General features: G+C 39.8%; 3 protein-coding genes across 13 annotated transcripts; all 3 read left to right on the plus strand.

Moving 5' to 3' along the window:
- The first annotated feature begins 502 nt into the window (after positions 1 to 502).
- Positions 503 to 10,780, plus strand: LOC119820862 (zinc finger protein 54-like). 2 transcript variants are annotated; one of them, XM_038339533.1, is made up of 4 exons: positions 503 to 566; positions 4,016 to 4,107; positions 8,792 to 8,918; positions 9,377 to 10,780. In XM_038339533.1, exons 2-4 carry the CDS (start codon positions 4,078 to 4,080, stop codon positions 10,771 to 10,773), a joined length of 1,554 nt encoding a protein of 517 aa, XP_038195461.1. In that variant the 5' UTR covers positions 503 to 566; positions 4,016 to 4,077; the 3' UTR covers positions 10,774 to 10,780. The 2 variants fall into 2 exon arrangements, with proteins under 2 accessions (XP_038195461.1, XP_038195460.1); XM_038339532.1 differs by lacking the exon at positions 503 to 566 and having other exon boundaries at positions 3,796 to 4,107.
- Positions 10,781 to 15,054: 4,274 nt separating this feature from the next.
- On the plus strand, positions 15,055 to 35,132 carry LOC119820853 (zinc finger protein 883-like). 5 transcript variants are annotated; one of them, XM_038339517.1, is made up of 6 exons: positions 15,055 to 15,212; positions 16,667 to 16,757; positions 29,246 to 29,365; positions 29,526 to 29,617; positions 32,515 to 32,641; positions 33,210 to 35,132. In XM_038339517.1, exons 3-6 carry the CDS (start codon positions 29,341 to 29,343, stop codon positions 35,075 to 35,077), a joined length of 2,112 nt encoding a protein of 703 aa, XP_038195445.1. In that variant the 5' UTR covers positions 15,055 to 15,212; positions 16,667 to 16,757; positions 29,246 to 29,340; the 3' UTR covers positions 35,078 to 35,132. The 5 variants fall into 5 exon arrangements, with proteins under 5 accessions (XP_038195445.1, XP_038195447.1, XP_038195446.1 ...); XM_038339519.1 differs by having other exon boundaries at positions 29,526 to 29,602; XM_038339518.1 differs by lacking the exon at positions 15,055 to 15,212 and adding an exon at positions 16,154 to 16,248.
- Positions 35,133 to 41,915: 6,783 nt separating this feature from the next.
- LOC119820852 (zinc finger protein 93-like) lies at positions 41,916 to 59,740 on the plus strand. 6 transcript variants are annotated; one of them, XM_042055525.1, is made up of 7 exons: positions 41,916 to 42,125; positions 44,336 to 44,433; positions 50,168 to 50,245; positions 51,832 to 51,958; positions 52,730 to 52,822; positions 58,908 to 58,980; positions 59,603 to 59,740. In XM_042055525.1, exons 3-6 carry the CDS (start codon positions 50,189 to 50,191, stop codon positions 58,943 to 58,945), a joined length of 315 nt encoding a protein of 104 aa, XP_041911459.1. In that variant the 5' UTR covers positions 41,916 to 42,125; positions 44,336 to 44,433; positions 50,168 to 50,188; the 3' UTR covers positions 58,946 to 58,980; positions 59,603 to 59,740. The 6 variants fall into 6 exon arrangements, with proteins under 6 accessions (XP_041911459.1, XP_038195441.1, XP_038195443.1 ...); XM_038339513.1 differs by lacking the exons at positions 58,908 to 58,980; positions 59,603 to 59,740 and adding exons at positions 43,162 to 43,279; positions 55,034 to 57,878; XM_038339515.1 differs by lacking the exons at positions 58,908 to 58,980; positions 59,603 to 59,740 and adding exons at positions 55,034 to 56,068; positions 56,184 to 56,750.
- Positions 59,741 to 69,736: the final 9,996 nt, after the last annotated feature.

Raw genomic sequence — 69,736 nt, forward strand, 5'->3', positions numbered from 1 at the left:
AGTAGAATTGTTGTACCCAGACTTTCACCCCCAGAGAAGTCACCAGAAACCAGAGAAAACCAGACTGCAAAAGCACGGTTTATTGCTGCTAATTAGCGTAAATCAAACTGCAGTTCGGAGGAACTTGTCCAGATACCCTCCTTTGCAGCGAGGGTGGAAGAGCTGAGCTCCTTCTGCGGGGTTAGTTTTTTTTTAAAGGAAAAACTATAAGAAAGCCTTTTAGAGCCGCTTTAGCACAGGTGCAAGGTCTTTTGCTCTTTCCTATCCTGCTGTGTTAGCTAGTTGTTCTTTGTTTCCAGGGCAAAGTCACTTCTTTACTATCAGGCGGCCTTGTGCTTGGAATTTCCCCGGGAGGGAGAAGGGATGACCGCTTTCTGCTCCGGGAGCTACTTTTGCTCTTTCAGCCAATAGCCTTTGAGATACCAGCCCACTGGGGTGTGGTATCTTTCGCTTTAAAATTAAGCGGGTGGCAGCTCTCTCACTCTCTTGCTTGCTTCGGATTCCGCTTCTGGCTATCAGACGCTTTTCCTGGTCGTGCTGGAGGCTGTTGTCTAGGAAGGTGATCTGTAAGTTTTTTCCCTTTAAATAGATAACCCTTTTATTAATCATAATTCCAAATTGGTGTGGGATTGTTTTGTTTTGTGACTTACTCCTTTAACTATCTTCCTGGGAACAAGCTAGTTTGGGTTACTATTTTGAAACACTTTGCTAGGAAATTTCTTTTTCGCCTCTATGAGAATAGAGGTGAGAGACCCACAGAATATTTCGATGTATCCGTTGTTATTTGCAAACACGTTTCCCTTTGCTATGACGGAAAGGACAGAGTTCTTGAAATTTATATTCATTCACACTAACATCCGTGTTATAGGTGGTACCTGAGGACTTGGCATCCCCGGAGAACTTTTAGGTATTAGTTATGAAAGGAAGTGTAAGGGCTTTTCCGAGCAAGGGAATCTTTGCTGTCGGGAGTCAAGAAATAACACAAAGTCACAACAGGCAACAAAACTCAAGAAAGACATCAGAGGGCTGAGTAGAGGGTTGGGCTTTCCGTAGTGTCTCTGTGTGCAGTTGAAAGACCCCCCACTCAATAATAGCAGCTAGCAGCAGTAACGCCATTTCGCAAGGCATGAAATTTTACCAGCGCAGAGGACAGGGAAGCTCAGTTAAAGTTCAGCTCAGAAAAACAAGGGCGGTGGGGGCCAAGCAGGATATCTGTGGTCAGACACCTGGCCATGAGCAGGGGAACAGAAACAGCTTAAACCCTAGATAAACGAAGTTAACTTGCATATCTGATTTCTTGGAAACCCCCTGGAAGTACCCAGCTGTCCCTAGTTTAAACCCGAGCCTTGTTTAAATTGTCCAATCAGAACCCTGTAACTACGCTTCTCGCTTCTGTACCCGCGCTTTTGCTCCCCGACCCTATAAAAACCCACTGCTCCAGCCTAAAGGCGCGCTAGTCCTCCGAGAGACTAAGTCGCCCCAGGTACCTGTGTATCTGAATAAAGCCTCTTGCTTTTTGCATCCGAAGAGTGGTCTCGCTGTTCCTTGGGAGGGTCTTCCCAGACTGGAAGGCACCCCACTTCGGGGGTCTTTCACAGTGAGCTAGTAGAAAAGGGCAGTGGGGCTGGAAGTGTTTCTTGGCAGGCGATGAAGGCTGAAACACTGGCCATTAACAGGGACTCAGGAATTGGGGATTTCCAAGACTCTTGGGTTTCTGGACAGCCAGGAACTGAAAGAGTGATTTTTCCACTGGCCTATTACCCTACAGGAATGCCTGTAGACTGAGTTGAATATATATATATATATATATATATATATATATATATATATATATATTCAACTATATATATATTCCACTTCTATGGATGTAAACATTAGCATTTAAAAGTAAACTTTTTGCCCACCTTTAATTTTCTGTCTGAGACATGTACACTCTGGCCTAAATACAGCATTCTGAAAAGTGTCTTTGCCAGGCCTGGTGGCACATGACTTTAATGCCTGCACTCAAGAGGCAGAGTCAGGTGAATCTCAGTGGGTTCAAGGTCAGCCTATTCTGCATAGTGAGTTCCAGAACTCCCATAGGTAAGGATGAGGCCCTGTCGCAAAAAAAAAAAAAAAAAAAAAAGTCGAAGAAAAATGGAATGTGTCTTCTTGTGTGTCTTCTTGTGCTGAGGTTTTAATTTTGTATGTTGGAGTCTGGAAAGCACCATATGTTGTTTAAGAGTACCAGGTCACAGTATTTTCACAGTTAGAAAAGGCATGCATGCCAGGTAGTAGTGGACATGTCTTTCATCCCAGGACTAGGGAGGCAGAGAAAGGTGGATCTCTGAGTGTGATGCCAGCCTGGTCTCCAACTCGACTTTCAGGACAACCAGGGCTACACTAAGAAACTAATCCCCAGGTCATATCCATCTGGAGTCCTCTGGGTTTTGGGTCTGAAGTGCATGGATTCTCCAACAATAGGGACTCACTTTCTACCTCTGGGATGCCACCATGGGCAACAGCAATAGACTACAATGTTTTGGGCATCTTTTGGACAGCTCTGTGACCAATAACTTCAAAGCAGGCTTCTCACACCTGATGTTGGTTGTTGTATTAGAAAGTCTATGACTCTTGTGAAGAAAATCATCAGCCCAAATGGGAGCTCTTTATTTACACTCTAAATGTACATTCATATACAGATTTGTGTGTATTGCAGGCATTTTTGGTAGCTGGTAGTAACATGATTCCTTATGGCATTTTGAACATCCGTACTGGTATTTTACCCCCTTCTGTATTTATATCTGTTCCTTCTCCATACTGAAATCTCTCTCCATTTTTTCAGTTCCCCCTTTAAATCAGATTCGTTCCCTGTTATTCCCTTCACTATTACTCCCCACACCCCACAGTAGTCTGTTTTTATTGTTCTGGCTACTGCACTCACTCTAGGTTGTATACTGACATCTGAAGATTTGGCGCTAGGAACTGCCTATGAGAGAGAACATGCCATGTCTGTCTTTCTGGGTCTGGGTTACCTCACTCAATATGATCTTTTCCAAGTCCATCCATTTCCCTGCAAAGCTCATGATTTCAATTTCTTTACAGCTGAATACTATTCCACATTTTTACTTGTTAGTTGAAGGAAATTTAGGTAGTTTCCATTTCGTAGCTATTGTGAGTAGAGCAGCAGTGAACATGGTTGAGCAAGTATCTATGAAGTACTATGTTGAGTCCTCTGAGCATATACCAAGGAATGGAACAGCTGGGTCATTGCTTCACTTGTTTAAGGTGAGGATTTATTTGCTTAGTTGAAGGTTCTCCATATGGATTTCCAGAGGGGTAGATAAGTTTTTTTGTTTGTTTGTTTTTGTTTTTTTCTAGACAGTTTCTTTGAGTAGCCCTGACTGTCCTGGAGCTAGAGCCCTGTAAACCAGGCTGGCCTTGAACTCACAGAGATCTGCCTGCCTCTGTCCTCCACGCAGGGAAATTAAAGGCATACACCACCACACTCAGGTAGTGGCTAGATATTTTGTTGATAGGATTTTTATTCCCTATGTTTTTTTCAAGTTGTTGTTTGTTAGATTAATGGTAGTATTTTTCTTTTTTTCTCTGTGAGAATTAGTGATTTGCTCTCTTGTCCATGGATTCCTTCCCAGTTCTCCCGTATTTATCTATTTTTCACATGAAATTTATTCTTTCACATGTTCTCATGGATGATTTCTCTGACTCTACTGTATGTTTTGCCTCTGATTTATTATCTGCAGTGCTGCTTTAGTGAAATCAATTGTTTTAACTGGGGACTATCTTGAAATGCATTTGTGTCTCCATCACCTTAAAATGACTATTTTTCCGGAGGCAACAATATGTTTCACGGTTTTTGTTTTTCTCCAAACTTCCAGTGTCGTTCATGCTCTCTTAGATTTTGGGGTCATTGACTGGACACCTGATTGTATTCTGTTGCTTGGGTCTTTTCATTGTTCTTTAACAGTTTTCAGTAGTAATTTTTGCTTTTCCTTTTTGATCTCTTATATGAAAGGGCAGCAAGCCATCTATTCATTATTCGTGGAAAAGAGACTCAAAGAAGAGAAACAGAAAGAAATGGCTGATTCTCCAGTAAGCAGGCCCCAGGTCAGTGCTCATGTCCATTATTGTTCTAGAAATGTTATATTTTGAGACATTAAAAGCCTTTAATTTTCTATTCCTGATAATGTTTTAACTTTATTATAAAAAATGTTGCAAATAAACAACAAAAATTCAAATACTGAAATTAACCAGACCCAAAGATTATACAATTCAATGAATTTGTTGTTGTTGTTTCTTTGTTTTGTTTTCAAGACAAGGTTTCTCTGTGTATCTCTGGCTGTCCTGGAACTCACTTGTATACTAGGCTGGCCTCAAACTCACAGAAATCCACCTGCCTCTGTCTCCTGAGTGCTTGGGATTAAATGTGTGTGCCACCACGCCTGGCAACTCAATGAACATTTATGCCATTAAGATAGTCATTAGGAACAGAAGCTCTGGAGCCTCACATAGGATTTCATATTTTTACAACTGAATATATTGTGATGTACTCATCCACCACCAAAATCCAAAAAGGCCTGTGACAGTATTAGAAGGAGAAAAGCAATTCTTGTTATAGCCTTTTTCATAACTGGTGTTCACCTGCATTCAGTCTTACCTCAACTCTAATAGTTAACCTTTTTTGTTCTTTTTTTCTGCTGTACCCATATATACATTGTTTTCCATAAACGTGTATTGTTGGCTAGGTTCTTCATATGATGGGAAATGTGGTTTCTTCTTTCTGCCACTGTATGACCTCACCTGATATTGCATGTTTTGAGTCCATCCATTTTCCTGCAAATTTGTATTACATTTTCTCTTCAGATGAATAGTATTCCACTTTATGTGTATACCATTTTTACTATCCATTCACCTGTTGACAATTAGGTTGATTGCAGTACTTTGATGTGGTGAATAAAGAAGCAGTGAACATGGATGTAAATATCTCTATATTGGGGTATAGAGTTCTCCAGTTAAATTCCCAGGAGTGATGTTGCTGGGTCATATGTTAGTTCTCTCTTCAATTTTTTAAATAATCTGCAGGTTGATTCTCACAGCTGTATTAATTTACACTCCCCCTCAACACACACCAACAGTTAATGAGGGTTCCTTTCTCACAACATCCTCTCGAACATTTGTTGTCAGGTTAGTTGATGACAGCCATTCTCTGCCTGGGGTGATGCATTATTTCAAAGTAGTTTTAGTTTGTGTTTCCATGATGGGATCTTGAAGATTTAAAATATTTGTTGACCATTGTGTTTCTGTCTTTAAAAAGTGTCTATTTAGTTCATTTGCCCTTTTGTTGATTGGCAGTTTTATTTCCATGTTATTTAATTTCTGTAATTTTTGGTAAATTCTATGTTTGAGCCCCTATCCCAGGTGTCACAGGTATAGATTCTCTCCCATTCTGTGGGTGTCTGTGTGCTCTGCTGATTGTTTCTGCTGATGTACAGAAATTCTTTGTCTTCATGTTGTCCCATCTGTTGTTACTTGGGTCAGTTTCTGTGCTGTTGCTCTTCTTTCTAGTCAGTAATTTCTTGCCCATCTCAATATCCCCATGGATATTCCCTATGTTTCCAGGTTTCTGTGTTTCTTGTTTTAAATAAGGGTTTTGATACATTTTGAATGGATTTTATATAAATGAATAAAAATCACATTTCATTTTCCTGCTTGATCCAGTTTTGCCAGCATTATTTATTGAAAAGGACATGTTTTTGTATCTATCTTTTTGCCTCCTTCATTAAATATTCAATGAGCATAGCCTTCTGGTTTTCTTTCTGGGTCCTCTATCATATTCTGGTATCCTCCTGTCTTATTTTTATGCCCATAGCAGACTAGCTTTATGACTACAGCTTTATAATACAGTTCCATTATTCTATATTTCCTGTGGTACTTTTCTCTATTCTGCCCCATTTTGTTGTGTTTTGTTTTGAGGGTACACATTCCATACCTACTTATGACCTGTAATTTGGCAAATATGCCACACCTTTAATTCCAGCACTCTGAAGGCAGAAGCAGGTGGTTCTTTATGAGTTCAAGACTAGCCTTTCCTGCAGAGTGAGTTCTAAGACGTCCACAGAGAAATCATGTCTCGGGGAAAAAATAAAATTGAAGCCCAATTGATATGGAGGATGGACTGTATCCTTATATATTGTTGCGTGTGGCCTCATACACTGTATAGGCTCCATTTGTGGCATCTGTGCCATTTCCTTGAATCATGTTTATAAAAATGCATATTGAAACACATGGACTGGGTTGCTACAACATCTTAGAGACATGTGGAATTATCTTTATATATTGTTTTTTTTTTGGTTTTTTGTTTGTTTGTTTTGTTTTGTTTTTGATTTTCAAGACAGGGTTTCTTTGTGTAGATTTAGAACCTGTCCTTGGACTTGCTCTGTAGACCAGGCTGACCTTGAACTCACAGAGATCCACTTGTCTCTGCCTCCCGAGTGCTGGGATGAAAGGCGTGCTCCACCACTGCCTGGCATATCTTGGTTTTTAATACTAAATAACACTTGTTTAAGCACACTACAGAGTGCACAACATGGCTGGCACATGTTGTTTGATCTTGCCATGAAACTGATGTTCTTAATTCAGATTGTAGCCTACTTGTATTTCTCTTTTGTATTTAATATTAGGACAGTGATGATGTGTCCATGTGTTTGTTGACACCTGATATCTGCTTCTCTCAGGAGAATTGCTGCTCACATCACTCACTTGGTTAGGATGCTCAGTGGTAACTTTCCAAACTAGAGAGATCAGGGTTTTTTTTTCTCTCCCCCAACCCCCCAAACAGGGTCCCACTGTGAAACCCTTTCACTACAACTTATTATGTAGCATTATGTGAAATGTACCAGGAACAATATCTTGAGATATTGATTGACTGATGTGCATAAATCATCACATTTGGTGCAGAAAGAACATTCCTCATCATTGCTTTGGTCTTCTAATCAGTTCCTGTGAGAACAATGGCTCTACTCCCCTACCCTGAACCTGCAGTATTTTAAAGTAAAGATTTGGGAAATGGGCTCTGATTGACCCTCAGGTTTGCATTTCTATTTTTGTTTTTTGTTTTGTTTTTCGAGACAGGGTTTCTCTGTAGCTTTGGAGCCTGTCCTGGAACTCGCTCTTGTAGACCAGGCTGGCTTCTAACTCACAGAGATCCCCCTACCTCTGCCTCTCGAGTGCTGGGAATAAAGGTCTGAGCCACCACCACCCGGGTGGTTTGCATTTCTATTCCTGACTCATGACTCAGATAGAATATGCCACCACTTTCCATTTCCAGGGAAATAAAGGAAGAATCATGAACACTATTAACTTAAAATCTGTTAGGCAATACAGCGTAAGTACTAAAAAGTATACATTGAGGACTACAAAATTCAGATGCAGTAGCTCAGATTTTCTTGTGAGCCATTCTTCTGTATTCTATTGTATTTGTAAAGCACTAAAAGGTGACAGTAATTCTCACACAATTTAATGTATCCATTTATTCGTAGGAAACCGATGCCACTTCTAAATGCATCCACAGTCACTGTACTGACGTGTACATTCTTAGCTGTAACAAAAATATTATTTGATGTGATTTTGAACTTCCATTAATGTTTACAACTATTAGGGAGTGAAATATTCTTCAGAACTTCTAAAAATATTGTTTGTCTAAGTTGGCTTTATGTGTTTTAGGAAAATTTTAGATTATATTGGATATGGCTGATGCAAATTTTTCTACCTTCCCAAATATTCTTATAAAATTAATTTCATGAACTATCTACCATATATATTAATGTTAAAATTGGCAGTCTGAAGTCTAGTTGCACTCCTTGTTACTGATGGAAAAAAAAATCCAAAACTTTTTGCCTGTTTTTGCAGTGTTGCTATCTGCCTTCCATACCTACACCTTTGCTATTTAGCTAGGCATCAGGCCTAGAGTCTAAACATCCCAACTGAGCCTGTTAGAATAGAGTCATGTAAGGCACAAGAACACACAAGATTGATTGGTGTCAGTGTTTTAGCATGATCTACAGGTACAGCATTCAAAGCACATTTCCTGATGATGAGTTTTCCTTCTGAGACATGTACACTGTGATCCTGTGAGACAGAAACACAACATCCATAAGAGATAGAAAGTCATGTCCAGATCTTTTTTTTAATTACATTTATTTATTTATTTATTTATTTATTATGTATACAATATTCTGTCTGTGTGCATGCCTGCAGGCCAGAAGAGGGCACCAGACCCCATCACAGATGGTTGTGAACCACCTTGTGGTTGCTGGGAATTTAACTCAGGACCTCTGGAAGAGCAGTCAATGCTCTTAACCTCTGAGCCATCTCTCCAGCCCCTCATGTCCAGATCTTAAATGTGTGTTGTTTCATATATCTACTTGTGACACTATTATGTCATCCTGTTTTGAGAGAGTTGGAAAATCCATTATAGAATGTTACTGTTTTTTAAAAACAAAATCATCTTTTTGAGTAATTGTTTTCACTCATCTACATCTCTAATTTTCTTAAGTCTTCTTATATTTAGAAAAGTACTCTGTCCAGTACCATCTGGTCAACTGTACTTTTGTTTCCTTGTTTATCGGCTTAGGGTTTCTCTGTGTAACAGCCCTAGCTAGCTGTCCTGCAATTCACTTTATAGATCAGGCCAGCCTGGAACTCACAGAAATCCACCTGCCTCTGCTTCTTGAGTGCCAGGATTAAAAGTGTGTGCCACTACACTCGGCTAAACTGTATTTTTAAATTGCAGGGTCTGTTGACATTCAGGGATGTGACTGTGGACATCTCCCTGGAGGAGTGGGAATGCCTGGACTCGGCTCAGAGGGCTTTGTACATTGATGTGATGTTGGAGAATTACAGCAACCTTGTGTCTGTGGGTGAGAACAGTTTGCTTTTAGAATTTGTAACTCATCCTTTGTATGTACTGGCTTCACAGGCTGTAAAAGTTCTGTTAAGCTGTCTTGGAAACAGCAGGAGACTAGGGAACATTTGGTAGAAGGAAAGAACTTTTTTATGGTATCTGAAAAAAAATAAACACTTTTATTCTTTTAAAAAAGCCTTTAATCTTAAAAGGAATTGGGTCTTCTTAACTATACTCTTTATGGTTGAATCAAAGCTAAGGACTATCCTCAATAATTGTTTCATCTACCTTGAAGGATTTCATTCTGATTTTGTGAGAATTCATACAAGTATAGTGAATGAAAATTGTGAACTACTAAGAGCTCTATTTTCAATAGTTGCTGGTTGACTTAAGAGAGAACTTAGAGAAACTATCATTTATCAAATATTTAATCTTAGAACAAGTCCTATTAATCTGAACTATACTTATTTTCAGAGAACTATTGCATATGTGATCCTGGCCATCACCATGTGAAGAATGAAAAGCAGTGTTGTCAGTGTAATGAGCTTGGCAAAGTGCTTCATGACCCCTCCACATGTGCACTTTATAGAACAAGTGAAACTACAGAAAACTCTAATAACTACAGATGCAGTAATCACAGGGATGCCTCTGTTGACTCATCAAACCCAGAAAGACATGAAAGCGTGCACACTGGAGAAGAACCTTGCAAATCTAGAGACTGTGAGAAATCTTTAAATTTGTGTCCCAACATTAATAAAGATCAGAGATTCTACAATGCAAAGAAAGAGCTCAGGGAGGGAGAATATGATGACTATTTTGACTCCATATACAGTCTTTTGCAACAAAGAGTCTACATTAAAGAGAAACCACACCAGTGTGGGAAATGTGGGAAATGCTTCAGTACTGCCTCAAACCTCAGTGGACAGCAGAGAAGCCATCCTGGAGAGAAGCGCTATGAGTGCAACATTTCTGACAGATCTTTCACCCCACATACAAATCTTAAAACACATCCAAGACTCCATACTGGAGAGAAGCCTTACAAATGCAGTGACTGTGGCAGATCCTTTACCCACTATTCATCTTTTAGAAGGCATCGGAAAATTCACTCTTTAGAGAAATTATACAAATGTAAAGAGTGTGGTAAGTCCTATATTGAGTTATCACATCTTAAAAGGCATTACAGGATCCATACTGGTGAGAAGCCTTACAAATGTGAGGTCTGTGACAAATCCTTTACCCAGGACTCAACTCTTAAAACACATCAAAGACTTCATACTGGGGAGAAACCTTACAAATGCAAAGAATGTGGAAAGTCCTTTCCTCAGATGTCAGCGTTTCATAGCCATCAGAAACTGCATACTGGAGAGAAGCCTTACAAATGTAAGGAATGTGACAGATCCTTTGCCCACTGTTCGAGTTTCAGGAGACATCAGAAAATCCATGCTGCGGAGGACTATATGTGTCTTGAATGTGGCAAGGTCTTTCATCAGCTTTCACATCTTAAAATCCATTACAGACTGCCCAGTGGAGAGAAGCCTTATAAGTGCAATGAGTGTGCCAGATCCTTTACCCACTATTCATCACTTAAAAGGCATCAGAGAATTCATTCTCTAGAGGGATTATACAGATGTAAAGAGTGTGATAAGTCCTTTATTCAATTATCCCATCTTAAAAAGCATCACAGAATCCATACTGGTGAGAAGCCTTACAAATGTGAGGTTTGTGATAAATCCTTTACCCAGGACTCAACTCTTAGAATACATCAGAGAGTTCATACTGGAGAAAGACCTTACACACGTAAGGAATGTAACAAATTTTTTACTAAGTGCTCAACTCATAGAGCACATCAGAAAATTCATACTGGAGAGTAAAATACCATTTAAAAAATAATGTGACGGGGGCTGGAGAGATGGCTCAGAGGTTAAGAGCATTGCCTGCTCTTCCAAAGGTCTTGAGTTCAATTCCCAGCAACCACATGGTGGCTCACAACCATCTGTAATGAGGTCTGGTGCCCTCTTCTGGCCAGCAGGCATACACACAGACAGAATATTGTATCCATAATAAATAAATAAATATTTAAAAAAATAATGTGACATAACATTTATCTAGTATTCTATGCTTACAAATCACAACATTATACATAATAGAAACATAAATATCCAGGAGTCGTGGTGCACACCTTTAATCTCAGAACTCAGGAAGCAGAGGCAGGAAGATCCCTGAGTTCTGAGTTTGAGGTCAGCCTTGTATACAGAACAAGCAAGTTTCAGATAGCCAGGGCTACACCGAGAAAACCTGTCTCGAAAAACAAAACAAATAAACAAAAAAGTAAGAAAGAAACAAAGAAATTTGTGAAAGTCTTTAAGGAAGATTAAATCTTAGAATATCACCAAGTTTATGTTGAAATAAAATTGAAAATGTAATTGTGTGAAAAAGCTTGGGTTTTTTTGGGGAGGGGGTTTGCCTTTCATTTTTTTTCTTACTGTGTATGCTTCCTTTGCCTGCTTGTATACTGTGCACTTCATGTTTGCCTGGTACTTGTGGAGGTCAGAAGAGGGCATCAGATGCCCTGATGCTGTCTGTAGTTACAGACAACTGTGTGCCACTTCATGTGTGTTGGGAATTGAACACCTGCCCTCTAGAGGGGATGCCAGTGCTAGTAACCACTAAGCCATCTCTTCAGCCCCTGGAAAAAGCTGTAATAAAAACATTTATCTTTTTCAACATCTAAAAATTCACAATAATGCCAGGTATGGTGGTTCACACCTTCAATACCTACACTCCGGAGGTACAAAAATTATGTGGAAGTATTTACTCCAAACTAGAAACAAAATGATATAGATTCCATTAACCACCAGTAGACCCTTAAGAGGGAAAGGAGACTCTTGGAACACTCCCTCAGCCATGATGAAATGGCAACTATTCAACCTTACACAGTTGCTTATTGGCAGTACTGCATTACCCACTATCAACTACAAGAGTACATTTCTTTCTCCAAGGTTGAGAATAGTAAAAATTGGTAATTATAAACATAAATATTTAGATGGCATAATAACAACATGATCATCGAGAAAACATCAATAGGTTCTGTCTTTGGACCTTTAATTTCCAAGCCATGGTTTTTGGCCATGTTTACAGTACTTGGCATGAATTCCCTCTGTGGAGCAGACTTCAAATCCAATCAGGAGAGAGGTTGCTTATTCCCATAAGCAGTCGTGCCAGAGTTGCACCAGTGCACACATGTTGGCTAGTAGGTTTGTTTGTAGAATGTAGGGTACAGGAGTAGATAAGACCATTGACATCTTTTCTTTGCAGTCCTCTGAGACTCTCCTGGTAAGTTTAAGATCTATCTTGCAACCAAAGTATTTGGGACCTTCAGCAACACCATGTACTTATGGTGGCCAAGCAAGATCACTTGCAGTGACTTGTTTTGTTTGGGGTGACTATGGGGCCTCCCTGTCTAGTAAGTCCTAGGCCGATGACCCATACCTGGTACAGAGAGTTCCATTTAATATACCTGGTTCTGGGAGCAGCATTATTTACCCTTGTGGGATACCTCCAAAGATTTTAAAATCATGTTTAATATTAACTTTTAAGATAATAGGATTTCATAAGACTTCATACATCCTTACTTATGGTTGACCCGTCCACTCCTTTCTTCCTACCCCATTCCCAGTTAAACACTCAGAACACATTATTCAATGTCCCATTAGTTATGATCTGCTGGCCTGGCCTGTCACCTGGGTACCCTGTCCTTTTAAGAAACAAACCCTGCCCTCTCCCAACCCCTACCCTTCCACAGAGGGAAGCAGATATCCTGCCTCCTCCAGCCTGTACTCTCTCATTCCATCTCTCTCCTGAAGAGGTAACTTCTGTTCTCTCCCTCTCTCTCCTCCTTCTCCTTCCTTTCTATAACCCACTAAATGAAATCCACTTTCTCTGCATGGCGTATATCCATCTCTCGCCACTGCTCCTCATGGGACCGGCTGCCCCACCGACCCTCCAAAGTCTCTCACCTCAAAAGAACTCAGGGATCCTCTGCTTTGGGATGACTCAGTGGTTAAGTGGTTAAGAGACTGTCTGCTCTTTCAGAAGACTCACTTTGAATTCTCAGCACCCTCACATTGGCACTCAATCTGTTACCTCAATTCCAGGGCATCCAGTGCCCTCTTCTAGCCTCTTCAGGCACCTCTGATGCACAAACATACATGCAGATAAAACACCTCTCTAAAGAAAAAGAAGCCTCATTGATTCACCAAATTGTTGGTTTCCAATTTTGGTTTGTCATTGGTTACTTATCTGTGATAAGTAGATGTTTGTCATTGTTTCCACAGAAATCAAGTCACATAACTGTTCTGTAATTGGAGTCACACAGTAATTTTCTTTTTCTTTTTTGAGACTATCTAGACGAATATACGAAAGTTCCCTCTCTACTTTTCACTTCCACAGGAGTGTATGACTTCCTTTCCCCACATTTATGCAAATATTAGTTATCATTTCTGTTCCTGATGATGGCACTTGTAACTAGGGTGAGATGAAAAGCTCAAGGAGTCCTAGTCTGCATTTTTCTGATAAGTTTATAGCTGCTTTTCTTAAGTTTGGGTTTGTTATTTGTTTTATTTTTGTTTTTACTGTTTTAATTTTGAGGTTATTACATTATACTAGTTATACATTATACTCTAATATACTATAGTATACTTTATATTATACTATATATGCTATACTATATATAATATACATACTATACTATGATATACATTATATTATTTCACCTTTCCTTTTCCTCCCACAAATCCTCCCATATACCTCTCCCTGATCTCTTTCAAATTTATGGCCTCTTTTTTCATTGTTACTGCATATTGATATAACCACGTATATACATATATATTTCTCAATATAACCTATTATGTCTATATCATGTTCCTTGTATTTATGTTTTCAAGGCTGATCATTTGGGCAACCAATTGTGTGTTCTCCTCTGGGGAGACTATTTCTCCTGCTCCAAGCATTCCTCAGTTGCTTTTAGTTCTGCGTGTAGGGTTGAGGCCTTGTGGACTTTTCCCCAGCCACTTGGCATGTCCATTGTTGTCCTTGTTCTGCTCCCTTTTGGGTGATTGTGTTAGTGAGATTTTATGGGAATAGCCTCTGGCCTTACTAGGAAACACAAACCTCACCGCGGCAAACTCCCTGATCCACTCTGTCCACTCTGACTCTTACAATCTTCCTATACCCCTCTTCAATTTTTTCAGTCTTAGGTACAGGAATGTTTTGTAAATGAAATCCATTGAGTCTAACCTCCACAACTCTGCATTTGATTAGTTGTTGGTTTTTTTTGTAGTGATCTCTGTTGCAAAGAGAAATTTTCTTGATGAGGGGTAAAGACCTTGCTTATTTCTGGGTACAAGGAAAAATGTTTAGATTCTTGTTAGGTATTATACTGGTTTAGTATAGTGGTGGTTGTAGTTTTCCTCCAAGATTCATGTCTTCACCAGCACCAGTAGGTAGCATCTGTCATGGTTTCCCTTTTGTTAAGAGGGTCTTAAACAATTAGAGAGCTGTTTTGTTACATGAAGGCATGCCTGCCACTACTGCAATGGGCTGACCACTGACTTTTTGAGACACCCATTTCTTTTCAAAATCCAAGTTCCTGAACTGTCTCTCCCCAAGCTACAATTACAGTATTTGGTTTTGCTTGTCATATTTGTGTCATGAATGGCACACTGGCATCTGAATTTAGCCTGTTATTTTTTTGGTGTGTGTATGTAGTCCAGTAGGCTGTTAGTCAAGTCGAAGTTTGGGGGTAATACCGGAGTGCAGCGTCCTCCTAGATCCAGTTCTGCTCTAGGCTAGCAGCAAGCATGTGGGGAGGCTGTGCAGAGCGGGTCCAGGGCAGCCTGACAGCTGGAGCTGGGTGGAAGGCAGCCTGAAACAGTGGGAGTGATGGGTCTCCAAGGAGGAGGGACACTGGTCTAGACCAGAGGAGTGATGGCAAAAAGAAAACAAGCTAGGAACGCCTGGAAAACTCAACGGGTGGGCAGGAACAAAGGAGTACGTAACCGGAACCTGTCTATGATGGACAGGTTCGGAGGTGGCTATAAGAAACACAGGCGGGAGGGGCCGGAAAACCCTCCATTTTTAGAAGGTCCTCAGGGAAACGGTTGTATTCTGCTAGTGGTGGCGAATGCAAACCGGAGCCTCGCCGGGACCTGGAAACTCCCCGGAGCCGCAGTCGCCGCGGGGCGGCCAGGGAAAGTCAGCAGTCTGCAGCGCAGTGGGGGAAGCGCAGCCCGGCGGCCCTAGAATCTCCCAGGTCAGAGGAGCTGTGAGGGAAGCTGATAGGAGCTGGATCAGCTACTCTTAAGGATACCGCTCTCACAATTTTGTTGCAGGCGTATTACTTCGAAGATAAGTTTGAGATCGTATGAAATGGGGCATATGCTGATTTTATCATTGCTCTGCGGTTTCCAAAATACTCTCATAGAATATTCTCACATATAACAATTGAATTTATGCGTTGATGTTTGCAAACATGGTCCCTTTTGCTGTTGTGCAAAAAATCCAAAAACTGTTAGCATTTAAATTCAAACACTTTCTAACTCCCCTGACCTACCCCTTCCCTTTTCAAAAGAGTAGCATTTAACTTGGAGACTTGGTTGCCCCAGAGAGCTTGTTAGCTATCAGCCCCTTAAGGAATAACTGCAAATTTTTAATTAATATATATTACGAATATATTAATATTATTATGAATATGTGTGTGTGTGTGTGTGTGTGTGTGTGTGTGTGTTCTTTCGAGACAGGGTTTCTTTGGAGCCTGCCCTGTTCTTGTAGACCAGGCTGGCTTCGAACTCACAGAGAACCACTTGCCTCTGCCTCCCGAGTGCTGGGATTAAAGACATGCGCCACCACCACCCCACTGAAAGCTACACGGTTATGATTATAAACCTTAGCGTTTACTAACAAAACTTTATACTCACCATTATGTTCCGTTTGAAGTGTATCATACTGATGTAAATAGAATAATGTGTTCTTTGCTGAGGTTTGAAGGCAAACCTCAGAGTCCCGAAATGTATGCATGCTGAGTGTGAGGATTTCAGGCTACACTATTTCCACAGTTAGGAAACAGAATATATAAGGACAAATTTAGAAAGCGTCTTTTCTGGTGGAAAAAAAAAAGCACTATGAGCATTGTCAAATGGCCTAACTGTTGCCTTTTACTTCAGGGTTGTTTACATGCAGTGAGGAAGTGTGGACTTCTCTTGGGAAGAGGAGGGCAGTGCCTGAACCTGCCCATAGGGTTTTGTACTGATACTGAGTGTTGCAGAACTGCAGCAGTCTGGCTTCTGGGGGTGAGAACAGCTTGCTTGCGGTTTTCCTTGCTCCTGTTCAGGGTTCCTAGGAAAATAACTATGTCTGTATGTTTGAGAGCTGTGTGTGTTTGAGTCTCACACCTCACAGAGTAAATTAAAATCCTCAGAGGAAAAGGCGAAGCTTGACGAGATTTCATCTGTTTTTCGTGTTTGTCCTTTAGAGAAGTAGGTTTCCTTTATTCTTGTCCCATGATAAAATCAGACACTCGGTTTTGATTGAGGTGTGGTTAGAAGTGGAATTCAAGTTACAGAAACTCCAAATGCTCCCTAAATATTTTCAGTGTGCTGACGCTGTATGACAGTTGGGGGATCATTTATAGACTCCTTTATTTCTACTGAGCACAGTACTGTGTTTGAAATCCTGGTGCTCACTGAAGAATCTCCTTTTTATATGCAGGGCTCTCACTGTTCAGCCAGACCTGCTTACCTGTGGAGGAGAACAAGGAGCCCTGGAAGGTAGAGAGAGGAAACAGTAGCAGAAGATCCAGATATGGTGGAGGGTTTGACCAGGGGTTCAAGTAATCCTGGAAGTGGGACAATTGGTTTTACTACATTGTGTTTCACTAGAAAAGATTCTGTAGACGTCCACTGAGAAAGATCCCAGGATATACCTATTGTAGATTTTAGAAGAATCTCTATGTAAGAATTAGTACTAGGAATACTTATTTTATTTAACATTGCTTATAAGGGATGCTGTCCTTCTTCCATTCACATTGCTGATTGTGTCTTCATGCTAATATTAAATGGTTTTTATTTCTTTAATTTTAATGTACTGTTTAACTAGGACACTCAATGCCTTTAGGTTTTTCCTACTTAAAAGTTTTGGAGCTTTTTGCATTTTCTTCGGTTCTCTACCTCTTAGGGTTAATTATTCCATTTCTAATATACTGCCAGCAGGAATTTGACAAGAATTGCTTACTATTCTCTAGAGTACTAAACTGTATCTACATGTCTTCCCATTGCTATCCCCTGCTGTCCGTCTTCAGTCTTCATGACAGTATTCGGCAGTTTGTATCACTATAATTTTAATATATTTTGAAACCACCTCTAGGTTTGTTCCTGCTTTCATAATTTTTGAAGTCTGTGGTTTCTCATAAGTTTGTGTATTTTAGGATCATTTTCTCTGTTTCTAAAAAACATACCTGTAAGATTTGGGTACAAATTACTTAGAATCTTTATAGTACCCATACCTCCCCTATACTGTCTTTACATGTTTGAATGAGCACATGCTAGCAATAAATCACTATTCAGTTGCCTTTAGTGTATTTTGTTTTCTACCTGCTGTTGGTTTCTATGTTCCAGATTCTTTGAGAAGAGAGTTTTTGAAACATTGACATTTACTAATTTTTAAAATTAAAAAAAATTGGTAATTCTAGGACATGAGCACAGTGGAGAGTATTTCTTGAAGTTAGAGAACTCTACCTGAGAATCTCCTACTATTGCATGGTTTAGATTCTGGATACCTGCTAGGCATTATTGGTTTCTGTCTGATTTTCTTATGCATCAATGGATAGTGAATGTTGGAGCTTCCCTGTATCAGTGTCTGTTTTCTCCCTTTCATTGCTTTTTGTATTTGAAAACTGAAATGCATTCATATTGCATACAGTCCTGTTTGCCAGTTTGTGCTTTTGTGTCCTGGTGATGTGCTGTTCTGTTCAGAGACAAGTTTCCGACGTCCACATATGGGCATATTTCTACTTTCTGTTTCTGTGCAGGTTTCACTATTCCAGATCATCCTTGAAGGCTGTGGTTCATTGTACAGTGGCAGAGACTAGGATCCAAGTTCATATTTTCTGTGTAGATAGATAACTTTTCCCAACACCATTGGTTCACGAGGCTGCCTATTGTGCAAAAAATGTGTAGTATTTTGGTGGCATTGCCATGGTCGCTGCTGTTGGTCTAGTTCTCCATCTGTTGCTGTAGTGTACAGAGCTGTGTGTCTGTTCTTTTGCCGCTCCCATGGTGTTATTGGTCATATGGTTCTGCAGTCTCATCTAGAGTCAAAGTTGGGATAACAAAACCTCTGCCCTGTGGGCTGCACTGTACTCTCAGGGTCTGTGTGCTACTGTGGAAATTTGTAGGACTCTCTGTACTGTATCATGGGGAGTTTGATTGTCATGAAGTTTGAGTTAATATTTTTCATTGGTATTGTTCTTGTCACAGTACTGTCCCATTCTGTGTACATGGAAATTCTTTCCATCTTCCAGTGGTTTATTCAGTTCCTTCAAATAACTAAAGAGTTTACTGGAGAGGTCTTTCTTTTGCTTGTTTAGGCTTTTTTGTTTTTTGTTTTTTTTTTCCATTAGAAAAATGTAGTTTTGAGCCAGGCATCGTGGTGCATGCCCTTAGTAACAGCACTCAAGAGGCAGAAGTAGGTGGATCTCTGTGAGTTTGAGGCCAGCCTGGGCTACAAAGAGGGTTTCAGGATAGCCAGGATTGTTACACAGAGAAATCCAAAAAATTTCAAAAAATTAAAAACAAAACAAAAAAATTTAAAAAACCTTTTTAAAAAAAGTCTATCTAGTTTTATGTAAGCACAAAGGTTTTCTTTTTATTTTTTAATTACTTTTTCCCCATCCCCATCACTGTTTTTCCTCCTCACCTTGTTTCTTCCCAGTCTTTCCCCAACTTTCCCTCTTCCTCCCTGCCCCCATCCACTCCTCTTCCTTTCTCCTTAAAAAAAAAAGGCAGGCCTCCCATATATATCAGTCAGCTGAGGTATATCAAGTTGCAGTGAGATTAGGTAGTTGCAGTGAAATTAGGTACTTCCTCTTCTTTTAAGGCTAGATGAGGCAACCAATTAGAGGAATGGGTCCCCAAAGCAGGCAACAGAGTCACAGACAGCCCCTGCTCTCCCTATTAGGAATTCCACAAGAAGACCAAGCCACACAACTGTAACATAGGTGCAAAGGAATTAGGTCAGTTCCATGCAAACACTCTAGTTGATGGTTCAGTCTGGGTGATCCCCAACAAGCTTCTCTTATTGGAAGATTGTTGCATAGAAGATTGAAATTTTGCCTCCAACTAGGCATTGGTATTTCCTATTCACTTATATTTTTACAGGTTTTTGTAAGGATTAATTTTGATATTTATTCGTTGGCTGCATGTATGTCTGTGTGAGGGTGTCAGATCCCTTGGAACTGGAGTTACAGACAGTTGTGAGGTGCCATGTGGGTGCTTGGAATTGAACCCAGGTCCTCTGGAAGAGGAGTCAGTGCTCTTAAGCTCTGAACCACCTCTACAGCTCCTTGACTTTCCTATATTGAGCACTATACGTTTTTCTCTCTTCTTCTTGGTCTGGATAACAGTTGATGCACTGCGTTGAGTTGGTGTGGAAGGAGCCAACACCTTTGTCTCTGTCCTGACTAGAGTAGAATGATTGCAGTTTTCCTCCTTGAGTGGAATGTTGGATATAGGTTTATGGCTTCTAGTGTTTATGGTGTTGAGGTTTGTGTCTTCGGAGCTTTTATACTGAGCAAATGTGGTATTTTGTACAGGCCTTTTATGGCTCTGTTAACATGATCATGTTTCTTCTCTCACTGAGTATAGATATTTGCTGTTTTACATTGATTGCTTTGTATGTCTTTCTGAAACACTTGCATCTCTGGCATGAAACCAACCTGACCTCTGTTTCTTTTTTTTTTAAACTGACGTTTATTGAGCTCTACATTTTTCTCTGCTCCCCTCCCTGTCTCTCCCCTTCACTTCTACCCTCTCCCAAGGTCCCCATGCTCCCAATTTACTCAGGAGATCTTGTCTTTTTCTACTTCCCATGGAGATTAGATACATGTATATTTCTCTTAGGGTCCTCATTGTTGTCTAGATTCTCTAGGATTGTGATTTGTAGGCTGGTTTTCTTTGCTTTATGTTTAAAAACCAATTATGAGTGAGTACATATGATAATTGTTTTTCTGGGTCTGGATTACCTTATGAAAAATGATGTTTTCTAGCTCCATCCATTTGCCTGCAAATTTCAAGATGTCATTATTTTTTTCTGCTGTGTAGTACTTCATTATGTAAATGTACTACATTTTCTTTATCCATTCTTCGATCGAGGGGCATTTAGGCTGTTTCCAGGTTCTGGCTATGATGAACATTGCTGCTATGAACATAAGCTGAGCACATGTCCTTGTAGCATCCTTTGGGTATATACCCAAAAGTGGTATTGCTGGATCTTGAGGAAGGTTGTTTCCTAATTTTCTGAGAAATCGCCACACTGATATCCAAAGGGGCTCTATCAGCTTGCACTCCCACCAGCAATGCAGGAGTGTTCCCTTTTCCCCACAAACTCTCCAGCATAAGTTGTGATCAGTGTTTTTTATCTTGGCCATTCTTACAGGTGTAAGATGGAATCTCAGAGTTGTTTTGATTTGCATTTCTCTGATAACTAAGGATGTTGAGCATTTCCTTAAGTGTCTTTCAGCCATTTTAGATTCCTCTGTTGAGAGTTCTCTGTTTAGGTCTCCATTTTTTTTATTGGATTATTTTTTCTTTTAATGATTAATTCCTTAAGTTCTTTGTATATTTTGAATATCAGCCCTCTGTCTGATGTGGGTTTGGTGAAGATCTTTTCCCATTCTGTAACCTGTTGTTTTGTCTTGTTTGACCATGTTCTTTGCTTTACAGAAGGTTTTCCGTTTCAGAAGGTCCCAATTATTAATTGTTTCTCTCAGTGTCTGTGCTATTGGGGTTATATTTAGGAAGTGGTCTCCTATGCCAATGTGTTCAAGTGTACTTCCCACTTTCTCTTCTATAAGGTTCAGTGTGGCTGGCTTTATGTTGAGGTCTTTGATCCATTTGGACTTGAGTTTTGTGCATGGTGATAGATATGGATCTATTTTCATTCTTCTACATGTTGATATCCAGTTATGTCAGCACCATTTGTTAAATATCCTTTTTTCCATCTAATACTTTTTGCTTTGTCAAAAATCACATGTTCAAAAGTATATGGATTAATATCCAGTTCTTTGATTCATTTCCATTGCTGACCTTTGTTTCTGTATAGTTCAGAGAGAGTCTTGTCTATTTTTAGTCAGACAACTGGTCTGGCTTGTTTTTATAGGATATTTTGTCCCTTTAGAGAATTTATTGCTGAATCTGTCCAGTCACTGATGGTCCTGGAACTCACTCTTGTGGACCAGACTGGCCTTGAACTCATAGAAAGCCACTTGCCTCTGCCTTCTGAGTGCTGGAATTAAAGGCACTTGGCTAGTTCTGGAATATTTTTTGAAGAGATCATTAGGGCTAAGATTCCAGTGTTTGTGTCAGATCTATTCTAGTTTCATGACAGAGAAGGTTAGTTCTAGAAACTCATCATTTTCTTCTAAATTTCCAGTTTGTTTGAGATGACTTTCCTCAGGAGTCCATGCAGTAACACAGATATCATGGGTATCTTTTGCTATGCCCCCCTTTCAGTCTAATTCCATTACTTAGAGATTTCCTCTCTTCTTGCAGATTAGGGAAAGAATACTTTGTTGGTCCTTTTATTTCATCAAAGAAGCAAGTCTGAAGCATTGGCTCCTGGTATTGTTCATTGAATCTTTATTACATTGATTTCTACACAGCCTTTCTTATCCCTTTCTGCATACTGTTTCAGACTGATTTGTTATTTTGCTTGTAAGCCCTCAGGCACGTAACTATGGACAAATGTCTTTCACAACCAGAGCCTATTGTTGCCAAAACTTCTAAGTATTTTTTTATCACCCCACTTCTGTGTCACTCTATTCATGAGCTGGCACTTTAAGAAAGTGTCCTAGGTGCTTCATGAGTTCTCTCTCACTGTTCATTGATTTAAGTCTCCACAGTAACTAGTTAAGGAAGAGTAAACAAGGGGCCCAGCAGTTAAGAGTTAAGAGCACTTGTTACTCTCACAGAGAATCTTGGTTCAGTGCTCAGCATGGAAGAGGTAACAGTACAAGAAATAGCTTGGGGGATGGAGAGATGGCTCAGTGGTTAAGAGCATTGCCTGCTCTTCCAAAGGTCCTGAGTTCAATTCCCAGCAACCACATGGTGGCTCATAACCATCTGTAATGAGGTCTGGTGCCCTCTTCTGGCCTGCAGACAAACACACAGACACAGAATATTGTATACATAATAAATAAATAAAAAAATAAAAATAAAAAAATAAAAAAAGAAACAGCTTGGAGGTGTCAGTTGTAGTGTGAGAATAAATGTGGAGCCTGGATATGTCACAGGATTGCTGACACCTCTGTCAAGATTGGAAGAGTTGGGAATGAACCTTGTGGATGAGAAATAAAATTGTTTGTGTTCATGGAGCCCAGAGCTGGAAGCCATCCTGTGCCCCTTGTAATGTGGCAACGGAAGATTTATTATGTTGATGATGTAGCTAGGAACTCAGCAGTAAGTTTTAAGAGGATCCACCCTAATTTTGGACAAATTTATGATATAAGAAAAAACTGTCTCATCTACAGAGCATCTCATCTACAGAGAAGTCTGCGATGGAGGGAAAATGAATTGTATTAAATACTACAGTTTTCTTGTAACCATAGGCACCAGATCTCAAAATCTCCTCATTGATTAAGTAGATGTAATAGAGAAAGGACATGTTCCCACTCTTAAATGGTTTATGATTATTAAATGGGACTTAGCATCTCATTAGTAACACAAGTTGGATTAAGGGCTGCATGTTAATTGTGTCTTAAGTTACACCCAACATACTCTTCTTCCATACTATATGTATGTGAAATGCATTGAAAAACCAAACACATTGAGTGACATTCTCACTGGCACACTCCAGTGCAGTGCTTTGCATTTGAGCTTCTAATGTCCTGAAAGTCATGCATGTTCCTCTTTGAGGAGAGTTGGCTGCATGTGGTGCTCTTCACTGAGTTTATTTTCTGTTGGACATCTACTGATGGTCGTGCAGAAAGCTGTTCTTAACTTTTTAGCCATCTCTTCTGCCACTCTTTATTTTTTTTAAGTGTTTATGATCCTTAACCATGAGGTAATTACAAACTCAAAACCAACTGATTCTCCTATTTTCACCCTATTCAGAATGGCTAAGGTGGAGGAGAAGGTGTAGTGGGTATGCATTCGCTCCCATTACTCCAGATTAAAAGGCAGATGGATTTCTTTGACTTGATGTCAGTCTGGTTTACACAGTGAGCACACCAGCTAGAACTACATAGTGATACTGTCTCAAAAAACATTTTGAGGACACTTTCTTAGAGTTAGGGTGAGTGCTAGCTCATGAAATACAGCGACACAAGTGGAGTGACAAAGACGCTGAGAAGAGCTTTTAATCTTGCAGCATTTCACCTCAACTCTGCACTGCTGTCAAATTCTGTGTTGTGGCTCTGACTTCCACTGACCTCATGGAACCACCTGTAGTCACATACCATGTATTAGAGTTTTTCTGGAGGAACAGAACTGATAGAATGAATAGATGATAGATAGATAGATAGATAGATAGATAGATAGATAGATAGATAGATGATAGATAGATAGATAGAGCAATAGAACTGATAGAATGGATAGATGTATAGATAGATGATAGATAGATAGATAGATAGATAGATAGATAGATAGTTAGAGCAATAGAACTGATAGAATGGATAGATGTATAGATAGATAGATAGATAGATAGATAGATAGATAGATAGATAGATGATAGAGATAGAGAGATAGATAGATAGAGGAATAGAACTGATAGAATAAATCTATAGATGGATGGATGAATGGATATAGATATAGATATAGATAGATATAGATATAGAATGGGATTTTATTAGAGTGTGTTACAGGCTGTGGGCCACCTTGTCCAACCAATGGGAAGAATCCAGAAGTTGCTCAGTTCATAAAGCTGGGTGTCTCAGCTGGCTGGAATTCTTGAGAAGTAGGCTTTAATGCCAGTGAAGGAATGGCCTTACCAATGACAGCAAGGTCAGGCAAGCAAAGAGAGCAAGCTTCTTTTTTCATGTCCTTTATATAGGCTGCCAGGAGGAGGTATGGCTTAGATTAAAAGTAGATCTTCCCACCTCAAAAGATCTCACATTAAAAGTGGATTTTCCCACTTCAACTGATTCAAGTAAGAAAAAAAAATCCCTCCCTGGTATACCCAGCCACTTGAGTTTCAGTTAATGCCAGATTTGTCAAGTTGGCAACAAAGAATAACCATCACATTCCATTTCTGTTGCTGCTTATCAGATTTCTCCTTTTGTTAGTTTAAAAACAATGAATTCTTCAGTTGTATCTTCTCCAGTTTTTTTCTAAGAGGTATTAGTGGAGGTCTTGAATTACGTATGCTTCTTTTTTCAGGTTTGAGAATTTCTTTCCTATCGCCCTGTATTGTAGATATCAGAACTACAATCTGTTTCCGTCTTGATTTTGTTGTTTTAGCACTAATTTCCTAATTTCATAGAGTTGCCATAGCTCAGTGAATGTCTTTTGAGTCCTTCAAGTAACTCATACATATTCATGGTTGATTCCTAGAGCTTTATTTTACTTTGGACACTTTTTATTAAGAACTTTGCACATGCCTGGTATTTCAATATTAAAGAAAATTTAGTAGAAAAAAGTCTTCCAAATCACAGGGAATAAACATATAATGCCTTTGTTTCATTATTGATCTTAGAGAGATTATCATTCTAAGGGCATTCCTTAGAAGAATAAGCTTTATCCATGTCCCTTCATTCTCTTTTCCCTGGCAGCCATTAGGTGGGTTCCGCCAAGCCCTCCACATTAATGAGGACTTTTCCTAAAGCAGTTTAGCACACAGACATTCTGCTTAACACCACATATTGACCTTTTGCATAGTTTCAGAAAGGTTGCTGGTGACAGGTATTCTCATACAAAAGTGTGAATGCAATTAATACTGAAAACAAGTGCAACTTGAGAAGAGGAGTAAGTTGGGAAGGTACACTTTAATTCAGCGAACAGGGTAAGGTCTGCTTAGGTGGTGATTAGGTTGGCTCTAAGTAGATCTGATGAGAGGTGTGCCATATTGAGATGTTTGCCAGATAGACTGAGCCATTGCTTGCTGTGTCTGTTCTCTAAGACAGCATGGTATACATGTGTAGTGATGAGGCGAGCAGGCCTGCTTTTCGTCCTGCCTGACTCCCGCACAGCTAGCTTAAAACCCGAAATAACAACACACAAACTGTATTCATTTAAACACTGCCTGGCCCATTACTTTCAGCCACTTATTAGCTAATTCTCACATCTTGCTTTAACCCATATTTAGTAATGTGTGTAGCACCATGAGGTGGTGTCTTACTGGGAAAGATTCAGCGTGTCTGACCTGGTGGCTGGCTCCATGGCGTCTGTCTCACTCAGGAGAGGCATGGCATCTGACTAATTTCCCTTCTTCCCAGCATTCTGTTCTGTCTACTCCATCTATCTAAATCCTGCCCTATCAAAAAGCCAAGGCAGTTTCTTTATTAACCAATGAGAGTCCTCCATCATACATGGTGAATAGTGTATTCACAGAGTCGGATATTGTAGTCTAGGTATTTTTCTAACCTCTAGAAAAGCCAACATCAATGTGCATGATGGAAAACTGTAGAGCCCCTCAAACCTCTTCTCAGGAAGTGACTGTTTTGGAATTGTGACTGTGTTCACACTGAAAATGATTTCTGTATTTAGCCTCAGAACATACAGAGTTCCCATGTCCTCTGTCAATATGAAAGCACTTTTGCCTGAGCTGTAATTGTTTGATGCTGCCATTAAACATTGCACTCTTGCCTTAGAGAAGCCATATGAAGAACACAGTGCTCAGTTGTTCATCTATGATGCTTTCCCACCTCAAGACTGCATCATGATTTCCAGAAAATGAACTTATTGGCATCTTTGGAGGGAGCCTAAAAGGGGAATTTTCTTCTTTAAGTTTTCTCTTATTTATTTCATTTCTCTATTTTTAACCTACAGGTCCTTTGTGTATATATCATGTCTGTAGGCAACAAATGTGCTTTCATTTCCTGGCTGCCTAGACCCGAATAATCACACAGAAATGATATTAATTACAACACTGTTTGGCCAATGGCTCAGGCATATTCCTAACTTGCTCTTACATTTTAAATTAACACATTTCTATTAATCTATGTATTGCCATGAGGCTGTGGTTTACCAGTAAGGTCCTGGCATCTTTCTCCTTTGACAGCTACATGGTGTCTCCTTGATTCCACCTACTCTTTCTCTATATCACTGTTCAGATTTACCGCCTGTCACACAAGGAATGCCAGTCACACATGGTCGTAAGCTATCATGTGAGCCTGGGAACTGAAACAGAGTAAGTGCTCTTACCCACTGAACCATGTCTCCAGCCCCCCTTTAACTTCTGTTTTTATTTTTAAAAAGAAGTTGTTAGTTTATTTTTTGTGTATGAATATTTTGTCTGAATGCATGTCTGTATACCTGTGTAGGCCAGAAGAGGTCGATAGATTCCCCTAATTGGAGTAACTTGTGTCGATGGGAATTGTACCTAGATCCTCTGGAAGACCAGCCAGTGCCCTTTAACTACTTACTGAGCCATCTCTCTTTAGTTTTTTGGTAAAACCATTTTTTATATTAAATGACATGGGCTCCAGGTGTTTCCATTTGTGTAATATTTTATATATTTCCCCTGTATCAAGAAAAACTGCTAAGGCAGTGGTTCTCAACCTTCCTAATGCTATGACCATTTCATATAGTTCCTCCTGTTGTGGTGAATACAAACCATGAAGTTATTTTCATTGCTACTTCATAACTGTAATTTTGCTACTGTTAAGAATCATATCTGTTTTCCAGTGGTCTTAGGCTCCCCCTGTGAAATGGTTGTTCAACTCCTGAAGGGGTCACGACCCACATGTTGAGAACCATGAGGCTGAGAGTCCAAGCCCACACTCCTTTGGTTCCCATGCACTCTTTTGATATTTTCTTTTGCTGCACTTGCAGTTCTTTCTCCATGAAATCTTATGGTCAGTTTTATTTTGTTTTGTTTTTCTGCTTAATTTCTGTGCTTCTGGAAGCTCTTTTACTGTTTGCTTATTCCTGAATTATTAAGCATTAAATTATATCTTCCTTGAAGACTTGCAGCCTCTCAAATTTTCCAGGTAGGTCCTTGATCTAGTTTGAACTGATTTTTATGTAGGGTGAGAGACATGGATCTGGTGTCATTTTTCTGCATGTGGATTGTCCCTTTGCCAATACAGTGTGTTCAGGGTGTTCTCTCCTTTCATTGGTACTTTTTTGACATAAATTAGCTGTCTTTCCTGTGAGTTCTGTGCTCTTTTCAATTTCTTACATGTTTGTTTATGTGCAGAACCATGTTGCCTTTGTCACTTGGTCTCTGAAAGTGGCTGATGGTGACGGTTTTGTAACTTGAAGTCAGGTCCTGGGATACCCCAGAATTATGCCAAGGATTGATCTGGGTATCTGTGATTTTCCTGTCAGGTCCTGTGATACCCCCAGGGCTATCTGGATAGATGTGATTTTTCCTGTTTGCATATAACTTTTAGAAAGTGTTCTCTGCTTCTGTGAAGAATGTCAGTATTTTGCACATGGGGATTACATTGACTCTGTAGACTGCAGGTGTTAGTGATTTAGCCATTTACCCCATGTCACTTTTCACAGTGAATGTGCATAGAATTTCATTTTCTTCTTCAGTGTCTTAACTTTTCATTATAGGCATTTATTAAGTTGTTGTTTAGGCATATTCCTAGGTCACTGGTTGCTTGGTTTTTTTTTTTTTTTTTGGTTTTTCGAGACAGGGTTTCTCTGTAGCTTTGGAGCCTGTCCTGGAACTAGCTCTTGTAGACCAGGCTGGCCTCGAACTCACAGAGATCCGCCTGCCTCTGCCTCCCGAGTGCTGGGATTAAAGGCGTGCGCCACCGCCGCCCGGCTTTGGTTTTGGTTTTTGAAACAGGTTTTCTCTTTGTAGCCCTGGCTGTCCTGGAACTCACTCTGTAGACTAGACTAGCCTCGAACTCACAGAGATCTACCTGCCTCTGCCTCCAAAGTGCTGGGATTAAAGGCGTGTGCCAGCATCATTGGGCTATTCCTAAGTGTTTTACAGTAACTGTGAATGGGTTACTTTCCTACTTTGTTTCTTAAAAAAGCAATGTGTCCCATGGTTGGCATATAGAAGAAGGAGCAGCTTTTCTAGTATAATTGTGTATTCTTCAATATTATGTGAAGCATTTATCATGTCTAAGAGTTTCTCGCGGTGGCTGTAAGGAGGTTTTAAGTAGATTATCATATCATCCTTTCTTATCTGTATGTCTTCTGTTTCTTCATTCTTTATTGTTTTATCAAAATTTTCAGCTTGCTCTTATAATTATTATGTGAGACCACAGAGCACATGTATTTTTAATATAGGTTTTGAAGTAATGCTATTTTTGATTTTTTTCTTTCTGCTATAAATGTTGACACGTGTACCTCTCATTATGTTGACCTGGATTCCATTTATTCTTAGTTTTTTTTTTTGTTTTTGTTTTTCAAATCAGGGTTTCTGTGTAGCCGTGGTTGTCCTAGAAGTCACTCTGTAGAACAGAGGGACCTCAGGCTTGTAGTGGTATGCCTGTCTTTACCTCCTGAGTATTAGAATTAACCTCAGGCTTGTAGTGGTATGCCTGTCTTTACCTCCTGAGTATTAGAATTTACCTCAGGCTTGTAGTGGTATGCCTGTCTTTACCTCCTGGGTATTAGAATTAAAGGCATGTGCCATTACTGCCCATCCCTAGTTTGTTTAGAAGTTTACCATGAGGCTTTTTTGAACTTTGTCAAATGCCATTTTCAGCTCCTACTGGGATTTTTATCATATGGTTTTTATTCTCTGTGGTATTTTTGATGTGGCTGGTTGGATTGTAAGTAACATTTTTATTCCTTCCTTGTTAAACTTGGTAGTTTTCTGGTTTAGTGTGTCGGAGATAGTCAGCTACTCCTCGGGTCCCCTCTCTTCTTCTGTTCCTCACATATTTCCGGTGGTCTCATAGATAATTCTTTTTGACTGATCTTTGTATATTTTGCCTCTAATCCGCAGTGCTGCTTAAGAGGAATGACGTGCGTTAACTCCTGACTATCTTCAAACATACTTCTCTGTCAGTTTTAAGAGATCATTTTTCTGACTGCAAGAACATGGCTGGCAGTTATTTTCTTTCAGGTATTTAAATATATTTTTCCATTCTCTCCTTGCTTTAGAATTATTGACTGTACATCTGGTATTAGTCTGGTATTTGGGTCTTTTTATGTGGTTTGACATTGTTCCTTAACAGAGTTTAGTATTAATATTTGTTTTGCATTTTTGACACCTGATATGAAAGGGCAAGAAGGGGTCCAGTCATTGTTCTTGAAATGGAAAGTCAGAGCAGAGCAACGAGAAGAAATGACCACTTCTCCAGTAAGTACCTCCCAGGTTAGTGTTGTGTTCACTTTTTTCCTTTAAGACTTGTTATATATTAAAATTTTGTGTGGCGGTTTGAATAGGATTGACCGCCATAGACTCGTGTTTGACTGCTTGTCTCATAGGGAGCAGCACTACTAGGAGGTGTGGCAGTGTTGGAGTATGCGTGACCTTGTTGGAAGAAGTGTGTCACTGTAGCAGTGGACTTTGAGGTCTCAGATGCTCAAGCTAGGCCCAGTGTCACTTTGCAGCCTATGCATCAAGATGTAGAACTCTCAGCTCCTTTAGCACCATGCCTGCATGCCGCCATTTTTCTTGTCATTACAAAAATGGACTAAACCTCTGAAACTGTAAGCTAGCCCCAGTGAAATGTTCTCCTTTCTAAGAGTTGCCTCCTCATGGTGTCTCTTGACAGCAATAGAAACCCTAGGTAAGACACCTGGAAAATGTTTCATTCTCTGCTTCTGATAGTTACCATCTGAAATGTTTGTTTCCCATGTATTCCCCCTCCCACCACCTGTAGTGAAGATTGACTCTTTAAATACATGTCTACTGTGTACCACAGCATTTTCTCCAGTTTTCTCCAGACTTTGTGTGAGGGCAAATATTCACAATGAAAGTAAGACCTGCATTTCCATTGTGACAAGTGCTCAAACAAATGTGTTGTGGTTTCATTGCTATAAAGGATGGATTTGTTATTCATATATTAGTTAGGGCCTCGTGTGCCATGTAGGTTCCACTTGAGGGATGTGTTAGGTTTCCACATTTGGCCACCTTGAGTTTCTTGCTAGAATCTCTAATAATGTTTTGGAAAAAAACTCCGAGATGTGCTATTTGGATCCACATTGGATCCTATCGCTAAATAGTTAAACTCTCTAGAAAGTGCTGAAGATGGCAGGCCAGAGAGCCTTGATCATGCCGTGAAATTGGTATTTCTGTAAGGAGATGCACACTGTGTCTGCTGTTTCTCCCTTTGGCATTTGATATCACAGTGATGATGTGCCTGTATTTGTTGACACCTGATTTCTATTTGTCTCAGAAGAGTTTGTTCCTGCTCACATCATTCTCTTGGTTCCGATGATCAGGGGTAACTTCCCAAACTAGAGAAATGAATATGTTCACTTTTTCTTCTGTGTGCTTTTTAGACAGTGACCTATTGTGTAGCCTCTCATGATTGTGAGTCTTTATGTGAAAACATGTGGAATATGTCAGTAAGAATTTTCTTGAGACTGTTGAGTAATGTACATAAGCCATCACATTTCATGCAGAAATGAAGATTCCTCTTAGTTATATTGTCCTGGTCTTTTCCTCCAGAGGAGAAAGGCTCTCCTACCACCTCTTTTTCTCTTTTGCTGAAGCTACTGTTTTTCATAGTTGGAGATTATGAGAAAAGGCTGTATCAACACAGTTGTAGCATTTAGAGACACAATTTTGCTTGTCACAAACTTTTCATCTGAGATGTGACACTGTGAACCCATATGACATAAACTCCTATTTCATAAATGGTAGATTTCTATTTCTAAACCTTAAATTTTTATCTTATATTTCCTAAAAGTATATCATCTGTGGGACTATAATGTCATTCTTTTTTCAGTATTATGTGACAAACTGGAGAGATGCACATGTACACATAAGTATGTGCACACACATAAAGGGAGCCCATGTTACATGGATATCACCAACTTGCTGAACCAATGAATTTTACTAGGGTTACTTATAGAAGTAGAAATGACTCAGACACTGCATCTCCAAAGCCCATCCCCAAGCATGGATGACATCTCACAAATCCGGGAAACCTGGAGCAGACTGTATTGCTTGCCAGCAGTGCAACAAGTTGGAGGGTATCATTTCCTGGTGACTCATTTGGCCAGAGCCTCTTCTAGGCAGCTCAGCTGAGGCTGCTAGGCTGGTCTCTTGAAGGGGAGAGGGCCGTGCCTGTGCTCATCTGAAAATCTTTGCAGCTCGACTTGCGAAGTCAGAATAGCTTTCAGCAGTCTTTACTCTTCATATACTTTTGGGGAGGGAGGGAAGGAGGGAGGGAAGGAGGGAGGGAGGGAGGAACCTAAGGAATTTGTTCAGTTTCATTGACAGTTGTGAGTTGTTTACTTCCTGTTTAACGAGTTTTTCTGCCGGCAGAATGTTTCAAATTCTCAGAAAACTGCTGTACAGCACTCAAAGTTAGAATATACAATTAATTTTATTTTAATTTTATATTATGAGTATTTTAGCCTGCATGTATGTCTATGTCCTACTTACATGCCCTCAGAAGGCAATGGATTATGTGGAACTGAAACTACAGGTGGTTATGGGATGCCATCTAGGTCCTGGGAACGAAACCCAGAGCATCTGGAAGAGCAAACAGTAGTTTTGACTGCTAAACTATGTCTACATTCCATATTAAAGAATAATTTTCCAGGGCTTGTAGACATGGCTCAGAGGTTAAGAGCACTGATTGCTCTTCTAGAGATTCTAAATTCAATTTCAGGCAACCACATGGTAGCTCACAACCATCTATAATGAGATCTGGCACCCTCTTCTGGCATGCAGGTATATATGAAGACAGAACACTGTTTACATAATGAATAAATAAATCTTTTTTAAAAATTAATTTTCCTGCCTCATCTATATCACAAAATGTTCCTAGGTTCCTATACTTCTTTTACTAGGAAAGCATTCTCCCCAGCAGCACATGGTAAAACTCTTTTAAAATTTATTTATTTATTATGTATACAACATTCCTTCCATGTATGCTTGCATGCCAGAAGAGGGCACTAGATCTCATTATAGATGGCTGTGAGCCACCATGTGGTTGCTGGGAATTGAACTCAGGACCTCTGGAAGAACAGCCAGTGCTCTTAACCTCTGAGCCATTTCTCCAGCCCAGTAAAACTCTTAAATATCCATTACAGGGTCTGCTAACATTTGGGGCCGTGGCTTTGAACTTCTCCCAGGAGGAGTGGGAATACCTAGACTCTACTCAGAGGGCTTTGTACATTGATGTGATGTTGGAGAATTACAGCAACCTGGTCTTTGTTGGTGAGAACATTTTTCTTACAGAATTCGATCTTTTGTATTTACTTGGTTTATAGGTGTATAAAGTCATCTGAGAAAACAATAAATGCTCTTAACTGCTGACCCATCTCTCCAACTATCTTACCAAGTTTTTAATGAAACATTGAATGTTAAATGTGTGGAAGAGATATACATTCCAATACACTTAGTAAGTTGAATATTTTCATTTTAGTATTGCATTAAACTGTTAATTATTTTGTGGGAAAAAGATTTTAAAGAGAGATATTTTAAATATACTCCTTCAATGAACTTTTTTCTGAAAGTTCATTATTTTTTTTCATCATCTATTTGTCATACCTTCTACAAGTAATGCTATTTAGATAAGAGTGAGAATTCTGTTATCAGTCCCCACAGTGTGATGAAGATCAAAATGGAGGTTCTTACCATTCATATAATGATAGGGAAAGTAAAAGGCTCTCCACTAAGACCCTATTCTAAATATTACTTGTCTTAAAGAACTTAAGGTGACATCAGCTATTGAATCTTACTCATGAGTCTATCCCTATTGTCTCTAATTGTGCTCATTTCCCAGAGAACCATTGCGTGTGTGGTAAATACGAGAACGTCTTGGATCAAGACTCAGACTATATTATATGTCAGCATGTGAATATCCAAGAGAAATCTTACGAATATAATCAGCTTGGCAAAATGCTTCATGAATCCTCCCTTTGTACACCTTATGACACAAGTGATTCTGCAGAAAACCGCAGCAACTGCACATGTGGTAACCACAGGGATTCCTCCACTGACTCATCAAACCTAAACAGACGTGAAAGTGTGCACACTGGAAAAGAACTTTTCAAATATGAAGACTGTGGCAAATGTTTATCTTCCAATAATAGTCTAAATCCGAGTATTCACACTATAAAGATAGAACACAAGTATGCAGAAAGTGATAAACTTCTGGGTTCTGCACCCAGACTTGTTCAGCAAAGAATCCATAGTGGAGACAAAGCACACAATTGTGGGAAATGCTGTTCAAGCCTCAGTACACATGAGCGACTTCATATTGCAGAGAAACCATGGAAATGTAAAGAATGCGGTAAGTCTTTTAAGTGGTTTTCTCACCTTAAAACCCATTGCAGAATCCATACTGGAGAGAAACCTTACAAGTGTAATGAATGTGATAAGGGCTTTTCTCGATTATCTAGACTTAAAAACCATTACAGAGTCCATACTGGAGAGAAACCTTACAAATGTGAGGAATGTGGTAAGTGCTTTTCTCGGTTATCTAGACTTAAAAACCATTACAGAATCCATACTGGAGAGAAACCTTACAAATGTAAGGAATGTGGCAAAGCCTTTACCCACTGCACAGGTCTTAGTACACATCAGAAAATTCATACTGGGGAGAAACCCCACAAATGCAAAGACTGTGGTAAAGCCTTCTCTCTGTTGTCAACACTTAAGGAACATTACAGAGTCCACACTAGGGAGAAACCATACAAGTGCAGTGAATGTGGTAAATTCTTTCATTGGTTGTCGGGCCTTAAAAGCCACTACAGAATACATACTGGAGAGACACCTTACAAATGTGGAGAATGTGAGAAATCATTTTCTCAGTTGTCAAGACTTAAAAGCCATTATAGAACCCATACTGGAGAGAAATCTTGCAAATGTGTAGAATGTGACAAATGCTCTACCCACTGCACAGCTCTTAGAAGACATCATAAAACTCATGCTGATGAAAAACCTTACAAGTGTAAAGAGTGCAGCAAATGTTTTTATGTGTTGTCACACCTTAAAAGCCACAGTAGAACCCATACTGGAGAGAAACCTTACAAATGTAAGGAATGTGGTAAGTGCTTTTCTCAGCTGTCAAAACTTAAAAACCATAACAGAATCCATACTGGAGAGAAGCCTTACAAATGTAAGGAATGTGGCAAAGCCTTTACCCACTGCACAGCTCTTAGTACACATTATAAAATTCATACTGGGAAGAAACCTTACTCATGTAAAGACTGTGGTAAATCCTTTTATTTGTTGTCAAGACTTAAGGAACATTATAGAGTCCACACTGGAGAGAAACCATACAAGTGCAATGAATGTGGTAAGTTCTTCCATTGGTTGTCAAACCTTAAAAGACATTCCAGAATCCACACTGGAGAGAAGCCTTACAAATGTGGAGAATGTGACAAATCATTTAACCACTGCTCAAGTCTTAAAGCTCATCAAAAAATTCATGCTGGGGTGAAATCCTTTAAATGTGAAGAGTGTGGCAAGTCCTTTTATTGGTTATCAAACCTTAAAACCCATTACAGAATCCACACTGGAGAGAAACCTTACAAATGTGATGAATGTGACAAGTCCTTTTCCCAGCGTTCTCTTCTTACAAGGCACAACAAGATCCATACTAGAAAAAAATATGAATATGAGTTGGTCCTAGCCACACCCACTTAGCATTAAAAAAAGAAAGCACTCCTGGACAGAGAAGAATTACAGATGCACATGCAGTAAAGACAAATTCAGATTAAAAAAACGTCTAAATGGGTCACAGTATTGGATAAATGTACATAGACTTGAAAGAGAGGAAAAGAAGTATAGACAGTTATAATATAAAAGAGTATAGTCATAGATTAAAGGAGTAAAGATAAAATATTAAACTTGTGGAAAAAGTAATAGAGTAAGAAAAAAATCTACATGAAGATGGAATATACACAGAAAATCTAAATTATAGATATATATAAATATATATATTAATTTTTGACTATGAATGAGCTCAGCACAGAGAGACATTTCATTGTACGGGCTGCCAAGCTAAACCAACATATATTTTAAAGGTATCTTGACTCCAAAATTTGGTTCTAAGGATATGTTCCTTTGGGAAAGAGGTTCTGCTTTTGTTTACACAGAGGATGAGAACCTGTGGATTCCTTCCAGACTAATGTGGTTTGATGAACAAAGACCTCCAAAAGGTTTTCGTGAACCCTCCAAAATACCCCACCCAACAAAAAGCAGGAAGCAGTTTGGAGAGTTCACCCAAATTCCCAAATATTGGTTTCTTTTTAAATATTTATTTATTTATTTATTATGTATACAATATTCTGTCTGTGCATTTGCCTGCAGGCCAGAAGAGGGCACCAGACCCCATTACAGATGGTTGTGAGCCACCATGTGGTTGCTGGGAATTGAACTCAGGACCTTTGGAAGAGCAGGCAATGCTCTTAACCACTGAGCCATCTCTCCAGCCCCCCAAATATTGTTTATAAGTGTTTGTTTTCAATTAAAGGGGGATGTGATATAGAGATGAATGCTTTGCATTTGTATGGATCTTGGTTTGTTGATAGAAATTTAAGGTCAATTTTATTACATGTATATTTCTGCTCTTGATTAAGGTATTGTGTTTATGCAGCTCATTTATAATGTAATATATAATTAAGAAATATAAGTTAATGGATAGTGATCTGTAATAGTTAAGCTTGCAGTCATGCTAGTTAGGTTTTCTGGATGTACAGAAATATATTTCCATGGATAGGTATTCTTCAGATCTTTCAAAGACTAACAGAATATGGCATTTAAAATGTTTTAAGAACTTAGGACTTCTCATGATAATGAGAAACATCTGCTCCTGGCAGCACCAATCTACTTCAAGAGGATGATGGGCATCGAAGATCCTCATGGAGTTTATTAGCCAATTAGGCAAGAAATTGCTCTTGCCTGGACTGCTTGATAGTATGCTATATGAACTGGATATGCAGGACCCACAGAAAAATGACTGCTGAACTTGCCTAAAGGTGAGATGATCCTTCAGGGTTTCTACTTCATGAAAGAGTCTGCCAGACACTTTGCAGGACACAGAAAAAAGTGGCTGACAAACTGCCAATATAGGCAGAAATGTCTTTAAAATTTCCTGCTTCATGGAAAAGTCTGCTGGATACTATGGTCCTGAAGGCTGAAGATGGATGCCCCAATGTTACAGAAGAACTTTGGTGACTACCCAGGCAGCGAGATGTCTCTGTTAATTCTAGAGTTTTGGAAGTTGTTTACAATACACTTCTTATTAACTTGGGTAATATTATATCCTTCTGGGGTCTTTGATGGAGTTGAAGAATAGATCATTATAATTACAGTTTTCCTTCATCATGATAAAAGATAAAGCAGATATAAATATTGTAACTGTAATTCTTGCTTGATACCTGTTTTGTTATATGTAATTTTACTATGTTAAGGTTAAAACCTTCCTTTTTATTTAGACAGAAAATGGGAGGTGATGTGGGATTCCCCTCTATGCTGTGAATATGTTTTATTACCATTGGTTAACAAAGAAGCTGCTTTGGGCCTGTGGCAGGCAGAATAGAGTAAGGCAGGAATTCCATGCAGAGATAGAGAAGAAAAGAAGGTGGAGTCAAGGAGACGCTATGTTGCTGCCAAAGGAGACAGGCTCCAGAACTTTACTGGTAGGCCACTACCTCATGGTAAAACATAAAATAATAGAAATGGGTTAATTTAAGATATGAGTTAGTTGATAAGAAGCATGAGCTAATAAACCAAGCAGTGTTTGAATTAATATAGTTTGTGAGTGATTATTTTGGGTCTGAGTGGCCTGTAATGAATGAGCACTCTCCGCCTCAAGAAATTACTTGAGTGTTTACTGTTGTGAAATCCTCATGTCTTGTACAGTAGGAATTACATGTCTTGTAATTCCATGCTAGAGACCTCAAAAACTATTTAATTTGTCAAAGTTTTTACCTAGTATAAACACGTGTGAAAATTCATCTTGAAGGGAAAATAAACAAAAAACCTTCTTTAATAAAGCTTATCTTTTATTCTCCTTCAAAATAGTCATTCTGGAGTCAAACCCTACAAACAGCAAGAGCATGAGAAACAGTAGAGACATGGCCTGTGTGTATGACACATGTCCATGCTCATGCACAGCTCAAAAATCCCAAAAAAATGTTCATGAAAGCAATTTTTCAGTACTCAAGAAAGTTGGAAAGTTATTCAATACATAAAACTAAAAAATAAAAAAAGAAAGTTACTCCAACTGAAAAGCACAGTAATTCATATAGAAACACACAGACACAATAGCCATTAGACAAACAAGCATATTACAAAGAAGAAAACCAAATGAGTGAGTGAACATGTTCTGTTTTTGAATGGACAAGGGTATTTCTATTTGAATAAATATAATATTCTTCCTGACATTTTGGCAATAATAGTACTGGAATTTGCTGAAATGTAAACACAGTGGTTTGTTTAAACTGGAATCTATGCATGCTGTCTTGCTTACAGATGGTTTTATGATAATGTGTATCAGTTGTTGCTTATCAGGGCTGATGAACCTGAGACAGGTGTCAAGGAAGTTAGATGTTAGATACTGATCACAAACTATCTGTGAACCCAAGTCAAATGGACAGACAGATTCCTGAGGGCAAGTTAAGAGGGTCCCTGGCTCAAAGCTCTTTTTCCCGCAGATCAAGGCCCCTCTTCTTGATGACCTTTATGGTAACTACAGTAGTTCTGGTGCTGGGGAGAATTTTGTCATTGTGTGCCTATGAAAACCCCTCCATTTTTGCCCACTTTGCCCTGCTGCTCACTAATGGTTCACTAGTTAAAACAGCCTTTGCCACCCAAGCAGAATCCCTTTGGATTCTCCCTGTCTTGGAATCCCTTTGGTTTCAGGAGTTATTCTTGCTCTTTATTTGTAACACATGGTGGTTGAAGTGATTGAGTCCCAGAGTTCAGTTTTCTTTGTGTGGGGGCAAGATTCTGATAGCAGCTTACAGGTACATTCCTTGGTACTTGCTGCCTGTAACTCCTGGAAATGTGACTGTGTGTTTTTGTTCCATGGAGAATTAGTAGCCTAAGCAAACTTCATTACTATAACACAAATGGAGATGAACTTTATTTTGCAGGAGGAGAATACAGGTAAGTATCCTGGGCAATAGGAAGAGAAAAGGGCTAGCCTAACATTTAGCCAAAGCAGGGGCTTCTTAAAAACATATTGTAGAGATCCCTAAAAAATTTAGCTAATCCATGGAATTAGTGATGTTCTCAATGAAATGTATGTGGAAAAATAAAGATATCAGAGGAAAATAAAATCTAATCATAGAGAATGTATAGTCGTGTTGAACAGTGTGCACCATACACCAAGAAATTCACGCATTTGCCTTCTTTGAAAATGGTGAACAGCTATAAGTTTCCATCTTAGTAAAGTAACACCCTCCCATTGTAATCTACATTTTTTTGTAAAACTGCCTATAATTTTGAAATGTTCTACAACCCTGTGTTGGGTAATTTTTTTAATAAATAAAACATCTGTGTTTAATAGTTTTTACATTGAAATTTACTGAGTAAATGTAATCTAGCCTTCTGCTTGAAGTTCTAACACCTTAGTTTAACGAATGAGGAATGCTGGGTAATTTGCAAGGCTTGATAAAGCCCTGGAGACACATTAAAAATCTTTCCATATCATGTAAGCCATATATGATTTTGCATAATCTTGTCCAAGTTTTTATTTCATGTCTGAGGCTTCAAGATGAATTTAACAGAAATTACTTGGCAGTGAAATTAGAATCCTAATTCACAGTTATGGATATCTTACTTACAAACAATAAGGTTTTTTTCAGGTAGTACTTTTCTTTCTATCTAATCCTGGCCAACTCCACCAGAACACAGAGGCTTTTCCTTTACAGTTAAACACGTCTGAGTATTTTAAAGTTGAATCTATTGTTTGAGAATTTCATATTTTTGTGCCATACATTTTGATAGGCTCACTCCGGTTCCTTCCCAACTCTCCCCCACAATCATACTATTCCTTCACATCCTCATGTTCTCTTCTTTCTTTTTTTTTGTTTTTTTGTTTTTGTTGTTCATTTTTCCTCAAGGTAGGGATTTCCTGTGTAACAGCCCAAGCCGTCCTGAAACTAGCTCTAGATTAGGCTAGCCTTGAACTCCCAGAGATCCGACTGCCTCTGTCTCCCAAGTGCTGGGATTAAAGGCCTGTGCCACCACCACCAGGCTCTTTTTTTTTTCTTCATTGGCTAAGTCCACTTAGTGCCAACTGTATGTACATGGGTGTTAAAACCAATCTGCCCACATTTAATTTCCAATTGTTTAAAATGCCTCCAACCCCAAGAGGTAGGATAAGATTTTTAAACAACAACAACAACAAAAAAAAACTGCTTTAACAGGATACAAGGACTTGGATGGACCAGTTGAAGTTCATGGGCTATGTCCATAGTTAAACTTTGTGTTGATAAAACAAATCAAACTCACACCCTAGACCAAAACATTCTGTAGGCAAACCACTCCCTGGGTGGAATCCAATGGTATCTCCTTAAGGGAACTAGAACCTTAGTTGGATCCTTAGACTTTTGTTTGAAGTAGAAAAGTATCTCTTCTCTATTCCTGAAATACAAGGGCTGGATATTAACCACACCTGTGATCAATAACCTTGAGATAGCAGAACTCTCTGACCTAAGTCTGGAAGGGACTTTTGAGGCAGAAACAATCTTGAAGAAATAGAAGTTAAATTCCAACCCTCTGACCTTTTGTCAAGCTGGGCCAGTGCAGCCTGGATGCCGAGTCCGATTAATGAATGCTGGCGTCATTAATAATTAATAATGCTGACGTCAGGATTAATGAATCACACACTCTAGATGTTGCAGAATCAGAAGTCCTTTGTTGTACATCACCATGGGGGTTTTATACCTAACCCAGACAGGTGGGTCAACAGGATGGAGACCTCATCGCAGGATCCTTGGGTTAGGGCCAAGCAATGCATACTCAGGAAGCAGGGTTATAAAACAACTCTGAGAGTACGGAACTTGTTTCTCAGAAGCCCAGAACAACAAGGGCAAGAAAGGTCACCAACAGGGGAGGTCAGTAGGAAGGCCAGGACTCCATTAAGTCCCAACAGGCCTCCACACTGAAATGACCTAAATAAAACCAATTATATACTTTCGAGATATTTTGCAAAAACCCTGTTACTTTCTGTTTTAGATGAAAAGAGACACTTAAATGTCTTAAATCTTCATCATCCATCATGAGGGTTATTTTTTTTTTCATTTTAAGATGGGACATTTTCTTTTGAAATATCTCTTTAATTTGTTTTGTTTTGATACAGAGCCTTACTATGTAACCTTGGCTGACCTGTAACCCTTTCTGTAGATCAAGCGGCCTGTATCTCACAGAAATCCACCCGCCTTTTCCATCTGAGTGCTGGGGTTAAAGACATATATCCACCAGATCAGCTTATCATTTTTGTTTCTTCCTAGAATCTTTTTTTTTGGTGGGGGGGAGTAGGGTTTGATTTTTTGAGGTTTCTCTGTTTCATGGTTTGGACTTTGAGTTCCTGGAACCACGTCTACATCACTATTCTGATTTCTGGTTGCTAAAAATATAATATCTAAGTCCTTTTACGTTGTTGTTGTATATTAAGGGCTTTTAATGCTCCCTGAGGCTCAGACTGCGCCAAGTAAAGGCTACTGTTCTACAGAGTCTCTGGAATCTCTGGAGTTACCATATGCATATCATCCTTTAAATCTTTTCATCATATATTTTCAGGTGGTAAATTAGCCCTGTTAACCATCCGTTTCCAGTGATACTCCCGAGGGAAGGTTCAGAAAATTGGATTGACTTTATCACAAGTATCGGCCACTTTCCTCCCAGATATTTCTCTGGTGCTTCTTAGCATATGGCAGGCCCATGTAAGCCTGAACCATGTAAGCCCATCCTAAACTTGCAGGGAGGGACTGAGTGTCCCAGAGTTAGAGTGCTTTGAGGGCCACAATGAACTTCTACAACGACATACTAACTTGCTGCAGCCGGCTTATTAGACCTTAGTTCAAAGCTGAGCCCAAGTATAGTTAAACAGCTTTCCATACCCGTTGTTTCCATGTCCTCCCCCCCCCCCCCCACACACACCCCATCTTAGACATCCACCTGTCTGTCTCTTCCTCCCTAGTGCTGGAATTAAAGGCCTGTGATACCAGTTCTGGCAAGAGTGACCTATATATTTTGATTGTCTATGTTAAGCTTGCTGAACCGAGCCAGCTAACCTGCCTGCAGAGAAGAAATTTTCCCTAAGCGGCAGAATTTCCCACAGGTCATTGCTAGTACAGAGTGAGAGGAGAAACCCGGTTTCACAGCCAAACCCGGAAGGTCGCCGATTTCAGGGGCGTCGCCCAGTGACCGGTAGACACCTGCAGAGCGGGGCCCGCTTGGGAAACCGGGCGGAAAGAGGAAGTAAGTGGGTGGGGATGGGCGAATGTGAGCAAACTGCATAGAGGGCGGGACCAGAGTAGGCACGGAGCCCCGAAGACGGCTGGCACGGCAAACTCGCCATTCCCTAAGGAAGGCAGACCTGAGTGCGAAGGACCTGGCTGGGTGTTCTGGGACCAGAAAACTCCCCGGAGCCGCAAGTCGCCGCGGGGCGGCCTGGGAAAGTCAGCAGTCAGCAGCGCGGTGGCGGGAACCGCAGCCCGGCGGCCCTGGAACCTCCCAGGTCAGAGGAGCTGCGGGGCTGGGACCCAGGGAGACAGGGACCTGAGGTGCGAGCTGTTTGCTGCTGATTTAGGAAGCTGGCTCACAAAAATTTGCCCTCGGTAAATTTTATATCGTGTGAACCGGACTAATCCTGATTTTTTTTTTGTTTTAAGATTTTCAAAATAGTCTCTTAATCTCGCAAGATTGAATTTATATGTTGATGTTCTAACAGTGTTCTTTTATTACTTCCGAAAAAACAAAGCTCTTAAATTATCCACGCTTTTCAACTGACGTGTTCTATCACTTCCCTATTTAAGAGAGTGGCATTTAGAGCTTGTCAACCTAAAAAGCTTGTTAAATAGTAATCACATAAGGATCAACTGTAGATTTGTTTGAATCACAAATATATTTTAGCAAACTGTAGGATATTTCCATTAATTTTCCACCTGAAATGTATATATTCTGTGGTTTAAATACAGTGCTCAATATTTTGTGTGTGCGCGCGCGTGTTTTGTTTTGTTTTATTTTGTTTTGTTTTTTGAGATAGGGTTTCTCTGTGACTTTGGTGCTTGTTCTGTAGACCAGGTTGGCCTTGAACTCCGCCTGTTTTGTGCTACGATTAAAGGCGTGCACCACCACCGCCCCCACAATAGTTTGTATTGTTATGTGAAGGTCTTAGTGTTGCATCTTATAGTCCAGAAAGACACCTTATGCATGTTAAGAGTGAGACTATCAGGCCAGAGTATGTTCACAGTTATAGAACAGCAGGCACCTTAGTAGAAAGAACTTTTGAATAATTGTGACCCCTCACCTACATCAGAAAAGAGTCTCTGACTTTATTGTCTCATTCGTTCAAGAATAACACATGGACATGTGGCTAACTCTTGCTTTAGGGGGTCGAAACAGGGTTTCTCTGTGTAACAGTCCTGGATGTCCTGGAACTCTAGACCATACTGGCCTCAAACTCGGAGATCCACCTGCCTCTGCCTCCTGAATGCTAGGATTAAAGGTGTGCGCCCCCGCCACCCCACTCAAACTATTGCTTTTTATTTCAGGGTTTGCTATATTCAGTCATGTTGCTGTGGACTTCTCCCAAGAGAAGGGGGAAAGCCTAGACCCTGCTTAGAGGGCTTTGTACAGAGACTGGATGTTGGAGAATTGAAATAGAATAAGGTAGAAAAGACAATTTATTAGATACTGAATGGCTGATTTACATAAAGCACTGATTTTTACAGCTAATTTCCAATCATGACTTCATCTTGCTACTTGGAACAGAATAACCTGGAGAAATTGCTGAAACAATAAATTGTTGCCCTTAGCAACCTTATCACACGCATTTAAACATGCTTTAACATGCATTTGAAAAGCATCTAAGCCTTTATGCTTCTGCAAAGTCCTGTTTACTTTTCTCCTGGCCCCACCTTGTGCTTGTAGATTATAAAATACAACCAGAAATGGAAACTCGCAGAGGTACCCCAGCTTCAGTCCACCTGTGACATCTCTTCTTTTTCACTCCCAATGGTTTAAGATTGCTTATTCCAGAGAGATTTCTGCAACAGAATTACAACAGTTTGAGTACTGTGGGAGAGAATAATTTTCTTGTACTATTCTTTCTCAAACTGCTGCATGTGAGTGAGCCTTGCGTGGATAAACCTCACAACTCATAGTGAAAAACTCTCAGAGCAAGAAAGACCATTTTTGTGAGGTTTTCTCTGTTCTTCATGTTTTTTCATGTGCAGAAGTGTTAGGTTTCTATCGTTTCTGTTCCATGAGAGTCAGTAGTGTATAATATTGTCACCTTAATCATGAAGTTTTATTTCCACTCTTGAGGTTTTGTTTTTTTATACTTACTCATGTGTTGACTCGCGTGCCTGGTGCCTATAGATGCCAGAATAGGGGTCAGTTTCCTGGAATTGGAATTGCAGATGTTTGTGAGCCATTATGTGGGTACTGGGACTTGATTCTTGGCCCTCTAGAGGAGCAGCAGCCAGTACTCTTAACCACTGAGCCGTCTTTCCAGTCCTATGCTTCAGTTTTGCCTGTGATTGGAAGTGGGGCTCAAGTTATGGAAACTGAAAATGCTCTCTAGACATTTTTAGTGTTCTGAGCCTGTGTGACAGTTGTGGAATCACTTGTAGAATCCTCTGTTTAGTTTTCTCTTTATCTACTGAGCAGAGTACTGTATTAGAATCCCTGATGCTTTTTGAACAATCTCTTTCTCATGTGCAGGGCTAAATGATTGCCAAGAGCTCTCACCTGTGCAGCGGAACAAAGAGAACAAAAAGAAAGGTCGATGAAGAGAGAGGAAACAGTAGCAAAGGATCCAGGTATATTGGGTTGATTGAGGCAAGGGTTGGTCAGGGGCTCAAGTGATAGTGGAAACCGGACATGAAATCTGTTTTGTCACATTCTGTTTCATTAGAAATGATTCTGGAGAATTCCACTGAGAATAATCTCAGGATTATCTTGTTGAAGGTGTTACATATTATAAAATTAGGAAAATTGATACCTCTTCATTTTTCTGTGCTCTCAGAATTTTGCAGCTTTTTGTAGTTCCTTCAAAATCTTTTAGGGTTATTTCTCCACTTCCTAGAACAACACTAGCAGGATTTTTTGTTGTTTTTGTTTTTTGAGACATGTTTTCTAGAGCTTTGGAGCCTGTCTTGGAACTCCATTTGTAAATCACGCTCTCCTTGGTTGGCAGGGATCGAAGGCACGCACCACTCACTACTGCTCAGTCTGCCCACAGGATTTTGATAAGAATTGCTTAGAATCTCTCTACAGTATACATTATACAGTATACAGTTCCATATACATTGTCCCATTGACACCTTCTGTCTTCAGGGCAACACTCAAAGGTTGTATTGCTATAATTTTTACAGATTTTCAAATCGCCTCTGGGTTTGATCTTCCTTTGAAGATTCTTTGAAATGTTTGTGGCTTCCCTCAATTTAGTAACACTTTTGGATTACCTTATTTCTACAAAAATGCCATGAAGATTTTGATAGGAATTCCTTGGAAACTTTAGGGAAGGCAAACCTCCTTTCATGTTTGAATAAGAACATGCCAGCTGTCAATTTCACATCATGTATTCCTTCCGATTCCCATCTGCTTCTCATATTTGCTTTTTCACTTCATCAGAGAAGAGAGTGTCTTTCTTTTCCTCTCTCTCACTCCATACAGTTTCTCTGTGTAGCCTTGAACTCAGAGATCCCTCTGCCTCTGTTTACTGAGTACTGGGATTAAAGGTGTACACTACCACTGTCTGGTGTCTTCTAAGATTTGAATGCAGTAGGGCATGCTCCTTGAAGTTTGAAAAGATTGAGAGACCTCTGTTGTAGTGTGGATGGCTGTCTCAAAGGGTGTAATCTTTTCCTGCAATGTTGCTGCTCTTCTTTCTACACTAATATTCCCTCAGATGTCATTATCTGACACTGAATGTTGGGTGGATGCTGAAGTTGTCTGCTTTCTTCTTACCATTCTGCCAGTCATGGCTTCTTGTGTTTGGAAATTATCGGGTAAAATGCACTCATATTGACCACAACCTTTCTAGTGAATGGAACAGATAATATCAATATTCTTTGTATTTTGATTGATTTGACTTTTTCTGTGACCTACAATAATTATGCCTAACCTTCTTCTTGACTGTTATGCACATTCATAGAATTTTTTGGTTTTTCTTTTTCAAGACCAGGGTTTCTCTGTAGCTTTGGAGCCTGTCCTGGAACTAGCTTTTGTAAACCAGGCTGGCCTCAAACTCACAGAGATTCGTCTCTCTTGCCTCCCATGTTCTGGGATTAAAGGCGTGCAAAACCACCTTCCAGCTTGAAGTTGCTCAGTTGTTAACAATCATCAGGGCTACCCATCCTGAATCCAGATGTGGTTACGTAGTCTTTTTGCCATTAACAGCGTGATCCACTCCACCTGACCAATGGTCAAGATATTCAGATAGACTTCTGTCTCCTTCTTTTGAAATAGCATGTTTGACCTTGGGAGGGGCTGCCTTTAGGGTACTTGGTCTAGGTGGGTTCACTGCCTAAACAACAGAATGCTAATGACTTGATATCTCACAGTACTGAAGCAAGTAACTGTTCTAGTTGCCCTTTGTATTTTTTAAAGCGGTCTTTTTGTCTTCTTCCCTCTGGTATGGGGTATAAGAGTGTGTAAAATTAACTGCTGCTGATTTCAGTATTCACTGACACTCCCTCCCGGTACCATTCAATGGTTTCTGTTTTATTATTTTCACACATGTCTTTTTATTCTTTACTAATAGTTCTAAATCCCCACACTCCTACCCTGGCAAGAGGTGTTTTTTTTTTTTTTTTTTTTTTTTTTTTTTGGTTTTTCGAGACAGGGTTTCTCTGCAGCTTTTTTAGAGCCTGGCCTAGAACTAGCTCTTGTAGACCAGGCTGGCCTCGAACTCACAGAGATCCGCCTGCCTCTGCCTCCCGAGTGCTGGGATTAAAGGCGTGCACCACCACCGCCTGGCCCTGGCAAGAGGTGTTTTTGTTGAGACTGGTTCCCAACAGAGATCTACTTGTCTCTGCCTCCTAGTGCTGGGATTAAAGGCATGTGCCACTACTATTGGGCTCATGGAATGGTTTTAAAAATTTCCTTCACTTCAACACAATGCCCATCAAAATCCCAGCAACATTTTTCAAAGACCTTGAAAGAACGGTACTCAACTTCATATGGAAAAGCAAAAAAACCCAGGATAGCCAAAACAATCCTGTACAGTAAAGGAACTTTTGGAGGCATCACAATCCCTGACTTCAAACTTTATTACAGAGCTACAGTACTGAAAACAGCCTGGTATTGGCATAAGGACAGGAGGACCAGTGGAACAAATAGAAGACCCGGATATCAATCCACACATCTTCGAACACCTGATCCTTGATAAAGAAGCAAAAAATATCAAATGGAAAAAAGAAAGCATATTTAACAAGTGGTGCTGGCATAACTGGATATCAACATATAGAAGAATCAAAATAGATCCATATCTATCACCATGCACAAAACTCAAGTCCAAATAGATCAAAGACTTCAACATAAAGCCAGCCACACTGAACCTCTTAGAAGAGAAAGTGGGAAGTACACTTGAATACACTGGCACAGGGAACCACTTCCTAAATAGAACCCCAGCAGCACAGACACTGAGATAAACAATTAATAAATGGGACCTCCAGAAACTGAAAATCTTCTATAAAGCAAAGGACACGGTCAACAAGACAAAACGACAGCCTACAGAATGGGAAAAGATCTTTACTAACCCTACATCAGACAGAGGTCTGATCTCCAAAATATACAAAGAACTCAAGAAATTGGTCACCAAAAGATCACATAATCCAATAAAAAAATGGAGTACAGACCTGAACAGAGAACTCTCAACAGAGGAATTTAAAATGGCTGAAAGACACTTAAGAAAATGTTCAGGAAGCCTCTCTTAAACGAGAAGCGCTTGCCTCTAGCAAACAGAGCCTACCCAAGAAAGTGCTGCTATCATTAAGTTATGCTTAACTCCATTCTTTTGTGTCTGCAGTTAATTCCCAAGCGCTCTCAGGTTTTAAGTGAATTTAGCTCTTCTCATTGGCACCATTCTGTTGACTGAGTTTTTGGTCCTGCCCGGTTCCCACAGTTGTTAAATCCCAAAGAAATCGCACAGAGGTCTACATTAGCTGTAAACTGATTGGCCCGTTTGCTCAGGCTTCTTATTAACTAATTCTTATAACTTACATTAGCCCATAATTCTTGTCTGAGTTAGTCACGTGGCTCGGTACCTTTTTCGGCAAGGCAGTCACATCTTGCTTTTTCTGAGGCTGGGGCACAACTCAATTTTGTGTATTTCAATATTCAAGCATTTATCTAAGAGTTCCTCATGTTGTCAATAGGGAGGTTTTTGTGTTTTGGGGTTTTTGTTTGTTTGTTTTTTGCTTCGTTTTGCTTTGTAAGGGGATTTTTTTTTTTTTTTTTGAGACAAGGTTTCTCTGTGTAACAGCTCTGACTGTCCTGGAACTTGTGTTTTGGACCAGGCTAGCCTAGAACTCACAGAGACACACCTGCCTCTGCCTCCCAAATGCTAGGATTAAAGTCGTGTGCCACCATGCCCAGCTATCAAGTAGGGAGTTTTATCTCTGTGGTCACATCATTGTTGAAAAGAGTGGTTCAGTGTCTTTATTTCCTATCTGTATTTCTTTTGCTTCTTTGTCTTTTCCAAATTTCTCTTGCTAGCTACCATAGTTCCACATTCAACAAAACTGAAGAATGGTGCCCCTTCATCTTGTTACAGTGTTTCAGCTAATAATGCTCATTTTTCTCTCTGTGCTATACCGTTGACCTAGGTGTGACACACATGCCCTTTACTGTATTAAGCCATGTTTTATTTCTTTGTACTTCCTTTAGGCATTCTTTCATGAGATTTTGTTGAACAAGGAATTCTTTCATGAGTTTTTGTTGAACTCAAATGTGTCAGTGACATTTCTGTTTCTACTGACACTTTGTTCTTAGATTTTTCTTCCCTATAATTTTGTTGGTGGTATTATAGGTGGTTGTATTTTGGTACTATTTTTTTTCTTCTTATTGCAGTGCTTTGCTGGTTTACTATGTTGTGCCTAGCTTGCTTATTTATTTGTTTGTTTTGTTTTTTGAGACAGTATTTCTTTGTGTAGCTTTGCAGCCTGTCCTGGAACTTGTTCTTCAAACTCAGTGCCTGGTTTATTCATTCTTGGCTTTCCTATATTCATCTTTTCCTCACCTGTATTTCATCTCATGAGTCCTCTTGGATAATTTCTCTCTGTCTTTTTCTTTTTTCTGACTGCTTCAAACTTGCGATGTGTCTTTTTTTTTTAGTTCTTAGTGTATGTATATGGGTGTTTTGCTTGCATGTATGTCAGTGCACCTTGTACAAGCCTGGTGTCTGCAGAGGCTCAGAGGCATCATATCTCCTGGAGTTACAGTTATAGTCTGCCATGGGATTTGAACCTGAATCCTTTGGAAGAGCGGTTAATGCTCTTAAATGTTGAGCTTTCTCCTCCCCTAACTGCCCCTCCCCATCCTTTCTTCTCTCATTCTTGTGTACATAGTCTGCTCTACTTATTCTCTTCAGTGTGTTTGGGTGAAATGGCCTATTAATTCACTACTATCTTCAAATGCACTTACCTCTCTGGCAACTGATTTTGTGCCCAGTGTTGGGACTAAAGACTATCAAGAGGAGTCGGGCAGTGGTGGCGCACACCTTTAATCCCTACACTCGGGAGGCAGAGGTGGGAGGATCTCTGTGAGTTCGAGGCCAGCCTGGTCTACAAGAGCTAGTTCTTAGGGCAGGCAACAAAGCAACACAGAGAAACCCTGTCCAAAGACTGTCAAGAAACCAGATCTAATGCAAGACAAAGAGCCTTTTTTATTACTCCTCATGCTGGGGCCAACCATCCTACAAAAAGGCAAGATGGCTCTGATCACCCCCGCCCCAGAAGGATGTGGGGGCTTCTTTAAGCCTTACTGAGGGGAGTGTCTAAGGAAGTTGGGTCATTTTAGATATGATTGGCTTAAGCAAGTAGTAATCATAAGTTCGTTCTAATTGGCTGGGGCTAGTCAGAAGCTGGTCAGGGCTACAGTTTTCCATTTTTTAGGCAGGCCTGGATAAGTCCCAGTCCGTGTCCTTGAGCTGCTGTGGAAGCTGGTTAGGCCTGGCCTGGCCTAGTACTGCCTGTACCAGGTGTCCTCCTTGCTGTTGGGGGTGTTGGAGATTGATTGTCCTTTATTTGTGACTTTTCCTCAGAAGTTGCTTGTTCAGTCTCAGGAAGCTGAGATTGAGTCCTGATCTCTGAGAGAAGGCTGAACAGCCTGTTATGACATGGGCTCTGTCCTTTCATTAGAGACATGTTGTCTGGTTGCAATAATATGGTTAATGGATGGTTAATGGTTGTTTTCTATCATGGCTTTAAAAACATTGTTTCATAGTCTCCTAACTGTAGGAATATTGATAAGACATCTGGTATTATTCTGTTTGGATCTTTTTATGTGGTATATGAGTTTGTTCCTAACAGCTTTTAATATAAATTTTAGATTTATCTTTTTGACACACCCATGAATAAAAGTGCAAGAAGAGGAGAAATGGCTTGTTCTTCAATAAATACATCCCAGGTCAGTGTCCTTCCCACTTCTCATCTGTAGAATTTGTACAGGAAAATGGATTGAAGACCCATTTCTGTAATTCTGGAAATGTTTTCCATTGTGACTGATGATCAGAGAAATATGCTGATAGCCGATTGCTACAGAGGATTACTGCATATCTTTATCAGTGAAGAGAGCAATGTTCCACAGGGGCTCCGTTGGAGGAATCTATCAGCTATCCCTAAAGCAGTTTTATGAAAGTGCACATTGACATGCCCGCAGCATCCCCTAGCATCACTGAGCATTTAGGAAGAGGTAGTCTTAGACAACATCACACTGTCTCTGAGCCTCATGCTATCTAGAGTGCAGAGCACTGCAGTTCTATGTATCATCTTGACCTAAAGCAGCGGGTCTCAACCCGTGGGTCATGACCCATTTCGCAAGTCTGTAACTGTATTAAAGGGTCACAGTGTTAGGGAGGTTGAGAACCATTGGCCTAAAGTGATGCAAGATCTTGTCAGTAAATTCAGATTGTAGTTTCATTGCCTCTCTCCTTCTCTGTCTCTCGACAGAGTGTCACTGTGTATCCCTGGCTGTCCTTTATTATTATTAGTTTTTATAATTTATTTATTTATTATGTATACAATGTTCTGCCTGAAGACCAGAAGAGGGCACCAGATCTATTACAGATGGTTGTGATCCACACCATATGGCTGCTCTGCTGGGAGTTGAACTCAGGACCTCTGGAAGAGCAACTGCTCTTAACCGATGAGCCATCTCTTTAGCCCCCAGTCCTGATTTTTATATGTACTTCATAGTTGCCAAAAATATTCTCATAAAACAACCTCATTATATGGTGCATATTTGGAGTGTCGGTGATTTGGATTGTTGCTTCTCCCTTCTTACTGTGAGAAAACCAGAACTTTCTGACAGACTTACTTATTTATGTTATTTATTTATTATTTTGAGACAGAGTCTCACTTTGCAACCTTGGTCTGGAACTCACTATATAAACCTGGAATGCAAAGAGATCTGCCTACTTCTACCTCCTAAGTGCTGGGATTTAAGGTGTGTTCCACCACACCTGGCATTTAAAATCTTTTGACATTAAATTAATCCATAGATTCTGACTCCCAAGTTTTGCCTCTTTGCTATACAAAATTTGGAGCTGCAGTATTGGTCCTAGATCCTTAACTCAACAGAGCTTATTAGAATACAGTCCAATAAGACCTAACTGCAGAAAAGATTGATCCAGTGTCACTATTTTAGTGAGGTCTACCATTGTGGCATTTAGAAGCATAATTTTGTTTATCACAAATTTTCTGTCTCAGATGCATACACTGTGATTCTGTGTGAAACATACCCAACCTGATAAAAAGTATATTTCTCTGTCTGGACTTTGAATTTATATCTTATATGCCCTAAAAGTATATTGTTTCTGGGAATATCTCCTCTTTAACCAGTTAGACAATGCATTTTTGAGTGTAATCACTCAAGAAAGCATCTTACTGAATAACTGTGCTCCCTCATTTACAGCAGAAAAATAGCCCAGTTTCCCTTGTGTTCTTTATATCCAGGAAGGAACTCTACTCATGGTAAATTTATGTTCATTTCAGGGTCTGTTGACATTCCGGGATGTGACTGTGGACATCTCCCAGGAGGAGTGGGAATGCCTGGACTCTGCTCAGAGGATTTTGTACATGGATGTCATGTTGGAGAATTACAGCAACCTGATCTCTGTGGGTGAGGATATTTTTCTCACATAATTTGTAACTGATCCTTGGTATATGCCTACTTTGTAGATGTGGAGACTCTCTGGGTAGCTGTCTTAGAAACTATAGGAACCTAGGGAGATAATGTTAATTAATGCTTCCTCCTGGTATTTGATGTTTTCCCTTTTGGAGGCATTATGAAGCTTTCCTTTTAAGTCAACATTATCTTCAGACACCCAGTAGCAGGTGTTTTCACCCACGTCCTAAAGTATTATTTCAATCATTGCATTTGATTCATCCAGAAACTGATTATAATCCTATCCACATCCTAACATTCCATTTCCATTGTTGGATTTGATGCACTCCAAGACTGATAATATTCCCACCAAATCCTGAAGTTCCATTTCCATCATTGCATTTGACTCAGTCTTAACAGGAAGCAGTCTGCAAATTGAAAATGCTCCCTAAATATTTCTTAGGCTTTGTTTATCTTTTTTATGCATGGGTGTACATAATGGTCTGCATTACATGAATGTTGAGGGTGCCTGACTAAGCTATCAGGAGGCAGCCAAGGCCCTGAATCTGAAGCTAGAGAGGGGCATGAGCTACCGCAGGTGCTGGGAAACAAACTGGGTCCTTTTGACCATTGAGTCATCTATTTAGAAATTCCTGTAAATGTTTTTAAGATTCTTACATGATATAACAGTTGGTAAATTATTCCTAGAGTCTTCTATTATGTCATCTCTTTAGATGTACGTTCTATAGAATCCAGCAAAATCATGTGCCACTTTCTAATATACAGGAATTATTGTGTGCAAGACAGACCTGGTCCCATATCTGGAGCAAATCCAAGTGCCCTGGAATGTGAAGAGAGAGGAGATGGTGGCCAACCCAGGTAGGGGTGAGTGAATGAACAGGACAGGAGTGAGGGGCTCAAGTGAAAGAGGAAGGTAAAACAGGAAAGGGTTTTGCTGTGTTCTGTCTCACAAGAGGTAATTCTTCGATAACTTTACTTAGTGCAGTGCTCTATGTAAATGTAAATGCCAGAAGACATTGTTCTCACTGCACATGTATTATCTCGAAAGCACTACTAGAATGCCAGTGCAATTTTATTTGTCTATAAGGGAGAAGGCTTCTGTCTCAGTAACCATTCATAGTCTTCAGTTACCTGTCTTCAGGCCAATAGGAAGTGATTTTCTTTTTCTTTCTTTCTTTTTTTTCTTTTTCTTTTTCTTTTCTTTTTCTTTCTTTTTTTTTTTCGAGACAGGGTTTCTCTGTGTAGCTTTAGAGCCTGTCCTGGAACAAGCTCTTGTAGACCAGGCTGGCCTTGAACTCTCAGAGATCTGCCTGTTCTGAGTGCTGGGATTAAAGGTGGCACATTATCATTCCTTTTTATGATTGTTCTATTACCAAGGCAGGATTCATCCTGCTGCTTGTAACATTAAGTTTGAGTAGACTGAGGAGTCCTGCTGTGTGGGTGATTCTCAGTAGGGCTGCTGGGGATGATCCGTGTCTCATGTTGTTCATGTGCTTCTTTCCAGGCCTAACATTCTGTCTGAGAGCATCATCTATTGTTACATGTTGGATATTGAAATGTTCTATAATCAATTGGGCAGTGGTGACACATGTCTTTAATACCAGCTTTGGAGCCTGTCCTGGAACTAGCTATTGTAGACCAGGCTAGCCTCAAACTCACAGAGATCCACCTGCCTGTGCCTCCCGAGTGCCACCACTCGGGATTAAAGGGATTAAAGGCGTGTGCCACCACTGCCTGGCTGCTATTGACCATTTATCTCTTTATTAGGACCATTGGGTGTTTTAGACAGGCACAGTAATACAGCTTCACAAAGTTAAACAAATGTAGTGTAAAAAGAAAAATAATATTACCTCGCAATTTAGCAAAAGTATTTTTTTTTTTCCAGGATGGAAAAATGGCTCAATAGTTAAGAGCACTGGTTGTTCTTCCAGAAGACCTGGGTTCAATTCCCAGCACATACATGACAACTCACAACTGTCTGTGACTCCAGTTCTAGGGGACCCAACACCCCTGTATAGACACACATGCAGGCAAACCATCAATGCACATAAAGTAAAAATAAATCACTAAGTTTAAAAACAAGAAGTATTTTTTACATCCATTACTTTTGATGATTTTAATGTGTCTTTAGGGAAAAAAAAAGTCTCACCAGGCGGTGGTGGCACACATCTTTAATCCCAGCACTTGGGAGGCAGAGGCAGGTAGATTTCTATGAGTTTGAAGACAGCCTGATCTACAGAGTGAGTTTCAGGACAGCCAGGACTGTTTCACAGAGGAACCCTTTCTCAAAAAAAGGAAACAAAACAAGAAAAAAAGTCTCTATAAAGATTTTGTTGTTGTTGTTGTTGATTTTTTAATTATTTATTTACTATGCATACAGTATTCTTTGTGCATTTATGCCTGCAGTCCAGAAGAGGGCGCCAGATCTCATTACATCATGTGGTGGCTGGGAATTGAACTTAGAACCTTTGGAGGAGCAGGCAGTGCTATTAACCGCTGAGCCATCTCCCCAGCCTGTTGTTATTTATTTTTGAGACAGGATCTCTCAATGTATCTCTGACTGTTCTGGGACTTGTCATGTAGATCGGGCTGGTTTGGAATTCACAGAGATCTGCCTGCCTTTGTCTAATAACTTCTGAGATTAAAGACATGTTTTGCGATACCCAGCTTTGTCAAATTTATGAGAAAAATTTTAAACTTAAAAGACATTTGAATATTCTGAGTATGGATGTGTCACCAGTACTCTTATTAAGTGGAGATATTTTGAATTTTACAATATTTCGGGGGGGAGGGTTAGGCAGAGTAACATATTTCAAACGTAATCCACCAGAGCTCTGTTCCCAATGTTTCTTCAACTATTTGTCTTTTTTGTATACAAAATTTCAGGCAGGGATAAAAAGGCTGTTATCTGAAATGGAGATTGGAGTGAGGTTCTTCTAGGCATCCATACAGTGCCTTCCTGAGAGTCTGTTCTAAAGGAATGCATTTACTTATCTCAGAGAACTCAGATACTGAATCTGTTTCATCAAGCATCAAACCCTATTAGTCCTAATTGTGCTCATTTTCCAGAGAATCAGCGGATGTTGCATGAATCAGAGGAGGTCTTAGATCAAGACTCAAAGTTTACTATCGATGAGCATGTGGCAGTTCAACAGAAGTCATGTAAATGTAATGAGCCTGGCAAAATGCTTCATGAATCCTCCAAATGGACACTATGCAAAACAAATAATACTACAGAAAACTGTTACAAATACAGATGGATTCAAAACCACAGGGATGATTGTATTGAATCAATCAACTTCAGTAGCTATAAACACATACACACTGGAGAAGAACCTTGCAAATATAAAGATGTTGACAAATCCTTAAGTTCATTTTCAAACATAAGTCAGAGTCATGGAATGTACATAGGAAAGAAAAAGTATAAATATAACGAATATGATAAATATTTTGGTTTTACCCCAAAACTTGTACAGCTAAGAATCCATAATGGAGAAAAATCACACCAATTCAGGAAATGTGAAAAATCCTTGAAGACCTGCTCAAGCCTCAGTACACATCAGAGAGCTCTTACTGGAGAGAAACTATGGAAATGCACAGAGTGTGACAAGTCCTTTAAGTGTTTGTCCGATCTTAAAACTCATTACAGAATCCATCCTGGAGAGAAACCTTTCAAATGTAAGAAATGTGACAAATCTTTCACTTACTGCTCATCGCTTAGAGAACATCAGAACATCCATGAGGGCAAACTTTACAGATGTTGGGACTGTGGCAAATCCTTCACCCGGTGTTCATCTCTTAGAGCCCATGAGAAAATTCACACTGGAGAAAAACCTTTCAAATGTAAGGAATGTAATAAGTCCTTTTATATGCTGTCCCAACTTAGAAAACATGAGAGAACCCATACTGGAGAAAAACCTTACAAATGTAAGGAATGTGAGAAATCCTTTACGTACTGCTCTTCTCTTAGAGAACATCAGAACATGCATGCTGGAAAATTTTATAAATGTCAGAAATGTGACAAAACCTTTACCCGCTGCTCATCTCTTAGGGCACATGAGAAAATTCATACTGGAGAAAAACCTTACAAATGTAAGCAGTGTGGTAAGTCCTTTTATATATTGTCCCAACTTCGAAAACATGACAGAACCCACACTGGAGAGAAACCTTACAAATGTAAGGAATGTGGCAAATCCTTTACCCAGTGTTCAACCCTTAGGATACATCAGAAAATTCATGCTGGAGAGAAACCCTACAAATGTAAAGAGTGTGGTAAGTGCTTTTATAAGTTATCATACCTTAAAGTCCATTACAGAACCCATACTGGAGAGAAGCCCTACCAATGTAAAGAATGTGGTAAGGGCTTTTCTCAGTTGTCCTGTCTTAAAAGCCATGGCCGAATTCACACTGGAGAGAAACCTTACAAATGTAGTGAATGTGGCCGATCCTTTACACATCACTCAACCTGCAGGAGACATCAGAGTACTCATGCTGCAAAACTTTATCAGTGCGAGGAGTGTGACAAATCCTTTGCCAAACCTTCATCTCTCAGAACACATCAGAAAACCCATGCAGGAGAGAAACCTCATGATTGTAAAGAATGTGGTAAGGCCTTCTATCAACTGTCACACCTGAAAGTCCATTACCGAATCCACACTGGAGAGAAACCTTACAAATGTAATGAATGTGACAAATGCTTTACCAAATGTTCATCTCTCAGAACACATCAGAAAATCCATGCAGGAGAGAAACCTCATGGTTGTAAGGAATGTGGTAAGGCCTTCTATCATTTATCACACCTTAACATCCATTACAGAATCCACACAGGAGAGAAACCTTACAAGTGTAGTGACTGTGACAAATCCTTTACCACACTCGCAAACCTTAGAAGACATCAGAAGATTCACACTGGGGAGAAAGCTTTCCATAGTAAGTAATGTGGCATATACTTTTTCTAGATCTGTCTGTATGGACCACTGCAGTCTCTACATCAGAGAATCATTATGAACATGGGAAACTTGTGAAAGCCTTTAAGGAATTTTCAAAAAACATCAAGAGTTTATAGTGAAGAAAAAATCTAAGATCATAAGTTAGTGTATTACAAAGAAGAAAACTAAGCATACACAAAATTCTCATGTATTTCAGTGGAATATGATTTTTTGATTTAATAGGGAAATGTTCTTTGGAAACATTTTTGTATTGTAAGTATTGAAATTGGCCGACATAAGTACAGTACAGTTAGCTAGATTACACTGAAAAGCATCCTTATTAGCAAACGGAGAAGTAAAGTGTCAGGGAAGTTAGGTAGATAGGAACTAGCCACTAGTTTTTTTGTTGTTGTTGTTGTTGTTTTGTTTTTTTAAGACAGGGTTTCTTTGTGTGGCTTTGGAACCTGTCCTGGAACTCACTCTGCAGACCAGGCTAGCCTCAAACTCACAGGGATCCTCCTGCCTTTGCCTCCAAAGTGCTGGGATTCAAGGTGAGTGTCACCACTGCCCAGCTCTGGACAGATGACTTATGCCAATTTCAGATGCTCTGTGGGTCAGACACAGATACCTGCACAGTTCAAAGCCCTTTGTTTGATGACCTTTCAGTAACTATGCTAGTTCATGACAGTTCCAGTGCCAAGAATTTGGACATTTTTGTGCATATGAAGACAACTTTTTCGACTTCCTGTTCATGCTGAATCATTTTAAATTCTTCCACTGGCTGGTAGTGGTGCATACCTTTATCCCAGCACTTGGGAGGCAGAGGCAGGCAAATCTCTGAGTTCCAGGGCAGCCTGGTCTACAGAGTGAGTTCCAGGACAGCCAAGGCTACATACAGAGAGAAACCCTTGCCTCAAAAAACAAAACGCATACCTAAACACACCAGTTCTTCTTACTTGAACAGAATCCTGTCATGGAAATCCTCCCCTTCCAGAAGTTATTTTTTTTTTTTATTTGTAATAAATGTTGAAGTACTCAACTGTATTGTCTTAGGAATCGGTTTTTTTTCTCCATGGGTAGGGTTCTGGGGGGTCACAGAAACTTACAGGTGCCACCATTGCATCTTGCTGCCGCCTGCTGCTGCTGTTGTTGAAATTAGGTGCAGTAAAGAAACCAAAACGGCCTCTCTGTGGGTGAAAAGGGAAACGTTTATTCCAAATTGCCAAGGTGCTCTCACAGGAAAGCAAGAAGTGGTGACAGGTGAAAGATTTCCAGGAGGAATGGGGGAAAGTGGGCTTTTTGGTGGGATGGAACTAGTGAGCCTGAACTGAGGGAGCCTAGACAAGTCAGTAGACACCACAGTCATACGTTACTGGAAGAACCACTCATTCCTCTTGCCAGAGATAAGGAGAATGACTCCTCCCCCCCCTTTTTTTTAAGCAAGTAGGACCTTTCTTCAAACCCCTGAGGGAATAGAGACTTTTGTCTAATTGCCTGGCCCTGAAAAAGGAGTTTCTTTGGGGAAACAGACAGCAGGTACTCCCTGTTAGCAAGGTGTCATTAATATTAAAGTTGAGCCTGCCTGTGGTGGAAAATGCCTTTAATCCCAGCACTTGGTAGGCAAAGGCAAGTGGGTCTCTGATTTCAAGGCCAGCCTGCTCCACAGACCCAGTTCCAGGACAGCCAGAATTATGCAGAGAAACCCTGTCTCGAAAAACAAAAAGTGAAGTCGAGTAAGGTAGAAAAGACCTATCGTTAGATACTAATTTACTGATTTATTTAGTGGTTTACTTAGAACATTTTGTGTTCTGCTTATTACCAAACATGATTTCACCTTACTCCCGGGATCAGAAGGCAATTGAGGAAGGGGAAATGTGTGAAACACAATAGGGTTTTTTTTTTTTTTGGCCTTGGTTATGGCACAACAAAGGGTGACTCTTGTCAGCTGGAACATAGACATTTGGAAAACATAAGCTCCCAGCTAACTACTAAAGTGCCACTTGTTTGCTTCCTAGCCCCACCTTGGGTTTTAGAGTTTGAGAATACAAGCTGAAGTGTTTCAGGAATCAGCCTGGCTTCAGTCCACTGGTGAGTATATTTATTCTTCCATATCAGTGCTGTTGGAATACTCATGTGGGGGAGATTCCCTCAACATTACCATTTCTGCCAGGAATGATTAATGCCCCAGGAAACTTATACCAAATATGCAGAGCTTTCTTGAGTAGAAGTAGGAATACACTTCCCTATGAGGTGGGTATGGTGTGTTTACACCCCCCAAAGAAAACTTTGGTGTTTTTGTTTCTCTGTGTAGCCTTGGCTGCCCTAGAACTCTCTGTAGACCAGGCTGCCTTGAACTCAGAGATTTGCCCGCCTCTGCCTCTCAAATGCTGGGATTAAAGGCATGTACCACCACTGCTTGGCATGTCCAGTATATTTGCAAGAAACCATAAGATTCAGTCTCTCTTCTGAATTCTATGGGCAAGAGGCAACACTGCACTCATGCGCACATTCAGGCAAATACATCTCTGATGGTTTGAGAACGGTCCCCTTTTGCTAACAGATTGAATACTTGGTCACCAAGGCATAGCACCATTTAAAAGAATGAGGAGGTGTGGCCTTATTGAATGAAGTGCTTCACTGGGGGTGGACTTTGAGGTTTCAAAAAGGTCTTTCCAAGCCCAGAGTCTCTCACTCTTCCTGCTGCCTGCAGGTCTGGATGGAGAATTCTCAGCTTCTTCTCCAACTCCATGTCTGCCTGCCTGCCACCAGGCTTCCTGCCATGAAGATGAAGGAACTCTATGAAGCTGTAAGCCTGCCCCCAATTAAATGCTTTCTTTTATGAGAGTTGCCATGGTAAGGGTGTTTCTTCATGGCAATAGAATACTAGGAAAACATCCTTACACTGAAAATAAAAATTAAGTTACTTTTACTGAAAGATACTTTCTAGAAGTCATCCTTTATGATGCACTTACTATGTCTGGGAAAACAAGGTGACGTAAGGGCCTCACAATCAGCAAAGTTGAAGGGAATAAGATACGCATTTGAGGTCTAGATACAGGACTGTGGCATTATGAAGAGTATGTTGACATCAAACAGGATAGTGTCACATTTCAGATGGAAAAGTTATGAGGAGTAAAACTGTGCTTCCAAATTCTACAACTGTCAGCCGTGCTCAAATATGAACACCAAACCAATGATATGGGTTTCATCCAACTCTACTCTAAAATGCTCAGTTCAGATGCTCAGTCCTCAGTAACTGCTGCATCCTTGGCAGAACAAAGAGGTACATTGTAAGAGGCAAAATTGAAAGATGAGTTAAAGGTCAGAGTTTTGTTTTCTTAAACCCTAAGGAACTTAACATCAGTGCTACATAAGGCATTCCAAGCATCACTGCAAGGTTGTTGTTAGGTCTCAAACCTAGGATAAAAGGCTAACTGGGGTGCCTATTAATATACCAAAGCAGACACTGGCTGCCAGAATCCCTCAGATCCCTCAGTCCCTACCTGTTAGCAGGGTGTGGCTGGCATACCCCATCCCCAAACCTAAATTTCTCCAACCCAGGGTTGTCCCAATACATCCAGCTTGATTATGTTGGTTCTTTTTCATCCTTTTTACCCTTTACTCTCCTGGTCTCTTGGTCACCTGACTCTCCCTACCTCCATCCCCCTCATATTGGCTCAGTCACAGTCCACTCTGGACTCTCCCAGACATCTCTGCCTCTGAGTATGCTCTTCCATTTATCTATAATAAACCTCCTCCATGATACCTCACAGCAGTAATTCCCTTTTTGACTCCTTCTTTAAAAATTCACTTTTATTTCTTTTTTATAAAGTCATTTCATGAGACAACCATAAAGTAAAAAGAAAAATCAACATCAGACAGCATTAACATTATATATAAATTTTTATGAAACCACTATAGATGATTAACAATTTCAGAAATCCCATAAGCTGATTTTACAAACTAGTTAGAAAAAAATATGTGCAATGAAATGGTCTATGACAATGCAACCAGATGAAGTAGAAAGATTTTCTGTGATTGAAGTGAATGCATTAAATCAGATGAGACTTTATTGACTCTTCATTAATTTGGAATATATTATTGCCCATGAGATTGACTCAGTTGAAAAACTGAAACTTATTACTTCACTATTTGAGCTCAATCTTATAACATGATTTTAGATTGCATAAACAAATATCATTTATGATTCTTCCTTTATTTTTCACAAAACAACATACAAGGTTATACACTGGCTCTGTCATGAAGTGTACCAGAAATGTAAACATGGGGACTACCTCTCTTCAGAATCTCTACCTATGAAATAGAGTACCATCAGGGAAATGAAGAACATATCGTGGAGGGAGTCTTCCTTCTCCTTAAGAAGATTAGAGGAACCTAGTTTCTGCTTGAAAAGAGATTGCTTATGCACAGCAACCAGTCAACCCCTAGAAGACTTGTACTAATTAGCACATCCCACATGATACAATGCCTTCTTACACCCTGTCTGACAAATAAAAGACAAAGGGAAAATTCTGATCTATCTATTGAGCTTATCACTGAGCAATGGAGTCAAGAGCATGATATGAGCAGCAGTTCCCACAATGAACAAAGACAGATGTGTATCATCTCTATGTGATACCAGCTGTCAAAGAGAGAAACCAGTATACTGTAATCTGTGTCACCTCACAAAAATCAATCATTGTATGACAGGAACAAGCCACGTATTCCTCCCATCACTTGCACCCTCTAGGGTTAGTACTGGGAATCAAGTGAGTGAGAATCTTCTAATTCTGCTTCTTCTCAAATTTCTCAGTGGCGCCAATAGAAATTTCATGTGTTTCCATGTCAACTTTTATAAGCTTGGTTCTGGAAGGGTGAGCATTGCTGAAATGTAATAAATGTGACACATAAGACCTTAGTTCCTGAAAATATACTGAGAAACAACCACAATTCCAGCCAATTTAAGAAGTGGCTGTCATTACATTTCTTTAATCATCGTTCAAAATGGAACCACTTTCCGGATTGCAGGTCTATAAAACCTATGTCCTCATAGTGATAATCACGGGAGGATTCCCTGGAGACAAGGCTCTACTGTGTAGGGGACAAGACTAAAAGACGTAATCTTGATTATCAGAGAAGAAAAAGAAAAAGGTATCATAAGAAATAACCATTTTACATAACATTACCACAGGCAGAGAATAAGGCCTTGCATGGTTTCAGTAATAAAAATAATTCCCAAAGAAATGTGGACATGACACTGACCTGGGATGCATTTGCAGAAGAAGCATCCATTCTTCCTGTTGCTCTTCTCTGAGTTTCTGTGTCAGAAACACCAGAACTCTTCTTGGCATTTTACATGAAGGTGTCGAAAACATGAACCTAAAATTAATGCAACTGTAACGGACAATGCCAACACACATAAAAAGATTGAAACACCGGGAAGATAGCAGAGGTCCTGTCACCATCCCTACAGACAGGAGAGCAGGGAAGAATGTGTTTAAAGTGTGAAAAGAAAATAACTATATTGCATTCGGAAACATAGGTTCTTACAGCTCCCAGAGAAGGAAACATTCTGGAAGAAAACTGTGTAATAACATAGGCCATGCACTCAAGCAGCAGTGCAGATCCTAACCAGAGGCAATTTATACATCCAAAAATCACAAAAATGATGCACGAGAACACAGCAAATAAGACATTTTACATTAGAAACAGACGAATAGGAGAGCAAGGGAATACAGACCATGTACAAGTCACAAAACCAGCAAACCACCATTTCTCTTTCCTTCTTTGTATCAAACATTATTCCTAGCTAGAGAGAAGTTAGTATTTTAACCTACAAGAATTAGGGAAGGAAAAAAGATCATGTGTGTCACGTATAGGCCAACAGTACAGTTCAGAGAAAAACAGCTTTAGCAGGAAGACTGTGAGGAGAGGAAGACTCCTGTGCTCTTCTTTTGGACATAGAGACATAAGAGTGGGCTAGAGAAATCTGATTAAGACAAAGAAAGGATAGAAAGGAGAATCAGAAAAGCAAGATTTCAAACTCCATTTTAATGACGTCAAGTCATACAGGAAATGCCACAAAGATACCATGGGAAAATTGTAGCATTGATAAATACGCTAAATACAATAGAAAAATACAAAACACACACACACAAAAATCACTACATTTCCTATTTATCAATAATGACAATTTAAGAAATAGAGAACCAACCACACAGATTTGTTTCCAAAAAATCTAGGAATAAGTCTAAAGGATAAGGTAGATTACTTCTCTGTGGGAAATTGTACGGCAGTAAAGAAAAACACACACACTCTACAGCAAACAACATGGCTAAAGGCTATTATTTTTTATAATTTACTTTTATTTCATGCACATTGGTGTTTTGCCTATGTGCATGTCTACCTGAGAGTGTCAGATTTTGGAGTTACATATAGTTTTGAGCTGTCTCTTGGAAGCTGGGAATTAAACCTGGGTCCTGTGGAAGAGCAATCAATGCTCTTAACCAGCAAACCATCTCTCCAGTCTATTATTATTATTATTATTATTATTATTATTATTATTATTATTATTTGGCTTTTCGAGACAGGGTTTCTCTGTAGCTTTAGAGCCTGTCCTGGAACTAGTTGTTGTAGACCAGGCTGGCCTCCAACTCATAGAGATCCGCCTGCCTCTGCCTCCCAAGTGATGGGATTAAAGGCGTGTGCCACAACCACCAGCTCAAAGACTTTATTATTAAGAGCAAGTAACAGAACTGATGCAATCCTCATCATACAAATTACTGACATTCTTCAAAAAAGTATATATGGACAAAGGAAAATCACAAATATACAGAGTCACAGGAACAAAGACAAGGTCCTCCATATGAAGAAGCATGTAGAAAAGGAAGCACAAGACACAGCCTAGAATAAAGACACATAGTAGAGACCAAACCGAGGACAAATGTGTTACAAATGAACCTAGGAAAAAGAGAGAACCCTTGGAACAGTCTGTGCTAGCAAAACATTTGTTCACATGCAGAAAGAATGTCATTAGATCCCTATCTCTTACCCTACACAGAAATCAACTCAAACTAGATAAAGGGTATTCCTGGAAAGTTTGAAATGCTGAAAGTCCTGCATGAAAACATGACTAAATGCTTAATGATTCAAAAATAAGCAAACGTTGTCTGAAACAGCCCAAGGAGACAGGAAAATGACCATGGCAACATCAAAGAGATTTCATGGAATATGTTCAGAAAGTATCTGGAGAATGAATGGTAGCTATGAGCATGAAATAAATACTTGGTAGGTTTTCTTCACAAAAGGGGTTAATACCTAGGCTGAACAAACAGCTACGAATGAAGGATATAAATCCTAAACCATTAATACAAAAGAAAGGCATAATCCAAAATCAGACAAAGGTTTAACAAAACAAAACCACAAGAAAGCAAAAACATAATATATAGAGAGAAATATTGAAGTTTTTAATTTTAAAAATAATTACATTTTTATTTTATGTACATACATGTTTTGTCTGCATGTACGTATGAGAATCACACGAATGTCCATTGTTTCCAGAGGGCAGGAGAGGGAAACTGATTCCCTGGACTCAGACTTATGGACAAGAGAGAGCCATGAAGTGGAAACTGGGAAATACTGTCATCTATAGGAGCAACAATTGCTCTAAACAGCTGAGCCATCTCTGCAAAGACCCGAAATATACATATTAAATGTAATATATATTAAAGTACTTATCCTTAGTTATGAAACTGCAAATTCAAAACCAACTCTTAGTGCTTCTCACTGTGATAAGATTGAATGACCAATATTAAGAAGACCCATAGTGGAACCAAGCATGGTGGGAATGCCTTTAATGCATTCTCATCCTCTACAGAGAAAGAGGCAAATGAATCCCTTAGATGCCATGCCAGCCTGGTCAACACAGTGAGTTCCAGGCCAGAAAAAAATACATAACAAGGTCATGTATCAATAAGGCGAGGCAAAGCAGTGCAGTGGTCCACAAATGCAGCTGAGGAAATGGCAAAGTGGTTCCTACTGTAAATCATGATGGGAATGCAAACTAGTGCAAACAGGAGAAATCCCTTTGGAGGCTGCAGAAGCCATGAATGTGAACCACCCTATTACCTACCAAAGTGAGGGATAGCAAGATTGTTTCAGCACATACAGATGGATCAATCACATACAGTAATTATCTAGACTCTGAAAGAAGGAATATGATCATGTTAGTACATCCATAAAAGAAGGTCTGTGGAGAATTTCACATTTGCCCATTATCAAATATTTAAGGAATATGGGAATAGGGGGAACACACATCAGACTAATTAAAACTAAAAGCCACCAACCTAAACCCTGCAATTTCCTACATGAGGAAAACTGGAAAGATTCCAATCTCTTTAGGACAGGGACATGGGTGTCCACTCAGTCCACACTAACTCAGTACAGTGCATCAGGTGTTACCCAGAAAAAAAGAACGGGAAAAATCTCAATTAAGGTGTTAATATAGGTCAGAGAGCAACCTATTTCAAATTGTAAAAATCAAAACAAAACAATTCTCAACTTCAAAAATAATAAATATTACATGACAAACTCAGATTTGATAATCTTTGAAATAAGCCTTAAACCAAGAATGCTCTAAATCAGCATATGTTGTACATCTGAAAACATAGAGAAAACAGCAGACCACTAAGATGAACACTGTATCTAACAAACTATACCTGATGGTAGCACTCACAATACCAAAAGTTGCAGTGTAAGCTAGTGGAAGAGAAGTCATCAGTGACCATACCTAGATGTGTATCCAGTGCAACACCACACTACTGACCTGCCAGGCAACTTATGTCCTTTGGGGAGCTTGGAGGAAAGATAGATCAGCAACTGGCGAGTCACCACACCATGTGGTGCCTCACTAGATCTCATCTACAACCAGTAACATCCCCCTCTTTACCCTATGGACACTAAATGACTTTGCTTCTTAGGGAAACTTTTCTGCATGTAAAATAATTCAGCAAACTGTATTAAACAAACTTAAGAGAGCTGGTAAGAATCAATGTCTTTCTGCTCAGGACTCAGATTTTATACATGCATTGGCTGATCCTGTGTGTGTCAGTACTGCACAAAGAAGCTGTTTCCTGGATCACAGCTAGGTGGTCGCTTCCCTTGGATTCCTTAAGCAGTGCTATAGTGTAAAGACAGTTGTCTGTGTGATGAAATGATTTGTTTTGAATTTTGGCCATTTCCAGAGAAGAAAATATGGTGATGCACTGCAAACTTCTCCAAGAACCTATGACTGGAGGGTGACAGGCTATAGGAGAGAAACCACTCTAGATATTTTCTACATTTAAAGATGCTCAAACTGCCTTAACTGGCTCTGGTCAGACCATAGCTTGGTCTACTTTGAGTCTCAGTCTGAGAACTTTGGTTTACAATAGGAAAGTTAGTTCAGGGACTCGATGCTAGTCACACACAGAGAATGAGTGAATGCTGACTGCACAGCCATGAAGAGGAAATCCATATGGCCTGTTGCAAATCCCAGGGAACATGACAAAGAGGGGACAGACTGTGAAAACACAAGAATGTGAAGGTTAGCAATGAAACACAACTGTGTTAAGTATATCTATGAAATTACCAAAATTTAATAATTTAAAAGTTAAAAAGATCTATGCAAATATGTTAATGAACATAGTGCCTATTTGAGGAAAAGGTCTTTATTATCCATGTAACCAACAGAGTAGAAAAGCTTTGTCATGCCTATTCTTACTGGCATTTCTATAATCAAAATTGAAGAGTAAACAAATAGTACAAAGCCGGATGTGATGGCATATGCCTTTCATCTCTGTGCTTGGCAAGATGGTATGTGCCACCCTGCCTCAACAAAACAAAAGGAACAGACAAAAAAAACAAAAAAGTTTCAATAAAGCAATAAAGTAGACAGAAAGCTTCTATAACGAAAACCTGATTCCCCGAATAAATGGAAGATACTAGAAATAGGAAACTCGCTCCATGCACAAGAACTGGGATATATTATTGCAGTGTCAATGAAAGAGATCCATATGATCTTAACTCAAACTTCATGAAAATTTAATTTTCCAGAATACACTTCACAAAACATAGTCAGGAGAAAATTTCAAACGTACAGGGAAACATGAAGAACCTGAGAGGACAAAACAAGCGAGGTGCACAGAACAGAGCTTGAGTTAACAGAGCTGGGACTGCAGAGGCACTCAACCAACAGAGCATGGGAGTGGCAGAGAGTAGACACAGCTCATGGGAATAGAGCAGCAGATCCAGAACCACAGCAATAGCAGTGCCCATATGAATGTCACCAAAATAGTGCACACATGTGACAAAATAGGAATTGTAATTCTAGAACTGAAGATATGCATGTTTGTCAGATACCATGCGGGAGATGAGAAATGAACCCATGTCCTATTCCTGACAAGCAAGTGGTATTAACTGCTGCATCATCTCAACCCTTTGTGCCTCCCATTCCACTTCCCTTGTCACTTGAACCCCTTAGCAAACAGGGCAAGAATGAGAGACTACTTCAATAAAACCCAGCAAAACCTGACCACCACCCACAAGCCATGTGTCCATGTGTCCATGGGAAGAGTGATTGTCTTGAATTAAAGACAACAGAGAAATTATCTCTATGGATCAGCATTTTTATTTATTTATCTTATGTGTATTGCTGTCTTGCCTGCATGTGCCTGTGTGAGGGTGTCAGATCTTGGAGTTACAGAAGTTGTTAGCTTCCATTTGGTTACTGGGAATTGAACCCAGGTCCTCTGGAAGAGCAGTCAGTGTTCATAACTACTGAGCCATCCCTCCAGTCCCCAAATTTCTTTCAGGTTTCTGTTTATTCTTTTTATTTTTAGTTTTTAAAGATTTAATTATTTAGGTGCCGCGCACCGCGCCCCCGTGTCTGCGTTCGGTGCACTGGCACCCAGTTCGCGAGATTTGGACAAGGGGCAGGAGGTTAAAAAACACAAACACAGACAGACAGAAAGACAACGGCACGGGTCATCCTTGAATTCCCCAAGAATGCCCCCTTTATTGTGTTCAGGGGCAGATTATATAGAGATAGCCACGCCCCAGCCAAACCCACCAGAAACCACTCTCCTGCCATTAGGAACTCCTGAAGGTCTCGTACTCAGAGCAGCTGTGGGCACTCAGATCAGGGGATTACAAGAAATTCAGGATCTGGGGTCTCATTGCTCCCAACATTTAGGGGCTGGAGAGATGGCTCAGAGGTTAAGGGCACTGACTGCTCTTCCAGACATTGTGAGTTCAATTCCCAGCAACCATATGGCGGCTCACAACCATCTATAATAAGATCTGATGCCTTCTTCTGGTGTGCAGGCATACATGCATGCAGAACACTGTCTACATAATACATAAATCTCAAAAAAAAGATTTATGTATTATGTAGACAGTGTTCTGCCTCCATTCCAGAAGAGGGCACCAGATCTCATCATAGATGGTTGTGAGCTACCATGTAGTTGCTGGGAATTGAATTTAGGACCTCTGGAAAAACAGTCAGTGCTTTTAACCTCTGAGTCATCTCTCCAGCCCCAGAATTATTTATAAGATGTTGTGACATCCTCTCACAGTGTGCATGCATACATACTGTGTAAGGTTGTAACATTAAGATGTCAGTGGTGGCACAGGCTTTTAATCCCAGCACTCAGGAGGTAGAGGCAGATGGATGTCTGTGAATTCACAACCAAAATCTTCTACAAAATGAGTTCTAGGACAGCCAGACCTGTTACACAGGGAAGCTCTGTCTCAAAACAAAAACAAAACAAAAAATAATATCATCAACAACAACAAAGAACACAGCATATGAAGACACATTTCTGAATGCTGAATTTATATCCTAGACTGCATACATCTCATTTGGAAAATTAATACAGAGGAAAAACATCGGACAGTGGTGGTACACACCTTCAATCTCAGCACTTGGGAATCAGAGGCAGTGACTAATATATTTTTTGTTTGTTTTTCTTTTCCGAGACAGGGCTCCTCTGTAGCTTTGGAGACTGTCCTGGAAGGCTGAAGGTCAGGCTGGCATCAAACTAACAAAGATCTGCCTGGCTCTGTCTCCCAAGTGTTGGGATTAAAGGTGTGCACCACCACCGCATGGCAGTGACTAATATCTTAAAAGCTCTCTGGGGATGCCTAGTACCCAGGGCAAATAACAAGAGAAAAAATAATATCATCATCAACAACAAAGAACACAACATATGAAGACATTTCTGAATGATGAATTTATTTTTTTGTAATATGCTTTTTAATTATCATTTCCATCTCCCCTTTCTTTTTTTGGTTTTTTGAGACAGGGTTTCTTTGTAGCTTTAAAGCCTATCCTGGAAGTAGCTCTTGTAGACCAGGCTGGCCTTGAACTCACAGAGATCCGCCTGCCTCTGCCTCCCGACTGCTGGAATTAAAGGTGTGCACCACCACCGCCCACCTTGAATGATGGATTTATATTCCAGACTGCATACATCTCACTTGGAAAATTAGTGTAGAGAAAAAAAAAATCCGGGCAGTGATGGCCCATGCCTTTAATCCTAGCACTTGGGAGTAGAGGCAGATGTATCTCTGTAAATTCGAGATAAGCCTCCTCTACAAGTGCTAGTTCCAGGACAGCCTCCAAAGCTACAGAGAAACCCTGTCTCGAAAACAACAATAAAAAAGTTAATCTTACTTAGAAAATGTTGGTAAATATTTTGCTTAGTAAATATTAATGATTACAACATAACTTCAAAGCTTCCTAGTATATACTTTCTGCTTCAATCAAATCTGCAGTAGTTCCTAAGTGACTAATATCTTAAAAGCTCCC

The sequence above is a fragment of the Arvicola amphibius genome, chromosome 8, assembly GCF_903992535.2.
Source record: "Arvicola amphibius chromosome 8, mArvAmp1.2, whole genome shotgun sequence".
NCBI lineage: Eukaryota > Metazoa > Chordata > Mammalia > Rodentia > Cricetidae > Arvicola > Arvicola amphibius.

What these genes read in the sequence shown, in the direction of transcription:
- LOC119820852 (XM_038339513.1), top strand. Translation starts at nt 50,189, where the DNA reads ATGAATAAAAGTGCAAGAAGAGGAGAAATGGCTTGTTCTTCAATAAAT. An exon ending in CAGCAACCTGATCTCTGTGG is followed by an intron (nt 51,959 to 52,729) that starts GTGAGGATATTT and finishes TCTAATATACAG; the next exon opens with GAATTATTGTGTGCAAGACA. An exon ending in GGAGATGGTGGCCAACCCAG is followed by an intron (nt 52,823 to 55,033) that starts GTAGGGGTGAGT and finishes CTCATTTTCCAG; the next exon opens with AGAATCAGCGGATGTTGCAT.
- LOC119820862 (XM_038339532.1), top strand. Translation starts at nt 3,817, where the DNA reads ATGACTATTTTTCCGGAGGCAACAATATGTTTCACGGTTTTTGTTTTT. An exon ending in CTCCAGTAAGCAGGCCCCAG is followed by an intron (nt 4,108 to 8,791) that starts GTCAGTGCTCAT and finishes TTTAAATTGCAG; the next exon opens with GGTCTGTTGACATTCAGGGA. An exon ending in CAGCAACCTTGTGTCTGTGG is followed by an intron (nt 8,919 to 9,376) that starts GTGAGAACAGTT and finishes ACTTATTTTCAG; the next exon opens with AGAACTATTGCATATGTGAT.
- LOC119820853 (XM_038339517.1), top strand. Translation starts at nt 29,341, where the DNA reads ATGGCTGGCAGTTATTTTCTTTCAG. An exon ending in TGGCAGTTATTTTCTTTCAG is followed by an intron (nt 29,366 to 29,525) that starts GTATTTAAATAT and finishes CTGATATGAAAG; the next exon opens with GGCAAGAAGGGGTCCAGTCA. An exon ending in CTCCAGTAAGTACCTCCCAG is followed by an intron (nt 29,618 to 32,514) that starts GTTAGTGTTGTG and finishes TATCCATTACAG; the next exon opens with GGTCTGCTAACATTTGGGGC.